General features: G+C 37.1%; 2 protein-coding genes across 2 annotated transcripts; one reads left to right on the top strand and one right to left on the bottom strand.

Moving 5' to 3' along the window:
• Positions 1-9,124: 9,124 nt before the first annotated feature.
• LOC149231063 (calcium-dependent protein kinase 10-like) lies at positions 9,125-11,682 on the bottom strand. The gene is made up of 2 exons (XM_089381530.1): positions 10,992-11,682; positions 9,125-9,510 (listed from the first exon to the last, which is right to left on the bottom strand). The coding sequence occupies exons 1-2, from the start codon at positions 11,680-11,682 to the stop codon at positions 9,125-9,127; spliced, it is 1,077 nt and encodes a 358-aa protein (XP_089237656.1).
• A 9,981-nt stretch (positions 11,683-21,663) lies between these two features.
• LOC149231062 (homeobox-leucine zipper protein PROTODERMAL FACTOR 2-like) lies at positions 21,664-55,959 on the top strand. The gene is made up of 4 exons (XM_089381529.1): positions 21,664-21,675; positions 22,916-23,401; positions 23,663-24,001; positions 55,804-55,959. The coding sequence occupies exons 1-4, from the start codon at positions 21,664-21,666 to the stop codon at positions 55,957-55,959; spliced, it is 993 nt and encodes a 330-aa protein (XP_089237655.1).
• Positions 55,960-72,089: the final 16,130 nt, after the last annotated feature.

Below are 72,089 nucleotides of genomic sequence, written 5' to 3'. Positions count from 1 at the left end.
CATACTTTTATTATAAGCTATGTGTGACAATTGTAATATGAAAAAAATATATAGAAAAATGCTCAAAAAGGTCCAAAAAACTAGATTTTAAGAATCAAAATACAATAACCAGAGTATTTGAATCCACAAAGGGCAAAGAAAGCCACTAAAGAACTAAATTTTCTCTAGTATGGTTTCCAAGTTTGTTAGATGGACAAATCACTCTTGCGGACAAGAGTGATCTCCCTAGACTCAATGATTAAATATAGAAAAAATAGGACAATGCATACTATCTTTCTATAGTAAAGTTTGAACATGACTTACTTGTTTAACGAAATGTGTTTTCACTTCAATCCTTTTCCCTCTTGATTTCCTACACTACTTCAATCTCCGAAGACTAGAACCTATAACTACATAGACAAACAAAAGGATCAAAACGTACCATGGATGAATAAGTTCAAACAAATACTAATTAGAAGATCAAGGAGCTCTGATATGATGAATGAAAATAGTAATCAAATCATGTGAGAAAAATAATATATATTGTATTAACAAATAAGAGGGAGATATTACAACCCAGACCTTCATGTCATAAGCTTCCACTCAAAGGTATCAAATCATTGCTTTGTAGACAAGCCTTCAACCTCAATTGGATAACATAAGGGTACTTCAAAAGCCAACCTCTTCTCCTTTAATTTGCACTGTATTTATAGGAGAGGAAAATAGTTTGGAGATACATTTTCCATGGGACGAGATCCACGAAAATGGGGAATAGGTTCCATAATGAGTGGGGTTAGATCCACCAATCCTAGGATGAGGCTCAAATAGGTAGGATCTCAAGTCTAGGTGGTTGAGATATAATTCCTCAACAAGATTTCTAGACTTTACTTTTCATTTTTACCTAGTTAGAAAGGTTATCACTCTTTTTAGTGGAGAACAATGTGACACATTGTGCAGGTGGCAGTGATTAAACCTGTGATGTTGCAGTTTTCTCATAGGAAAAGTGTGACACTGCTTGAAATTAGGATTTTAAAGAAATGTAATCTAGGATTCTTGTGCTTATCAAGATTGTTTTTGCTCCAATATTGTAGGGGATTACTAAGAATGGTTTATTATATAGCAAGAGAGTAAGTTTTATGATAATTTTCCTAATGGCGACAAAATGACATTTAACAGGTTGTTAATGCGAGTTGCTGGAGGCAGTGCAAATTGTAGAAGAGAAAGTTGTGGGGTTTGTTCATGTTGATTTGATTATCAGAAGTGAAGATAAAATATTGATAGATCTTTTCCAAGGAGAGGAAAGCAATTGTAATTTTCAATAGCAATTTTTGCTGAAAATAATAATACAAACCCTTAGATCTGAAAACTAGTTTTCCCCACATTGGTTTTTTTTTAGGGATGTTTGTCCAAAAATACTTGTCAATTGTGTGATTGGTTTCTCGTATATTTCATTGCAATTTTTATTTTGTAAATGGTTTTATTCATGTTATTATTCATTACTTCCAAAAGAATAAAAAATTTTCCCTGAATAATTAATAGGAAATAATTAATTGGGTTAATAACACCTTCTGGGCAGCGAAACAATTTCACATGGTATCTGCACATTAAATCACTAAGGTTATTGGTTATCTAAGCATGAGAGTTTTGGAAGAGAAATCAAAGGTTTTCACATAGTTCGATTCTCTTGAGATCTCTTTAGATTTATTAGGGTTTATTGTTCAAGGGTTTCATAAATGGCTTCAATTGGTTTAAGTGATGAAGATAGAATTGATGGTGCATCAAAATTTGGTATATGGAATTCTAGAATATTATTGTTGCTTGAGGAGCATAGAATGAAGGAATATGAAACATCTATTGTTTTCATACCGACAAATCCTATGTAGTTAGCAACCTATCGCAAGGAGGATGAGGTGTATTATCTAAGATGGGGTCAAATATCATATCGTTCCCCATATTGCAGATTTGGATACATGTAAGAAGATTTGGGATGCCATCCTGAAATTGTTTTAGAATGCTACTGTAAACATGAAATTAATCCTCAAATGAGAAGCTAAGAAACACTAGAGATAATAAATGAGAAGGCATTGTCAGTTATCTCACCAGGCTTAATTAGTCAAGGATGAGTTAGTAGTTGTCAAAGAAAATATTGATGATGATGAGCTCATGAGAACTACTCTAAATGGGTTCTCAAAGCAGTGGGATGTGTTTTTCCAAGTGATTAATGGACGAAAATACCTACTTGATTGAGATCACCTATGGAATGATTTCACTCAAGAAGAGCTTAGGTTGAGCCTTGTTAATGGAAACAAAAATAAACACTAGAAGCATGAGGATGATGAAAATGTTGCTCTTGCAGGAAAGGGTAAACCCAATAAAGGCTCAAGCAAATGGCCTAAATCCAAGGGAGAGAAGAAAATGAAAGACTTGAGTAAAATAAAGTGTTTGGGATGCGGTCAACATAGACACTATGTCAGTCAATGTCTGAAAAAAACAAGGGTGATAAGATGAAGAAGCAACAAACAACAATTTCAACATATATTAATGACTCAACTATATTCAAGACTAGAAGATGAGTTCTCTCTTATAACTTTCTTATCTAGCTCAACCACCAAAGGAGACTAGTATATTGAAAGTGGGGCGTCATGTCATATGAGAATGGTTAGAGAGTATTTTTCTAGCTATAAAGTAGAGGATACAAGATTCCAGATTCAAATTGGAAACAAGTCCTACTGTACTCCAGTTGGTACAGGGATAGTCACATTTTAGAGGGAGTTAGGCAAGAATACTCATGTTACAAATGTATTGTATGTGCCAGGTTTGGGAATGAAATTGACTTGAGTTTATGCTCTTCAAGATAAGGCATATGACGTATACTTTTAAGGACGAAAGGTATATTTGAAGCATCAAGATTGGAATTTAGTAAAGAAAATTTTCGTGAGAAGTAACAAGTTGTACAGGTTGCAGTTGGACACTCCAAAGGCATTAGTTAGCAACATCAGTAGCAAATACATGGGAGAGCTATGGCATAGGAGGATGGGTCATATCCACCATGGAGCACTTAAGTTGCCCAGATAGATTGTGACAAGTATTCCAAAAATGAGTATAGAACATGATGATGTGTGTAGACGGTGTGTACTTGAGAAGTTCACAAAGGCAACATTCCAAGGAGTGATAGTAGACCCAAGGGCGTTCTAAATCTAATACATTCTGATATTTTTGGTCCATTGTCCACTAAGTCTCGTAGGAGTTATGATTACCTTGTGACCTTTATTGATGACTTCTCTAGGAAGACCTTGATTCACTTCTTGAGGATAAGAGATGAAGTCTTTAGTTGCTTCCAAGAGTTTAAGGCTCTTGTAGATAACTCAACAAACAAGAAGATTAAGGTTCTTCATACATATAATGGGGGTGAGTGTATTGAGAAAGCCTTCAAGGATTTCTTCACAAACGAGGGAATCAAAATGGATAAATATGTGCAACCCACAATAGAATGGGGTTGCAAAAAGAAATAATAAAACGATAATTGGAGCAAGGGCCATGATATATAATCAAGACATGCCTAGATATCTTTGGATAGAAGCATATAGATTTTTTTTTTTTTACATTTAGAATAGGGTCCCATAAAAGGTGTTAGGAAATATGACACCCAAGGAGGCATTTACAAGGAAGAAGCCAAAAGTCAGTCATTTTAGGATTCTTGGTAGTATCGCATATTATCACATTCCAAAAGAGAAACACACTGAGCTAGATTTGATTGTGGAGGAGGGGCATTTCGTTGGTTACAAAAAAGCATCCAAGGCATACATGATCTATATTCTAGGGAGTAGGAATATCATCGTGAGATAGGATGTCAAGTTCCAAGAGGTGAAAGCCTTCAGGAGATCTCACAAGTTTCCAATAGTTAGTGAGGGTCAGCAAGTAGAAGCTCCAAAGATTGAACAACAATCTCAGGCTTAGGGCACAAGTACTAGTGCATTGAACAATATGAGCACATGTATAGGTGTTGAGGAGAGTTCGCAACATGTGGAGTAGAAACATGAGGAGGATCTTGAATCTCCACCTACTATAAGTGGGAGAAGGAATCGTGAGGTGCTTCAGATATTGAGAGATGCACGGGATTTTGTGGGAGCTCCTAGATCATGCAACAAGGACAAGAGACCACAAAGGAGATATTCCGGGTACAAGGAATTGATGAGTGAGCTTATTGATAATGAGAATTCTAACTATGCAGAGGCTGCACAATATCAGGTGTGGCAGGATGTGATGGTGGATGAGTACAATTCCATCATGTTGAATGATGTTTGGGAGGTGGTGCTTGGACCATTGGATAGGGTAGTGGTTGGTTCCCAATGGATCTATAAGATCAATCACGATGTAGGTAAAAATATAGAAAAGTTCAAGGAAAGGTTCATAGCCAAGGGGTTCTCTTAGAAAGAGGGAATAAATTATGAGGAGACGTTTTCTCTATTAGCCTTCCATTAGGGTCTTGATCTCACTTGCAACACATATGGGATAGCATATTCATTAGATGGATGTTAATATGACGTTCCTGAATGGAGTCATAGAAGAGGAGATGTACATCAAACAACCATAGGGTTTAGAGATGCATGGGAGGGAAACCCATATATGCAGGTCAAAGAGTGCACTATACAAATTCAAGAAAGCTCCCAGAGAGTGGTATGGTTGTATTGACAACTACTTTTAGGAGATGGGCTTCATCAAACATGAGGCAGATTCAAACCTCTACTATATTATAGTTGGAGGTGAACCACTCATTCCCGTGTTATATGTGGATGATCTATTTTTGAATGGGTCACCAAGGCTCATAGAAAATTGCAAGAGGGAATTAGTAGTAGAGTTCAAGATGAAGGACTTGGGGTTGAAGCACTATTTTCTAGTTCTAGAGGTGTGGCATATAGATGGGGAGATATTACTTGGTTAAGGGAGATATGCTATGGAGATCTTAAAGAAATTTAGGATGTTGGATTATAGACCCATGTCTACACCTATGATAACCAATTGGTGGAAGATTGATGCATCAAAGTAGGAGGCAGTGGACCCCACCTTATATAGACAATTTATTGGTTCTATCATGTATCTGGTCAATGCAAGGCAAAACATTTTCTTTTTGGTCAAAATCTTAGTCAATTCATAGGGCAACCAAGGAGAGTGCATTGGATAACAATCAATCATGTGCTGCGATATCTACAAGGTACAATTGAGTATGGGTTGAGACATACTAAGGCTAATGGTATCAAGTTGATGGGATATACTGATGGAGACTAGGCAGGTAGTGCAGTGGAGATGAAAAGAACCGCAAGGGGTTGCTTCAACATTGGATTAGGGGTTGTCTCTTGGTATAGCAAGAAACATAAGTTGGTTGCATTAAGGTTTGTAGAAGTAGAGTAAATGGCAGAAAGCATGGCTACATGTGAATTCATATGGTTTTGAAAGCTACTAGTGGCATTGTTTGGTCAGAGGATGGAGTTGACCATTATCCACTATGATAATTAAAGTTGCATCAAGCTATCTTAGAATCCAATATTTCATGACAGGTTGAAAAAATTCAACATCCAATACCATTTCATAAGGGATTGTGTACAATGTGGATCCTTTTGAATACAATATGTTCCTACAAATCAACAGGTTGCAAACATTTTGACGAAGGCCTTGGTAAAGGGAAATTTAGTTTCTTTAGGGATAAGTTGGGTGTTGTGGAGAACACCTTCCTTGCTAAGAGGGAGTGTTAAATATTGTAGCTTAAATAGGTGTGCTAGATGTTTTCCCAAGTTTCACCTAGGGAAAACATCTTAATTATGTCAATTAGTGATTTTTAAAATATTTCCTACTTTTAAACTTATGGAAAGTGGATAATTAATTGATGGTAGTTGGGATAAGATCAATTTACCTCTAGAATCTTGTGAAAAGTTTCTAAGTTGATATTAGCCATCGGTTGGATTGAGTTCACTTCTAATTGTGGCCATTCATTTGTGAATGAGAGAATATAAAGGGAGATCGATGGACAACATTGGAGATAGATCTAACAAATTGAGTGGGTGATTTTTAGTGAGACACTAACAAGGTTTCAACAACAATGATCAGGAGAAGAATTTCAGGAATTTTTTACTATGAGTTATTTTATGAAGAAGACCGCGTTTTTCCAGTGAGGCTATGAGTTTGAGGAGGAGGTTGAGTTTCTCAATAAATACACAAGATTTTAGGCCGAGATTATTTCTATAGGTAGTGTGATTCTTCCAAAGGCCAATGCGAGTTTTCTAGGAGACAAGGTGAATTGCCGAAATACCAGTGCGAGTTACCAGGTTGCCAATGTAAGTTGTTGGAAGTAATGCAAATTGCAGAGAGGAAGCTATGGGGATTCTTCAAGTTAATTTGACTAGCATAAGTGAATATAAAATATTGCTGGAGATTTTCTAATGAGAAGAAAAATTTGTAATTTCTCAATAACAATTTTTGTTGAAAATAATAATATGAACCCTTAGATTTGAAAACTAGTTTTTCCCACATTGGGGTTTTTCTATAACATTTGTCCAAAAATACTTGTGTCTATTGTGTGGTTAGTTTCTTGTGTATCTCACTACAATCTTTATTTTGTGAATGTGGTTGTACATGTTATTGCTCATTACTTCCAATAAAAGAATTAATTTACCATGAAAAATTAATAAGAAAAGAAGATTATGTTTATATGTTGAAGAAGGCCTTGTATGATGTTAAGCAAGTGCCAAGGGCATGGTATTCAAGAATTGGTAAGTATTTTAAGGACCATGGATTAGTTAAAAGTTTATTTGAGCCCAATATCTATATCTTTTAGTCAGGACAAGACATTTTGATAGTTGTCTTATATGTTGATGATTTGATCTACACAAGGAACAATACAAAACCATTTCAAATGTTTAAGTCACATATGGTTGTTGAGTTTGAGATGATAGATCTTGGTGAGTTGCATTATTTCTTGGGTATTGAAGTTTAGCATAAGGAAGATGGTATTTTCATGTCACAAGCCAAGTATACTTGGGACATTTTGAAGAAGTTCAAAATGTTGAGTTGCAAGCCAATGATAACTCCTTTGGTAGTTGGGTTGAAGTTATATGGACATGATGATTCCAATTTAGTTGATGTTACTTTGTATCGTCAATTGATTGGAAGTTTGATCTACTTAACTAGAACTTGACCAGATATTTATTTTGTAGTCAGTATGGTATCAAAATTTATGGCAGAATCCAAGGAATTACATCAAAAAGCAGCAAAGAGATTTTAAGATATCAAGTTGATTGGTTATGTAGATTCAGATTAGGCTAGATGTATGGATGACAAGAAATCAACTTCAGGGTATTCATTTAGTTTGGGTTCAAGAGTAGTTGCTTGGAGTACTAATAAGAAACCTACAGTTTCTCTCGACAACAAAAGCTATGTTGTGTAAATAAAATAATAAACATAAAAATAATCTCAAATTAGAATAAAAATAATTTCAAACTAAAATAATAAAAATAAAAATTATGAGTTATTATTATTAATTTGATCGATAATTATTAATTTTTGTTAGATAGTTAAGGTAAACTTGACACGGTGAAGCTACCAACAGTTTTTTAGCACAACTTTATGAGAACCCATTGTATTCCTTTGGAATATAACTTATTTAAAGGTGAACCATTTTAGGTAAATGTGTTCTTTGGTAAAGTTGAATGAAAAATCAAAATGTATAATTGTTGTTTTGTGTTTTGATGGGTAATCTTTAAATATGAAAATTATATCATTTTAACTTTACACTTTATTTACAAAAATTAAACCAATCTAGACCCATCTTATCTCCATATCTATCAAACACTAAGAGGGATCAAATCTCTTAATGTTTTTGATTGCAAAAGAGACATATCCCTCTCAACCCAAATCTCTCAACTTCGAAACCACTCTTTTTTCATTGCAAAAGAGATTTGATTCTTCTCAACCCTTATTCAAAATTAACTTCGATCTAAGCTACTTTTATATTAAGAATTGAATGAATTACACTCTCTCTAGAAAAAATATAAAAATATAAGATTTCTCTCATTATTTTGATTTAAAATTATGTTATTTAATATGGATATCAAATTGTTTCATTTATGAGTAAGAGTGAGAATGAAATAATTTTACCACATCTCTTTTAAACTTATTGTAAAATCAACAACGAATCAAACAAGGATAATGAGAATAAGATTATTAATATTTTAAAATACTTTTAATCAAAATTAAATATATAAATATAATTTTTTTATTATAGCATGTAACAATAATAATACGTTAATAAATTATTGATACGAGTAAAGCCTTCAAACATGGATGAGAGAGATAAAAATAATAAATTAAAAGAAAAAATAAAAAAAAAAGATTTTTTTATAAAACAATATGTTCCATATTACTATATTAATAATTTGTTTATTTATTTAATTTTACACCTAAATTTGAAAATATATAAACAATCAAAGAATATTGGTAGCTATTACATTTTCTTATAAGGATTCATGTTCGGATATCTTTTTTGTATAAGTTTAAGGGAGTACCAGATGTTAACTAAGATAACCTAACTTGATCATAAAAGTTTTAGGATGTCAATTGTTTTTCAAGGAATTAAATGAGAAGATAACCTAACTTGATCATAAAAGTTTTAGGATGTCAATTGTTTTTCAAGGAATTAAATGAGAGGAAATGTTTACTTTAAAATTTGTTTTCCATTAACTAAGATAACCTAACTTGATCATAAAAGTTTTAGGATGTCAATTGTTTTTTAAGGAATTAAATGAGAGGAAATGTTTACCCTAAAATTTGTTTTCCATTATATTGTTACTTAGCAATTTCTTAAGGGTAAGTTGGTTTCTCATTATAAAAATATCGAATATTTCTGCATCTTTTTCATCCTCTTTATTTATTAAAATATCGAATATTTCTGCATCTTTTTCATCCTCTTTATTTATTAGATCTAGAACTTTTTTCATCTACTTTATTTACTGGATCTATGCTAGCAAAATAGGTTAAAACAAAACTATAAATTGTGTACTCATCTCATTTAGGGTAACTTGATTCAGCTTAAACGTTCAGCCATGGGTGTTCTGCAGTGAAAAGATGAGTATTTTAGCGACCAATATGATATTTATTAATAAAATGTATGCATGAACAAAAGCTCCAGTGTATATTTACCTAAAACTTCTGTAACAGTTAACCTAGCCTTGGGATTTTTGACGAGCATCTTTGATACAAGATCCCTGGCAGACTCTGAAATGCGAGACCAAAGGCCAACTGTGAAATCGAGGTGTTTGTTTAAAATGTCATCCCAAAGCTTGGTCGTCTCTTCTGATGTTAAGGGAAGAGTACCGCCACTGTGCTGGCGACCATGGCAGCCAAACGGATAAACGCCCACGAGCATCTTGTAGAGCAGAACTCCTGCGCTCCAGACGTCGACGGCCTCGCAGTAGCCATTAGAAGCCACGATCTCGGGAGCCCTATACTGAGGAGTCCCAATAGGCTCATAAAAAACATTGCCTGATTCAATAGAAGGGATATTGACATTAGTTGCTGGGCACAGAGTCAGTGTTTCAACTTATCTCAATTACATAGTGTGGAAATATTTTCCAATTTGAAATGAAATAGTTTTCTCGGAGTGAATTTATTAAAATCTTGTAATATAATTTTAAGATTTTTTGTTATTTAAAATATATTTTTTGAATATATAAATAGATTCAATGTCTTGAAAAATTTTTGGGTACTAAAATTATGCAGATTAAACAATTCAAACTCAGGGGAAGATTTTTTCGAACGTGTTTACTTTGTATATAGTTCGTTTCATATATTAATCCATTTATATTGATTATAAGCCTTATAGATTATATGGATTAATATCACATCTCTAGATGTGATATATAATGACTTATAGGCTCTTAGTCTATTCTCTCTCCGTGATAAGAATTCATATGCCCAATAAAATGGAATCTTTATTTTGAATATTATGAAGAATAAATCTTTTTATGATGAAATATTTGCATAAGGGATATCTTATTGGTTGATATTATCACTTTGATATCATCAATAAATATTTTTGTTCTTAGTTGTTGGAAGAAATTGTTCCATAATTTTACCATTGGTGAACACTCAATAGATGAAACTGTAGTATTATCAACTATTTCCCAACCTTAGTAAGAGGAGATTACCATTTAGTTTTAAAAATATCTATAGGATTTTGGATTTTGATTACAATTAACTGCCATGAAAAGATCATTTGGTGACTACACAGTTCTTAATTATCAAATTTCAAAATATTTTTCAATAGATATAAAAATATTAAAAAAAGAGAAAATTGATGATTTACTTATAAAAAAAAAAAAAAAAAACCCTAGAGCTAAATCAAATACTTTTATTTGAGAAAGACCTTGTCTACTGAGGCCACACTTTGGACTGGATTGTCAAATTCTCACCGGAATCTGGTGATTCTTTTTTGTCCAGAAATCTAATCTTTGGAAAATCTCTTCCAAATTAATCATAATCCATTTTTGGTGTTAACTTCTTGTGCTCTCTACTGTGGTTTCTGATAATGAACCACATTAGAGGATTCCAAAATTTTTGACACCAAACATCCAGTGTGATTAATCAGGAAGAGAATTTCCAGTCATTAAGAATCACATAAGTTAGAATTTAGAAATCTAAACCATTGTTTGAATCAATTTTTTATGGTGAAAATCCATTCAGCACCATCAAGAACCTTTGACAACCAAATTCTAAAGGCTGACAGCTATAATATGAATTTCCAAAAATTTCTGCTAGAAAAATTCTGCCAAATTTCTATTGGTTTTTTGAGGAAATTGTGAGGTCAAGACTAAATCAAACAATTAACTTAAAACTTATCCATTAAATTTCCAAATTGTCTATTAAATTTCCAAAATATTTCAAAATTATCAATTTAAATTTCCAAATTATCTATTAAATTTCCAAAATATTTCAAAAACTATGATGAACTATAAATCATAAACCTTTTTCAAATTCTATGGAGAGGCCGAAGTCCCCCAGATTGACAACCGGGGGCGTGGTTGATGACAGGAAAATGTTGCTCAGTTTAATATCTCTGTGCATAACAAATTTTCTATGACACCGGTCCAAAGCTTCCATTATCTGTCTGAAAATGGCTGCAGCTTCTGCTTCGGCATCTACATAGTTTCCCTTCTTAACGACTAGTTGTGACAGATCTCCTCCTGGACAAAACTCCATAATCAGATTGAAAAACTGTCTGTCTTCGAATCCTGCCACAGGTTTCACAATGCCGGGCTCTTCCTGCAGGTAATACATAAAGTATGCTTCGTTTAAAAATTCCTCTTTATATTTTTTGAAGTAGCTCTTGCAGCACAATGTTTGTCCAGTGGCCTTGCGATAACATTTTCTGATTCTCACGTTCTTCAAAGTCGGACCGAATTCGAAAATATCGTGGATGCCATTATTGGGCAATTTGCTTCCGAGGGTGAATACAGAAGTTCCCACGTATTTCACCAGTTCCTCAGCTAACTTTTCTGACCTGCTCTTTGCTTTAGATGAACCAGATTTTTTCATGGAGTTTATGGATGGTTGTCTAACGTTTGCAGTGGTGACAATATGAACATTTGTCTGTGCATCTGTGTCAAGAGCTTCTAATGGAAAAGATTGGCTTGGTGGGGATTCGTTAATCGACATTGTATACCCCTCGCCAACTTCGAAATGGTTATAATAGTTTTGGCTGGTATTCGATTCTCTATATATGAGAAGGAATTTTCCAAACGAGGGTGTACGTCGTCTCAAAACAAATTTATAGAGTTGTTTAAAATTTTAAATTTGACAGAATTTAGGTTAATTTGTTTATGTTGATATTAAAAATATTTAATATTAAAATTGGTTTAGTTATTATTTTGTATATATTAATTATATTTGATAAATATATATGGGGTGTAAGTGTAAGTCTGTTTATGAGGAGATAAGAGTATCTACTTATGTTTTTATAAATATTAAATATTATTATTATTATCTAATTTTAAAGTTATTGTTAAGCTACATCAAATTGGTGTATGGGACTTTCTTATTTGTTGGATAAGTCTAGTTATTTGGCTGCGAAGTATATGAAGGCATCCATACTCTATCTCTTTGGTTTTGAACCTGTGACTTCTTAAGAAGAAACACATGCTCTTAACCATAAGCCCACTCAACCATTAAGACAAATCCCTAAACAGCCATAAGTCTCTTTTTTGTATAATGGTTAAAACTTTTTCCTAAGTGATTATATGTTATAAGAGAAATAGTTTATATATACTTTTATAAATTTTAATTCAAATAATTACAATAAAGTAAGCCTGTATAATATTAACTCTTAAAATTATATTATTTAATTATTATTATTATATATAATATTTTTACTTTTATTTTTTTAATATCAATACATTTTTTTATATTTTAATTTATAAATGTAAATTGCATACATTTAGATATTGATAATTATATATGAATTTTTAAATTGATCAATATTATATGTTAAAATTATAAAAATGTTAGATATCATTTTTTTGGGATTCAAGTGCCTTAAGTAAGTCATTTATCTAGACCTTTTTTATGAGAGGTAGTCTTAAACTGACTAATTTTTCATGATTGTTGAATAGTCCATTTAGCACTCATTGCTTTGGATGAACTATTCAAAAATCATGAAAAATTAATCAAAATTAGTTATAAATAAATGATTTACTTAACGCATTTAAATCCTAAAAAAATAATATCTATTATAAAAATGTTATTATATATTTAAATTAAATAACTTTTTTAATATAATAGTAAAAATTTCAATATAAAATAACACTACAATATTGAGTATTAAAATTCATAAATGATAATTGAATTCACATTTCACTAAACACATAAATAACAAAATAGCATTACAATATCCAATATTGAAATTCATCTAACGGTAATTAAGTTCATATTTATAACCTGATAATTATTAACATTAAAAGGGTCCGAATAAACACTCTTAGAAGTTTTGATAAATAGTAATAAATAGTAATATTGGAAATGTCATATTAAACAGAACATTCAATATTAATTTTATAAATTTATAATAAATAACTGATAGCATAAACAGAAAATTCAGAATTAAATTCATAAATGATTGATGATTTTACATTTAGAACATCACAAGGGTTAAAATCTATCTGTGTATATATATATATATATATATATATATATATATATATATTATAAACTAACTATCCGGCTACTTATTTTTTTCGCGAACAGTTCAGTTGTGAACATTGTCCTTCACAAGCATCTGCCATCCAAAACCAGTGAGGAAAATAGTTGAGAAAGAAAGGCAGTATATTGAAATTTGTTTGATATGTATATAATATTATAGGTATATAATTAAAGACAAATAATAAGAAAGCTATGAAACAAAATTTATGGGCTTATTTAGAATGGGCATGCCATTTTATTTTTTATTTTTCATTTTACGATGTCACAAAAACATGTTATAATGGATGAATCATGGGCAAAATTATGGATTATAAAATTACAAACCTCTACTTTTAAATTGACTTTATGATCTAGACAAGTTTATTTAGATTATTTTAATAATTCTCTTTTAAAAGTTGAATTGGGGAAAGAGTAGTCTAACTAATAGACATTTTTTTAGAGATCTTTTTGAATCGTAATTTTTAACTATGCAATCCATAAAATCCAAGTGCCCAAGGGGTTTTTAATGGTGTTATTCCACTTGCATTCTAAAACTCTTTTTAAACAACAAGAAACCCTAATCTAGCCCGAAATTGTATCACCACATTCTGATGAAAAGGCCAAAATGTCTATTACTTAAATTGTGCCCTTAGGGAGATTAACATTGTCTTGATATCTTTGTTGAAGTCCATATAAAAATGTCACTATCCACCATAATACATGACAAAAAGCAACTATATCCCCCTAATTTTCTAGGACACCTTTTCTCAAACACTATTGATCAACCATCTCACATTCCCCCCTCAAGCTAGGATACAAGCAAACCTACCACCCTTCTACCTATTTAAGTGGTCCCTTCCACAACTTGATCATATACACCTCCATGCACCATTGAACTAGAACATGTATGCGTGAATGAAAGTCTTCCAACAAACCAACCTCAAGCTAGCATATGAATACATCTATGGCAATCATACTTAAGAAATGGTTCATTCCATTACTTGATCCACCATCCTCTCTATTCATGAAATGGATGACATCATGTGCTACAATGCTACAACATTTATTCTTGAATAACATGTCTTATTACAATCTTGGGAATATACCCTTCCTATGGCTAGGATTTAGAACTTGGAAACACTCTAGGTTGTTCATGCATTGATGCAGCTCTCCATAACACATTGGCTCCTTCACCAGGCCTTAGCACCATGAATCCTATCTCATCCATACAACTAGATGACCTCTCTCACACTATATACCCATGCTTTCAATCACCTTTGTACTTTACCACCACTTGGCAATCGTCTATGGTGCTCATCTCACCTTGACCTAGCTTTTTACTATATTTATGTGGCCAACTAGGCTACATCTCTCTCTAATAGATCAAATATACAGGGTGGTTCACTTCATGACTCTCCAACGTAGATATCATTCCAATTAGGCTTCTTTGTCAGCTGCAACCTCTTACAATCAGGAAACATTTGCAACCACTTCTTTTTTCTCCAGACCATGATCCCTCAACTCTAATACCAATGTTATTAAAAAAATGCAAGATACAAATAGTATAATAGGCACACAAATAAACACAAGAAGGGATAAAAATAATATAATATGCACACAAATAAACATAAATCATGAAAAAATCACAAGAGTCAAAATTTACATCGTTCACACCAATATGGGATACATCCACAAAGAAATGGCCAAACCCTTTTATTATGTCATCCACAAACTCATCGACATTTTTAAAGTCTCCTCCTTTTCACCATGTCCCCAAAATGAAACAAAGGAATCTTACAGTGGATTCATCATGTCTTTAGATAGGCTACATAACATGATAATACCATGGGAAAAATCATGGGTTACAAAACCTTAGAGCTCATAAACTAGCAAAGGTAAATTGACTATATGACCCAATCAAGTTTAGGCTAACTACCTTAATAATATTGAGAAAGAAGAGGATTTTTACAAACATTTAGTGTTTTAAATTAGTGTGATTCTCATTATATATTGAATATATAAAAAATGATTTTGTGTGAGGTTTATGGATTGCCATAAATAATGAGGTAAAATCATGGGCTCTCAAGGATTCTAGAAATTAAAAGCAAGGTCAAGCATTTAATAAGTATCATATATTCATCCATTATCATATGGTTTCTCCTTCACCATTTTACTCCTCATTCAATTTATTAAAATGCAATAATCCATATCCTATTTCTAAACCTTATGCACTCTCACTAGAGAAATAATCCATATCCTATTTCTAAACCTTATGGACTCTCACTAGAGAGAAAACCATCTTGCCGAAATTGGAGCTCATTTAGAAGAAGTTTTTATTAGTGCAAAATATGGGGCATCAATCCTCATGCCCATCCATTGAATCAATTGTGTTCTTAATAAGTGTAGACCATAGCAAACACGTGGATGCACTTGCATGCTTAATAAAACATGAAGTTATGGCCATCCTTCTTGGGAAACAAGCTCATAGTGTTTTGGAATTGTATAAGATTATTTGGAACACATGTATCCTCCTTTATTGCTCTAACCTACTCAACTTCCACAAGGCTATGAGGAACATCATACCATAGTGTGGAGGGTAGGATTAAAATCTCAGTAGAGAGGTTTATTGCATTGGTTATGTTGTTGAAAAATAGTTGGCATGGCCAAATGTTGTTGTTAGAAAACATAAGATGAAAAAATAATGGTGAGATGAAGTCCTAATTAGCATGATACACAAATATATTTTCTTGTCACCATTGGATTCATATTCCAAGGTCTCTTAGACTCCTCAATGACTCTTCACATTCTTTTGAGTTTCTTTGTGTTATTTATCAAGAGAATAATAAATTCACCATAATCCTTAAGGATTAGGTTTCCAACGTTTCCCCTAAATCCAAAGGGGTGTATGTGAGTCCAAGAAGAGAGCTAAAATTTGAAGTGGATAATAGCCAATGACTGAATGTGCTCTCTAAATATGATAGTTTAAGGAAGACTACAAACCAAATGGCTAAAAAAAACTCAAGTCTTCTACTAAATGGTAATTTAAGGTTGAACACTAACTCTGGAACTTTGCTCGAAGTAGTTCCTAGAAAAATTCTAAATCTAGCTAAAAATTGATATATTTTGGTAAATGTAAGTGCTTTCTAGTGGTGGTTTAAAGATGACCACAATTTATTTCCTAGAAAAAGCAATAATTATTCTACTGAGTGGTGGTTTCAGGAGGACCAAAAACCGAACCATGCTTGTGGAACATGAAACTATAGGCTCTAACTATAACACTAACTCTACCTTTTGGTAACTCTAGCTCTAGGCTCTATGTTTCGGTTCTGATTCTAGTCATGGGTTTGGCTCTCTTGTTTATTTTTTATTAATAGGACTTTGAAAGTTAAAACTTGATTGTTAATCACTAAAATTACCACCCTCCCCTATTAGATACAAGGTGAGAAGATGAAAATATCTTCATTGCAAGATGTGTCAATACTTGAGAATGAATTCTATGGTATGACTAATATATCTTCTTGGTTATTGATCATGGTTACTAGGAATAATCCATCCAAGGTGAATTTTTTCTTGTGTAGGGTTCTTGGAACATCTATCTAAATGATGAGTATGTTTTCCATAATGCTCATAAGGATGAATACCAAAACACTAATCCTTCATGTGGTCAACTTGATGATAATATTGGAATTTGGGGATCTAATATGGAAGTGGAGAAAATGAAGATGATTTTTCTTGAAGGAACCCAACATTTTGGAGTTGAATTGGTTTGGAGTAGTCTAGAATGTGAAAAATCACTTTTTTTGTATCTAAGATTAGTTATGTTCTTGTTGTTGATGAATTCTATCCAATATCTGATGATGGGCTTGAGAAATGCAAGTGTAACTTCTTCATCTTCATTTGAATATGCTTTCAACGTGGTGTAATGTGATGTATACTAATAATAATCTTTCTCAAACTAAAAAATTTCTTTTTTAAATAAATAATAGTTCCAAATGTTGATTCCTTTAATTTGGGGAATTTTGAGGTAAAAAAAGGGCCTCAAAACAAAAAATGTACTAAAAAAATCAAATTTAAAAGAACCAATAAGATTCAAGATGACAATGCTATTCCTATATGTTTTTTGAGGAAAAAGAATAATTTTTTTTTTTTTTTTTTATGGTTTATCTCCTTATAAGTTTACCCAAATGTTGAGTGTATACACTCGTTTTATGTGAAATCAAATTATGCATCCAACGAATACCCACTCTGCATATATTTGAGTAGACCCACACCTAGAAAATATTGAAAATACATGAAAAAGATGTGTTTCTCTTAGGGTGTTGAATGTTTAAATATAAGAGAGTTCTCATAGTCGATCATTAGCCATGACCCTTCATGCTCTTTAAATAGGGATCATGGACCAATTGGTTGCTAAGCCACATATCAATAGTCATTAGTATGTGGGAGAATATGAGTCATTAGATCACTCTATATCTAAAAATATATCATCACTATCAGATTAAAATGAAACTATTCCATACTAAAGAAACAAACTTTCACCTAATAAACACATTAGACCATGCTGATCTTAAATAACTCATAAGTGTCTAAAAATCCTAACATCAACCCTTAAGAACAACTTGATATAGGATTGAAGGATTTACAAAGGTGAGACAATAGGAGAAGGAAGGAAGCATTAGAGCCTATCCCCCTTAGTGACAACTTCATGAACTCCTACTATAGATCAAAGTTTATAAAAAATCACTTATATAAGAGACTTTGTGTTTTTTTTTTCAACTTTATCATCTGTACAGAAAAATAACACTTCAATATCTCGATCATGAGTGAGATTTCTGATAAAGTACATATGGATCTCAATGTGTTTGTTCTGTTGATGCTAAATTGGATCTTTAGTGAGATTGATGACACTCTGATTGTCACACTAGAGGGTGGTCAGATGTTGTTGTTGGAATCCAAAATCTAAAAGGATTTGTTGAATCCATATGACTTCTTGACTTGTGTTAACCACTGCTTCGTACTCTGCTTCTTTCGTTGCAAGAGAAATACCTTGGTTTTTTTTAAAAGCCCAAGTGAAAGGTTTGGAACCAAGATTGAAAATGTAACTTGTAGTAAACTTCCAATAATTGAGGTTGTCATCCCAATCTGAATCATTGAAACCAATCAACAAAGGAATCCCCCCTGAACTATAATGTATCCCAAACTTAATTACCCCGCATATACCAAAGTGTCATTTTTGTTTTTTTCCAATGAATTTCATGTGATGTTTGCATATAATTGACAACAAGACGAATGAAAAAACAAATATCAGGGTGGGTATGATTCAAATATAAGAGGCTACAAACTAACTGATGGTACAAAGTGGCATCAACTTCATGTGTAGTGTAGGTGGTAGTAAGTTTGACTCTAAATTGAAAGGGAAAAGGGGTTGGTTTGCAATCTTCCAGGGGATGGTTTAAAATACATCCACTTTCACTCCGTTCAACATCCACTCTCTCTCCATTCACACATTTTCTCACCTCTATTCCACCACCATGTCATCACATTAGCTTCACTTTCATTATTAAATGGGTTACCTTTGTGTTTTCCAAAACATTATTAATTCTTTGTATTTTTAAGTGAATTTGTGGTTAAACTTTAGAAAATAATATGCTTATACTTATACCTAACAATTGGAATGAGTTTGTTGACATGTGTAGGTTAAAAGGAAGCTTCCAAAAGCCTCTTATGTGGCCTCCCAAGGCTAAATTCGAATTTGAGAAGATATACCTCATGGAGAAGATCATGGAGGAAAGGGTTATGTGTCACCATTGGTTGAGAGATATGTGGATTTGGAGAGGGAATAGTGGATCCAAATTTATGAGTTTGTTATCATAACTTTTGTATAAATAGGAGCGTTATCTCCTTCATTTGTAATCTTAATTTTTAGAATTTAGAAACTTAGTCTTTCATTTGTAATTTTAGATTTTAGAATCATTGTAATGTAGAGTTTAGGACCTCTTGGAATGCAGAACTTGAAGCTTGTAATTGCAATTTGCAATTGAGGATAAATAAAGTGGATTGGATTTTCTTCTACATTTGACTTCTTTCTAGGTGTGCTTGTGGAGCTATGGAGGGCCCCCATTGCCTCACTTGCATACTTTTTTTGATATAGTAAGCTTTAATTTATGTTTTTAATTTCATTAGTTTAAAGATCTTGATGCTAGAAATATAAATGAATAGTCTCTTGTAAGAGAGATTTAATATTTCCTGTAATCAATTTGAATTATGTTTAAATGCCTTAATTTCTTATTTTATTGATTAAGATGGTTAGAAATAGTAATGAATAGTCTCCTGTAAGGGAGCTTCAATATTTCTTTCACTTGTCATAATGTCTTTTAATTTTTAGATTTCATTTTGTTAAATGACTAAATAGGTATTGGAGATCCCAATGAAAAACCTCCTGTAGGGGAGCTTTGGCATATCTTCACCTAGCTTAGTTTATTCTGTCTCTAAGTCCATATATATTAGATGATCCTCAAAGTTTACTTAGCAGATTGATAGTGAATGAAACTCTAATTTGCATCCGCATTTTAGACCCAAACATTTTGGCGCCGCTGCACGGGAGGATGATTTAGAGATAGACTTAGGAAGTCATTTTTACTACAATTTCTTTTTATGGACTAACTTGTGAAACCTGGTGACAACAGAATCTTCATAAAGGAGTTCAAGTTTGAGATTTTTTTTTTTTTTTTGTACTTAGTTAGTTTCAAATTCAGTTTTTAAACCTCCCATTTCTGAATAATCCATCTACGGATGAGAAAATTGAAAATGTTGAACAAGTACTTCTTTGAGAGTAAGAACAATATCGAAGATCAGTTCCAAAAGAACCTTGTGCCAACTCCAAGAATAAAACAAGTTACTCACATCTTTGCAAATAACCAGGTAAAAATGTTAAATCTTGATGTGAGCATTTTCGAATTCTTAGTCCGTAGGTGGCTTCACTGGAAGAATTCTTTTACCTAGGAAATAAAAAAATATTTCAAGTTAAATAGAATAGATTAGAAGAATAAAACGAGATCTTGTAGAGTTTTTTTTTTAGTTTAGTTTTCAAAAAATAAAAATAATAAAAAAAACATCAACATTTCTCAAGAATAAATTTACTTGAGCTACTTCATCCACACTAACCCGTAAAAAATAATAAAAAATAAATAAATCACTAAGTTAGTATGCTCTCTTCGTGCGCTTCGAGCAATTAGGAAGATAAGAAAATCTACTGATTTATTTTCAAAAATAATATAAAAATATGCAATTAGGAAGATCAGAAAATCTACTGATTTATTTTAAAAAATAATATAAAAATATCTTGCTCGAAAATTGCACAAATCATTAAAACTAAAGCATTATAAGAAATCGAAATCATTTTTTTTTAAATTCATTTATTTTCGATTTCAAATTTAAAAATTAAATCTGTAGTTTAGTGATTTGATAATTGTGTTAAAACTTCTCTGAATAAAACTTCTTGGCATATGATTTCTTTCTCTGCATATGTGCTGGGATCATTTCTTCAAACAAGCCAAATCTGCATATCAACAATTCAATGTCAATATTTAAAGAAGAAATTTGCCATATCTTTAAAGAAGAAATTTGTGATAAAAATCATCCACAGTACAACAAAACAGCGGCTAGAGGTAGCTACCTGTGTTACAAAAACCTGTAGACCATCTTCTTGACCTCTTAAATCATCCCTACATTAAAAAAAAAAACAACAAAGAATAAAATTTAATTAAGTCAGTGAATAGATAGAAGCAATGCATCCACAATGGACAGGCTTTTGACATGTAGTGCATATCCTCCCGCCAGCATCATCTGAGTGAAATGTTTCACATAATCTCATTTGCTCATACACAAACCCGCATGAATCGCAGAGCTCTGCAAATTCTCCATTTCTCAGTCATTGCAGCTCTGCATTTAGTATTAAAGCACGCTTTTGAGGTAGACATGGTGGATTCCACACCGTTTTATTTTCTTCGCAGTTTCGAATCAAATTTCAACCTGGAAGCATAAAGATTATTGACTGAGAATGGCATCTATTCCCATGCATAAGATCATATGTAAATGTCCACATTCACAAAGAACCGAGAGATTTGTGCCACATCGTGGAACAACAGCTTATGGTTTCTTTAGATACAGATCTTGACGTCGCTCTGGGTATTTCTCAGGGTGGACAAAATAAAACACTGTGCACAATTCAAATCTTGGGATAGGAGGACTTATCAAATATTTCTAGAAGCGAAGACGCTACAGAGAACAAAAGTGAGAGGGTGGATAATTGTTTGCCTGAAAAACATGGTTAGAAATTTGTTGTGCCTACTTCTATTAAAGACCATCACTCAGAGTTTGAAGCGCCAGAATGTATTTCTCTGTTAGATGTTAATGCTGCTGAGGCTATAAAGGTACACAAACATGTAAAAGCAGATACGAGTAATGGCACTCGAGGTAATAAAAAACACACTGTGACCAAAGAATTCGACAGCCACACCCAGGTAAAGAATTCAACACTTCATTTAATGGAAAAGGAAGGTGATTTGCTAAATGATTTAGGAAACTGCAAGAAAAGGGCCAAGGAAATTAGGGCCCTGGATGAGGCAACAGATCAGGCTCGAGCATAGTCAGTCTTGTTGGAATTTGAGAAAATCAAAATTGATAACCTGAATTCGGAGGCAACCAAAGTTGAGGGGATAAGACACCAGAATTTTGATATTGGCAATATTGAAAGTTTTGGTGTAAAAATATGCCTAGTTTGTAAAACATTCACTTTAGCGACCATCACTCTTGTAAATGCAAACATGGACAATTGCCTTGCCGAAGTGTCTAAGATGGAAAAACAGATTAGAATGTGAAAACAGAAATCAAGAACACGAAAGAAGCAGTCAATAGTTGATATTTTTGCAAAGGAACCTCTAGTTCAAGTTAGCCTGGACTATCTAGACAATTTCCAAATGTATGAGGACACAAACGAGTCAGAATGTTCGCATGGTATGGATGTAAATTCAGACTAGTTGTAGATGGCATAGCCAATGGCACGCTGAAATAAAGCAAGAAAGCAGTTCAAACCAATTCAGAAACTGCAACTCGAGATGACTCATCAACTCTTAAATGCAAAAGAAAGCATAAGGCTAAATCACAATACTTCATTCGTAGCTTTCAGAAGGGACCAAGTACCATTTTGCTTGGCCTGATCTATCACTCGTTGGCAGTGAATAGATGCCTTTAATTATAACTCAGAGTGGTATCAAGATTGGAAGATGACAAAGAATCCAAAAATAATGGAGATCTCATAAATCCTCAAAAATCCATGAGGAAAATTAGGTTTTTGTTATTAAAATAAGGAAAATATCACGCTAATTCCTCATGCAATCTCACACCTCTTCGAGAAATAACTGTAAATTGTAGATGCATACCTGGGCCGCTACACCACCATGGCTACTGCCTCCATGCTCTATTTCACTGTATAAGCAACGTTTCATTATAAGCACGCCTTTCTTAAACATGGTTGTCCCGCTCGAGTCTTTGAGGAAGGAGCACGAAAGACTTCTAATGGAAAATCGATCTATTAAAGAAGCAATGACGAACTGTAGCTATTACCAATGTGGACGACCTATGATGCTCAAGGAGATGTCTTTGGAAGAGCAACAACTACAGTTTGAGAACATGAGATTAAAAAAATGAGGTGCAGAGAGTTGCTGCGATTGTAGAAAATCTGCCTGGAGCATCACTTTCTCCTGTACACGATACTTCTCTGAGTCTGGCAACTGGTAGCGCTGGTGTCATCAATCTTGTAAATCCTACTTTCAATTCCCTGGACGGGCTTTCCACTGTCGATGTTGCAGGCCGACACGGAAGTCCAAGTGGGATCGACAAATCCTCCGCAAAAGAACTTGCCGTGGCATCCATGAATGAACTCATCAGAATGGCTGGAATGCAACAACCTTTCTGGATCAAAAGTCCTCACGATGGGATAAAGGAAACGCTCAACCATGATGAATATTTTCGCCAATTCCCGACGGTCAATGGTCCGAAACCGCTGGGATACCGAACTGAGGGAAGCAGAGATGTTGGCACCATGCTTATGAATAGCATGGATCTAGTGGAGATACTTATGAATTCGAACTGTTATTCAGAAATGTTCCCATCAATTGTTTCCAGAGCCACGACCTTGGAGGTCTTATGCGATGGTATAGGGGGTACCATGAATAACAAACTCTAACTGATGTATATGGAGCTCCATGCTCTCTCACCGCTTGGTCCACTTAGAGAATTCTATTTCTTAAGGTTCTGCCAGCAGCTTGGTGCAGGAGTCTGGGCCGTCGTAGATGTTTCTGCAGACAGTTTAGTGGAGAACTCAATTCCGGTGAATTGCAAGAGGCAGCCATCGGGATTAATAATTCAAGACCTCCCTGGCAATTGTTCAAATGTTACATAGGTAGAGCACATCGATTATGACCATAGAGGTGTGGACTGCATGTATCATTCTGTGGTCAGCTCCGGATTGGCGTTTGGATCTCAGCGTTGGCTCTCAGCACTGCAGCACCAATGCCAACGTCTAGCTCTCATGGAAATAAATGCATATACCACTGCTTTCCCAGATCCCAGAGGTCGGCAAAGCTTGCTGAAACTTGCTCAGCGAATGACGAGTGATTTCTGTGCTAGTCTGAGTCCATCGGCGGTTCACAACTGGGCTAAGTTATCTGACAACGGTGATGAGGATATTCGAGTGTCCACACGGAAGAACATGGAGAAACCCGAGTTTCCTGGCCTTGTTGTGCTCACAAGCCACAACAGGATAGCAAGCATCTATTGGAATCTAGCATTCATTTGTTGTAGCAAATATGTCCAAATCTAGCCCCAAATCTCTTCTTGATGCATCCAAGATGAGCAATATGATGGATAGAATGGAGTATAACACATATCACATTTTTATAAGCTTTTTTCCGTTCACATTCCATGAGACACAAATAGGGAGTTAATTTATTTTTCATGGATATTTATTAAAAATCACTGTTATCAACATCATGAATTGGATTAAAATTACATTTTTGATTTTCCTTAAGTTTTACTTTGGCATACAATTTTTGCATAAGAATTACTAAGGGAATGGCCATTTTTTCTTGAACACACTTATGTTATTTATGCCAAGTTGTTATAGACATTTTTGTGCCTTACAGCATGAAGCATGAAATGTCCATAATCTAAGGGATCCAAAGTCCCTAAACATATTGTTCCTACCCCTAGAGGAACAAGGTCAGCAAACCACAACACTGAATAAAAGTTCTCCACCTGAAAACACTAAAAAACAAGGCAATTCTGGATCATGTCAACTGCTCCACTGAGCATCTGCGCTGAATGTCAAGTGCTCCACTGTCTATCTGCGTTGAATGTCAACTGCAAAGAAGGCTACCTGCGCTGGGCGAGTTTGGACATGTGGCACAGTCATTCCTCAAGGTGTCAATGCCCAGGAAGCTTCCAAAATGACACTTGGATCAGGGAATTCGACTGGTGATGAGTAAGAGGTTCTAGATCTCCAAGTGGAAGCAAGAACCTCCAAGTGGACTCAAGAACTGAAGAATAATTGAAGTGGGAGAGGACACTAGTCAGCTTCATACCAGTCTCAAGCTGACTCATCCTTTCTCCAAAACTCCTATATATAGATCTCTCTCATGAGGTCTAGGGGGGCTGGAATCTTGTGAATGTAAAGAATTGCTGTTGGTTTGAGTTTAGAACTATTGGGTGATTTGCTTTGAAGGAGGTGAAGATGAGATTTCTTTCTGCTGGGAAGGTGATGCTGGATTGGGCCTCTTATGGTTGTATCACTTCCTGAACTTTACTTCTTCCATTAATAAAGAATTTGAGGTTATTCTATATGCATGTGTTTCAATGGTGTATTGTTATACTTGTGTATTTGATTTATTCTAATCCTTGAATCAATTATGAATGTATGCTTCTTGTAGTTTCCCTCTCTTGCCTTTTTGCAGGATCTTGGTGTAGCTGGGTCAGTGAAAGAGCAAGGAGCTGGGAGCAAGCAGCAAGGAGAGAAGATTGGATCAACCATTAGCGAAAGACATCGGTTAGTGGACCTCTTCCTCCCCTATTTTACTTTCATAAAGAAGAAATCTTAGATAGCTTTGCTTTGATTGTTGCTGAGGTACTATCACCCTTAGAGTGGGATAGGGTCATTCCGTATTGGATACTTTTCCCAACAACAAATTGGCGACTCCGCTGGGGATCGTATCTTGTTGGTTATTTGTGTTTTTGCTATTCATTTCCTAAACAAAGGGAGTACCGAATCGAACTGCATTTGGATCTTTCAAATGCAAAGTAGAGGGCAGCTACTCTAGCTCAGTTTCTGGGCATGTTTATGATTTGAAGAGCTGATCCACAAGGACTCTGAATAGCTCTTAGTGATAGCTTTTCATCCTCCTTTGAATCATCCTTTAGTGTGTAATTGATTGGTAGCTTTGATTTGGCCAAAAACTGTTGATTTTTGAGCAATCTGTGACCCGGAAACCAAGAGAAACGAGAGTTTCTCTCTTCATTGTAGGCACTGTGAAGACAGTCTGCATTTCATCGCAGGTCCCGAACAGGCTACCTGCGCTGAATGTCAAACTGACAGTGTTGTACCTGCGCTGAACCAGTGAGGCCTTGTGCAACTGGGGTTCTCTGCTTCCTGTTGCCCTGTTTTCATCCTTTTTTTGCAGCCTGTTATCAGTCAATGTACCTATCTGAAACCACCTTTCTTTGCCACTATTCCACCTCAGTTGTATAAAGAAACTGTATTTGTTCTTTGTGTATTTCTTACATCATTTGCAGTTTCCCATAACGAAAGTGAACTAGTCTTGCTGTGGCCTCTTAGATTTAGACCTGTGATAAGTGTCGTTCTGATCTTAAGAGTTAGTTTGTTTGCTGTTCATAGCTGATTGAGCTTTTGCTTTCATCATATGGTTTGAATTTATGTATTTCTAGTGTTGAAACAAGTAAATCTTAAGGTGTCTTTTGATTTTGGACAAAAGCTTGTTTGCTTTCACTTGAAATTGAATTCAAAGTTATACAACAGCTTTCTTTTTGTAGTACATCAACATTAAGAAAGAGAAAAGAAATACCTGCATTGTGCATGTGCATTTTGACAGCTTGCATGTTGATTTAGGAAAAAGTGCATTAGTGTGTGCTCTATGATCTGTGTGAAAAGATGATGTCTTTCTTTTCCCTCAGTAGTTAAGATTTTCATAAGTTGAAAAGATTGAAAAAGCTTGCTTATCATCTTTAGACTGCATTTAGGAGTTGTACCATACATCTCGTGGTGATCCATAAAGGCAAACTGCTAAACAAGATCAACCTAAAATGAATTGAATTTACATAACAATGCTTTGAAACATAACGCAAACACATAGAGGTCTAAGCTAGAGACGTGTTCCGGCGTCGTTAAACGTGATATCTTAGCGTTGAGTGGTTGGGTGATTCCTCCACGGTGAAGCGATAAGTATCAATACGGACTTGTGCTCTCACGTACCGTCGTGTATATATTGGGAGACCCCTATAGGATCAAAGCCTTTATCCATAGGAAGCTGTGTCGGCCGCCCTACTGATTGCAATGCAGTGAACACAGCATTCACGAAGATCGACCACCCGTATCGTAAAACGTATTCTGTGGTTTTGCGAAAAGTTTGGCACACCCTCTGCCTAGAACTCCAGAGTAGTTTCTTTTGGCCTTTTTCAAACTCTATAACTGAAAAAGTCCATCCGAGCATTTGTCACTTCGGGCTCATTAAAACATCGAAGGAGACTAGAGTCATCTTTAGCTTTTTCTCGACTCTTTAAAAGTGAAAAAGCAAGTTGTGTCTAAGCGTCGTTAAAATTTATTTTAAACAGGATAATCATCACCATCCCCTCGTTGATCTTCGAAGTTAGTGTTTTGGCATCGTAAGTTCTTGTAGAATCGCTAAGAAATCTTTTGGATAGACTAGATATGTCTGAACAACCGTCGACATCTAGGACTGTGTCGTCCGACACAACGGCAGCAGAGCCTCCTACTGCTACTCCAATGATGTTCGCTGGTATACCATCTGTCCCGGCAAATTGTCAACAACAAGTCGGAGTCCAATCAGGGACGACGACATGGTTAGTTCCTATTTCTTCATCTGGATTATCATCTGGTATTTCTTATGTTGAAACTCAACAAATTGATCCAATGTGTCTTCAAAGGCCAATTTACCCTTTAAGTACTGGATTTCCACCATATGGAGGGCAGTATGCTCTTTCATTGTTCCCTCCCAGAGAACAACCATATGGGAGTTTACAACAAAGTTCAGGTCAAACTGGAATTACATCCAGCGGTTGGGTACCAATACTGCCTCAACAACCAGGGGTTGTATATTCAACGCAACCAGTACACCCTGTGTCGAATATTCCCACCATACCTGCTATAGTGAATGTGTCGCAAGTACAAGCTCCACCTGTTGTATGTCAACCCCAGGTTTCTCAGGTTGCAATACAACAACCTCTTGTCTCAACGACTCAATCACAATCTCAGGGTAGTGCCTCCTTATCTGGAGCGACTCAGGCTCAAACAACTACTGTGACTCCTCATCCTGGTTAATCATCCAGTATTGGTCAACAGCAAATGGTCCAACAACCAGAGCTGGTTCAATCTCAACAACCGCCATTCCAGCAATCATATCAAGGACCTGAGCAACAAGTCTTTGTAAGTAATGGGCAACCATACTATAATGGTTATGCCCATCAACCTTGTCAAAGTTGCCAGCATTATGCTGGTTTGCAAAGACCCATTGCTCAGGCGATCCCATCTTATCCTGGGTATGCTTCGCCTAACCTGAATCAACAGTTGCCCTTTGTAGCAACTCTAGAATTACCAGATCTAAACCGACTGACGAATGATCCAATTGCTTGTGCCCCTTGGTGGCCAGCGATTCCACATAAACTTCCGTCAGATATTCCTAAATTTAATGGAAATCCGGGTGAAGACCCATCGAATCATGTGATGACATTCCATCTATGGTGTTCATCGAACACCCTAAATGATGATTCGATAAGACTTCGCCTCTTTCAGAGGACGTTAACGGGTTGAGCGGCAAAATGGTACATTGAATTGCCTAGAGCTTCGTTCGACAACTTCAGTACCTTAGCCACAACCTTTTTAACCCATTTTCAATTACTGATAAGGTATGAAACGGGAACAGAACTCCTTACCAACTTCAAACAGACGACCGCCACCCACATATCTGATCATATACATGAGTGGCGACGTCGTCGTAGGATGGTAAAAACGTACGTTCCCGATCAGCTATTAGCTGAATGGTTTATCAAGTCATTACTTCCTGCCATCACGGAAGATGTGGCAAAGGGGGGAGTCGTAACGAAAGAGCAGGTTATCGGTCGTGCGCAATATCTGGACTTGGTCTATACTCAGTCCGGCACGCTCTACGACAAAATACCTGACACCCCTAGACCGGAATTCTCAATTCCTCCTCCTCCTAAATCAAACAATGACTCTCACGCCGGTGATGGCGTGATTAGAAAACACAAAATTTCTAGTCAAAATGCAAATAAAGAACTTCTTGCCTCAGAAGTAAATGCCATGTCGACCGACAAGGGAAAACAACTGAAGCAACCAGAGGGCAAGAAGAAAAAGAAAGGGAGAAAAAGGAAACCCTCGGCAGGGTGTCATATATGCGATGAGGATCATTGGACGAAAGATTGTCCACATATAGCTGAAGTTAAGAAACTCTTTAAGAGTTCAAAAACCCCAGCAGTATTGACGGATCCATTTCCCGACCCAGGTCAAAATCTGGTTGCTAATCAAAATGCTTCTCGATCCCAAGTGCTTATGTTGTCTGTCTCGAAGCAGCAAAATGATGCTTTGACAAGGAATAAAGATTACGGGAATCCACGACTGTCGAATAACAAGGCTAATGAACAACCTAGAAGTTCGACGACAACTTTAACCAAAGTTGTGCCACCCAACATTCCTGAACCAATGATAAAGTCGCCAAAGGGAGTAGTACACAAATCGACATTTAATCCTCGTGCCAAAATAGCACAGAATTATAATATAATAGAGGACCTGGCTCAATCGTCGTCCGCTATGTCGACACTTGAGGTACTGCAAAATTGCCCCTCCCAAGAGCAAGCTTTATTATCAGCAATAGGTGGGATTGGCTCAATGGATTCCAATCTTGTGGCCTTTGATCATAAAGGATATGACCCTCAGTTACCGGCTCAACTAGCTTTCCTTATCCAAGTGAAAGCCCTCAACAAAACTATTCATCGAACAATTATTGATGAGGGGGCATCTACATGTCTTATGTCGATGAGTTGCTGGAAAAATTTAGGCTCACCACCCTTGTCGAAATCGTCAACGATGTTAAAAGCATTTGATGGATGATCATACACTCCATACGGAATTTTAAGTAACTTGCAAGTTGAACTAGGGGGCAAAACAATAGGAATTGATGTTGAAGTAATTGATGGGAACCTCGATTACAACATCCTACTGGGAAGGCCCTGGATATATGCCATGGCCGCAGTTGTGTCAACCTACTTCAGGAAGATTGCATTTCCCTTTCAAGGAGGAATTACAGTCTTCGACCAACAAAATTTCCTCCCCGAAAGTTCACAAGTTATGGGAAGCATTCCGATGATCCATGGAAGCAATCATTCGCTTCAAAATATTGGAGTAGGTCTCCTAAAAGACCCTGCCTTAATGGGTACTTTTACCCTACCGCCTGCAAGTAATCTGGCGGAAGTGGCCACAGTGGAAACCTACAATATGAAATCTTCTATATCTAATGGATTCGGAAGATTCCTAAACATTTTGTCAGCGTGGATCATCGCCCTAATAGAAATACTGTAAATACAGTGGGCTCCGAGGACGGTTCTTATCTTGTGTCAACCTCATTAAAAAATGAAACAAATCCCCTTTCTCAAAGGTAAACCTTCATTCCAACCACCGAGTTGAATGCAATGAAGCTTGGGGGGCATGCACCTCGATTTGCGTTATTATGCTGGGGGCATGCAAACTTATCATCGAGCAGTTTTACCGCGGAATTTATGCTCGTTAAAAAATAGAAAAGCGAGACTCGAGCAGTTTTAGCATAAAGTTCATGCTCGTTAAAAAATAAACGCAAGATCCGAGCAGTTTTAACGCGGTCTTCATGCTCGTTAAAAAATAAATATAAGCAGTGAGCAATGTTCCCTCCAGAGTTTAAGCTCATTTTTAAATAAAAAATGAACCTATCCCGGTAAATAACCACTGTGATCGTAAATTTATCAGCCATAAAAAGCCTTGGTCGTGTTTGCACCTGCCACCTCCACTTTCATTTGGCCGATCGTTCACCTAGCCATCCTTGTGACACTGCCTTGATTGGAAAATTCCAACCTGTACCTGGAATCAGTTGCTATCCCTGTTTATCACTCGTTCCTCAAAAGACGAGTCTTCTTTAAGCTCCTTTCAACTGACTCGTAAAATATGAAAAGATTGCCGAGTTTTGGCCTTCCAGCTCGTTAAAGGACCGGAAGAGCTATCCCTCCTCTAGATTTTAATCTTTTTGGACCCGAGGGATTATTGCACAAAAAGATCGAGCGCTTGTTTTGTTCGGCTCGTTAGAGATATCGAAAACTCATCCCTTTTGTATTGTTTTATACTTTTTCGGACTTAAGGGATTAGATGACGAAAAAGGAATTTTGGAGTTAACTTTCTGTACCTTTTCAGACTCTCTAAAAATGAAAAGGACCGAGTTTTCCTTGTCGTTAGACTCGTTAAAATGATTAAATAGCGACAAACTTGTCTTTAGACGAGAACGAGTTTCCCTATCGCTAGGCTCGTTAAAACATAGCAATGGGCTTGCCCGAAGGGCAGGTTATAGAACAAGCATATGTTATCCTCCTCAAGCTTGACAAAAATAAAGAGGTACTGGTCAGAAATGACTGGGGAAAAATTGGGAGAACCTCAAAGCTGTAATGGTAGCAAGTCGCTCTTGAACATGACACTTTTCCTCCGTACCACATCGGTTTGGGTTGTTTCATTCACCGGTCTCATCAGCATGGTCTCGCCAAACCATCCACATTTGGGGTAATGCTACCGATCCATCGCATCAGTGTCATTATATGTTCAAGAGATGTTGTTCAGAAAGAGTCAACCGTGTCCCATCCACTACCATACATCATCTTTCATCCTTTCATGATCGCCACCCTGAATCATATTTCACAGATCGTTTTCACCTTCATCACAATCATTAGCTCTGTTCCGTGTCACTGATGTGGGATTCATTAAGGCCCTCCTTTGACAGATCGCTTCTTGTCGACTTCAGCTCATTATCCAAGAAGTTGACCTAGGAACAACCCCCTCAGTACTTTGAAGCTTGCATGCCTCAATGGCAAGTTTCTCACTTCCAGCGACAGGTATACATCAATGACCTTCGACCGAAAGATTTTGCGTGGTGTTCGACGCCAAGTCCTTTATTCACACCACGTAGATTGTACTGCCGTACCTTGAGGGTCATCATCATTATCGGTGATTCCTCTCGCGCTTGTTAACAGTTTACATCATTGACTGGTAATCAAGCGATGTCTTTCCATGTTCGACTTCAGCGCAATTCTCACATGGATCGACTTGTACTTAGAGTGAAGATCGAACGAGTTTGAAGACCCCAGATCTAGTTTCATCCATCCGGGCTGCGCTATATATTCATGAAATAAAGACATTGACATGTGCAGCAGATGATCATCCTACTCAAAGGATGATAATTTCAGCAGAGAATTATCAGTCTACCATCAGACGATTGTCTGTTCTATGTACAGAAAAATGTATTTATAAAGCTGAGCATGGGAATGCCCGCCTCAGCTAGATCATGAAAGCAGTATGAAAAATAATGTATTGTATTGTATCTTATTACAGGTCACCTCTCAGCGATTGAATGAACTTCGGATCCTCCTGATAAAGCATTTCACCCGATAAACGACCTCATACTTTAGGGGGCAACTGTTATAGACATTTTTGTGCCTTATATCATGAAGCATGAAATGTCCATAATCTAAGGGATCCAAAGTCCCTAAACATATTGTTCCTACCCCTAGAGGAACAAGGTCAGCAAACCACGGCACTAAATAAAAGTTCTCCACCTGAAAACACTCAAAAACAAGGCAATTCTGGATCATGTCAACTGCTCCATTGAGCATCTGCGCTGAATGTCAAGTGCTCCACTGTCTATCTGCGTTGAATGTCAACTGCAAAGAAGGCTACCTGCGCTGGGCGAGTTTGGACATGTGGCACAGTCATTCCTCAAGGTGTCAATGCCCAGGAAGCTTCCAAAATGACACTTGGATCAGGGAATTTGACTGGTGATGAGTAAGAGGTTCTAGATCTCCAAGTGGAAGCAAGAACCTCCAAGTGGACTCAAGAACTGAAGAATAACTGAAGTGGGAGAGGACACTAGTCAGCTTCATACCAGTCTCAAGCTGACTCATCCTTTCTCCAAAACTCCTATATATAGATCTCTCTCATGAGGTCTAGGGGGGCTGGAATCTTGTGAATGTAAAGAATTGCTGTTGGTTTGAGTTTAGAACTATTGGGTGATTTGCTTTGAAGGAGGTGAAGAGGAGATTTCTTTCTTCTGGGAAGGTGATGCTGGATTGGGCCTCTTATGGTTGTATCACTTCCTGAGCTTTACTTCTTCCATTAATAAAGCATTTGAGGTTCTTCTATATGCATGTGTTTCAATGGTGTATTGTTATACTTGTGTATTTGATTTATTCTAATCCTTGAATCAATTATGAATGTATGCTTCTTGTAGTTTCCCTCTCTTGCCTTTTTGCAGGATCTTGGTGTAGCTGGGCCAGTGAAAGAGCAAGGAGCTGGGAGCAAGCAGCAAGGAGAGAAGATTGGATCAACCATTAGCGAAAGACATCGGTTAGTGGACCTCTTTCTCCCCTATTTTACTTTCATAAAGAAGAAATCTTAGATAGCTTTGCTTTGATTGTTTCTGAGGTACTATCACCCTTAGAGTGGGATAGGGTCATTCCGTATTGGATACTTTTCCCAACAACACAAGTTTTTTTTGCAGGTTTTGGGAGATCAACAGATCATTAAGGAGATAAAATTGTGCCGACGATTGGCCTTCAAAAGACTAATTTCATGAGAAATTCTAAAGAACAAGTCCATGATCATGAACGAAATTTCCAGAAAATTACAAGTTCTTGCAACTCCCTGTAATAGCTTAATAGTTTGACATGTTGCATGACAAATTAGCAAATTTGAAGATCTGGGGTTTGTTCCTACATGTCCAAGGATGGTGAAATACCTGTCCACTTTTGAATTTGAAGTCTACAAGTGGCTGGTCAACGTTGGTCAAACTCAACTATTTTAGTAGAAATTCCATAATTAATGAGTAGATTTACTATATTTGAGATTTTTAATGCCACAATACACTTTTCCCAGCAAAAGTCATTATCCACATACACTTCATTATATTTTAATCAATCTTAACCCACCAATAAAAGCAAAGAATCTCATTTACAAGCTTTTTGTTCCACTTTCATTGTCAGTTTCCTTTTTCCTACCCTTGCAAATAACACCTTGCTTCCATACACCATTGAGTCCATAGTCCTTGAGTCTAAATATTTTTTCTGAAAACACCTTGAAGCTTGCATGCCTTAAGGGAAAGCTATTAGGCCGATAAACAAAGGGAATACACCAATGTCCATTGTTCATCGGGTCTTCTAAGTATTCGACAACAACAAATTCATTCATAATTAGAAAGATGTGTTAGGGGCATCTTGACACTCATCCACATCAAAGATGGGAGCTCTCGTGTTGACTAGTGGCATCCATCAATGGCGACTAAGTTAACAATCTATTTTTATGTTCGACACCGAAACATTTATTCACATAACAAGAATTGTGCCAATGAGCGTTAAAGATGTTATCGCTCAGGTTGTTCCCAAAAGTTGTAAGAAAGGGAATACGACCGAGGTAACCACAGACCAATCTTTTAGATACAGATTCTAGCCAATCTGCATCTAGAGAGAGCGCTCTCTTTATGATTTAGCGTTGTTTTTAAAGGTTTTAGGCTAGTTATGAAGTTCAAGGGTTTTGTTTTGAGTTTGGGTGGTGAGATTCAATAGAACAATGAGGCAAAACTTAAGAGTTTAGTCCATTGGGCATGATGGAGTCAAGCGAAATAGGCTTTCTGGATTTGGTTTCTAACAGAGGATGGCATCACAGAGCAAGGTAGTCAAACATGAAACAATTCAAAGGCTAGAATCAGATGGAATGGACTCAAATGGGTGAAGGGCAGTTAAGAATCCTTCAATATATTGAAAAGAGGGAGAGTGAATGTTTACTAATAAGGAGCAATTAAGAATTCCTTGGAAAATAAACAACATGAGAGAACCAGGAAACAGGAGCAATTAAGAATTCACTGTTTATACTAATTCTGAAGAAAACACAGAGAATAATAAGGACTGAAAACATAGTGCAGTTAAACAAATTCTGGATTAATCTTTTTCTTTACCATTTAGATCATGAACATAGATGACATAATAGACAAGAAAACTGTAAAACACAAGATATAGGGGTACTTATTGATCCATAGGTTGATTCAAGAACCCTGTGGCAAGTCTTCTGCATCGATTCTTCATCCAGTAGGCTAGACAACAGTTTGATCCCAACAACTTTTTATTCCAAAGTTTAGTATTACAGCAAAGTCTAGGAAATCTGCACATACCCAACCTCTTCGAAACTCTTAGGAAGGGGGTATTTATACAACAAAATATGTACAACAGGTATCTCATGAAAGCTCTGAGATAATATCTAAGTTTAACCTAAAGTAATTTACAAGAAAATTAGAAACAACCAACTTATGCTGTGCTGGAAGCTGGCTCATTAGGGTTCGGCCTACAGCTGTCTAAAGTGACTATGCACCGATCCTTTGTATTAATTGATGCATTAATTCTGACCTACTTTCCTTAGTCGGCTCGGATATTCACTAATTCTGACTTGACTTTCCTTTAATTCTGCACTAATATTCTTTAACGCTCCCCTGATACACTTTGACTTGTTTAATCTTCTTTAATGCTGAACTGACCTTGCTCACTACCTTTCTTCTGTGATTTGATGTCTCTACCTATTCACATTGGCTAGGGTAGCACATATCTCTGTTCATCTATGTTTTTTCTTCTGCGAGCTTGAAAATTCCTCTTTTTTGCTTTTAATTGTGTCTAAGAGGAAGAAAAACTGCAAAAATGGCGGGTTTGCTAAGGCCCTGAGCTCATTGCTGGAGCCTTACTAGTCGGGAGGCGGTCAAAAACCTAAACTGAGTCGGTCTTAAACTTGGAGTGCGGAGCACAGTTTTGCCGTGAAAAACATAGAAAAATGACTTTTTCTCCTTTTAATGGAAAAAAATGATTTTTGGCAGGAAAATTAGGTTCAAAGGACGGATGACGTTAGCATGAAGTTAGCGGGGGTACGGTATGGATGACGTGGCAGGTGACATCAGCGAGGGGTGAGCGGGAGGGCGGTAAGTTGTTTTGCCCGCACCACTTTTGGGCTTGGGCAGTTTTGGGCGGAGGGGCAGTGAACAATGCGGGAGCTTGACACGTGGATCCGGTACGGTGCCGAAACCACCATTTCCCCGCAGCTTAACTTTCAGTAGTTGGGGAGGTCGTGAAATGCATATCATCCATTGGATGTGGAGCCGTTGATCTGACAGTTGGCGTTTTATGAACAAGGCGGGGAGTCAACGCGCTGGACTGGCGCAAATTAACGTTTAATTAATGATATCGAGGCGGATTGATTGGTTATCGGGGTTGATCAGTTATTAATTAATGTGGGGTTAATTAATCCCATGGTTTTGCATGGAAGGAAGGCTATTAAAGGTTCCAAATGAACCATTAACCCCTCGTTTATACAGTGCTATGGTTATAACTAACCGGGGAGCGGGCATATTAATACATGGGGTTTTTGATGTTATATATACATAATACGCGGTAGGGGAACAATTTAACAAGGAGCTATATAATAGTGTTAACTGTTAATATGAAAAATGAATGAAAGCGCCAAGTATAATGTTAGGAAACTTAGCCTTAAAGGGGAAAAAAAGTTTATACAAGAAATATGGCTAATCCCTAAGCAAAACAGATTCTTACTTAGGCAAACGTTATGAAATGAGATGAGTGACTCAGTGATATTAAGTAGATCTCAATATCATTGGGGGGAAATTAGTAAGTGATTTGGGGAAAATTGAAGGGGATTTAGTTATAAAATCTGCCTCGCTTGAGCTACATCAAAATATCTGCCATGGCACTTGTGATAACAGTAAGATGAACATCTTGAGAGACAAAATCTCATTATGCAACAACAATCTACCTACCCAACCTACTTTGCCTAACATTTTTCTTCCTTCTTTTGGGTGCACTTGGACTGGCAAACCCTCATCACTTTTCTTTTCTTTGCATGATAAGCCTATCTAAGTCTGCACTTATTTCTTCCAAGGGCTCAGATTAAACAATTGAGCTTCTTTGTTTCTCTACCTATCTACTTATCTGCCAAGATTAAGCTGTTTGGACAGATTTTATTCTCTGTCTCTAAAACAGGAAATTGAAACATGAACTGGCCAAGATTAAGCTGTTTGGCCATTCATCAATCGTGGCATAAAGTTAACAAGCTGCACACAATACTTTATTTTGCAAAAATGAAATAGCAGTGGCATTTGGACTTGCACACTTTCCTGGTCTTTTTATTTTGGGGTTCATTTCTTTTCATTTTTTCTTTTGACCATTTATTTTTTCACCCTTTGATTTTTCTTTTAGGGTATACCCTCTTTACATTTTTTTTTTTTGATAATATAGAAACCTTAACAACAAGGAAAGGAAGAACATATTTCAGAGCTCAACCAGTCAATCATGAAATATGACACCTATTACTATAGGAGTATAACACTGGCTCCAATCGGGGATGGCTTTCCCTGGTGGAAAGTCAAGAACAGCAGGTCAGATGACTTTATGAAATAACTTTTACTGTGCCCTGAAATTTTCCTTTGCTGAAAGTAGAAACTATACAAAAGGATGCTGTAAAATATATACACTATTTTTTGAGCTGATTCAAATAGCTGTATGTTTGTTCTGGATAGCTTTGACTTGGATTATTTGTTACTGCTCCCAAGTCTTCTTCTGCAACTTTTGATAAACTAAAATGAGGCAAAACAAAAATGGTAAAGTTCCTTCGTTGATTTCTGAATTTTCTGCACTTTCTTCCTTATTCCTATTGCTGCAAAAAACAAGCTGATCATTTCTTTCAAGCTGCTGAAACTGAATTTTCTTATGCACATGTTAGAGTTAGAATATATCAACAAACTGGATCAAAATAATGTTTCAGCATTCGACCATTCACTGGCCCTTCTTCTGTTGCTGTACCATCCAGGCTCTTTAGAAAATAAGTGTTGTTCCTTTGCATGGCTTGGATGATAAATGGCCCTTTCCATAGGAAGTCAAACTTCCCATGTTTTTCTTTGTCTTCTCTCCTGGAATCCCACCTTAGAACTTTATCTCCCATGTAGAAGTCTTCAGCTTTTGTCCTTTTATCAAATATGTTCTTGAGTTTTTCTTGTAACACTTGGGATCTTTGGTGCACTTCTTCTATGGTCCGTTGTAAATGGATGGTCTGATTTATTCTCCTTTGGATGTCATTTGGTTCCACCTGAGCTTCTTGCAGTAATTTCATTACAGGCAGTCCTAAAGATGAAGGAAACATAGCCTCCATGACATAAACTAGCTCATAAGGGCTAGTTCCAATAGATCTTTTTGTAGTAAGTTCGTCTGCCCATAATGCATTTATAAGCTTTTTATGCCAATTTTTCTTGTTCTCTTCCAGCAGTTTCTTAATGATATTGATCAGGCTTTTATTGGAGGATTCAGCTAGACCATTACCTTGGGGGTAATAGGCTGTGGAATGGCCTAAAGTGATATGATATTTGCTGCAGAAATATATCAGTTCCTTGGATTTGAAGGCATCAACATTGTCGGTTATGATTTTTTCAAGACAATCAAACCTAGACAAGATGTTGGTCTCTAGGAATCCTATGATCATTGTATCATTGGCTTGTCTAGAATGAATGACTTCTATCCATTTGGTGAAATAGTCAGTGGCAGTAAGAATCCATTTATGTTAGCCAGATGAGGAAGGGTGTATCTCTCCAATGAATTCTAAACCCCATTGTTGAAAAGGTTTTTCAGTGGAAATTGGTCTTAAGGGTAAGGGCAACAATTTTCTTTTGCCTTAAAAAATTTGGCATTTGTGGCAAGCAGCGACAAACTTCTTCACATCTGTGAACAAAGTTGGCCAGTAAAATCCAGCCCTTAGGATTTTATCTGCAGTTGATTTCCAGTATAGGTGTCCACCACAGTCTCTTGCATGAAATTCTTTGAGGACTTTGTCAGCTTCATCTTTCATCAAACATTTCAATAAAATACATTCATGATTTTTCCAAAAAAGAGCACCATCTAAAATACAGAATTTTGAAGCTTTCATCTTTAAAAATCTTTTCTTTGTTCTGGATAACCCTATAGGAGCCTACAGGTTTAACAATACATGAATTATGTCAGCATACCAAGGGGATTCTAAGAAGGCCTGGCTGATTTGTGGAGTCGCCATCTCTTGTTCGTTATCCAGTTCATTGATATCTAGGGCTTGAAATTTTGTTTCAGTCATGAGTTTAGCCAATCCCTTTCCTTTTATCAGCTTTGTAGGTTTTATTTCAATGTCATATTCCAATATTTTAGCTATCCATTTACCTCGTTTGCCCTCAATTCCATCTTGAGTCAAGATATCTTTAACAACAACATTTGGCACGTAAGCTATTACGTGGGAGTACAGTATATAAACTCTGAAGTCTTGAATGGATTTTACAAGTGCATAAGCCTGTTTTTCCATGATTTTGTAATTCATAGGTGCATCTCTAAGTGATTTACTAAAAAAGGCTATGGGTTTTTCACATCCTTGATCATCTTTTTGAAGTAAAACAACTGTTATAGTGTGGTCTGATGCAAAGGAGAAAATTACAAAGTCTCTGTCAAATTTTGGACTTGTAAGGACTGGCATTTTGGTCAAAGCCATTTTGATTTCTTCAAATGCTTGCTTGGCTTGTATTGTCCATTTAACTTTTGAATCCTTTCTTAACATGTTGTTCAGCAATCTAATCAATTCAGCCAAATTCGATATGAATCTTCTCAAAAAGTTAATCTTCCCTAAGAAAGCTTGAAGTTATTTGACATTTATGGGGTGGGGTATTTGTAGAATAGCTTCTATTCTAGCAGGATCAATTCGAATGCCATCTTTGGAGATGATGTGACCTAACAGTGTGCCCTCTTCTAGACCAAACATAGATTTTTTAGGATTCAATGAAATACCATGTTTTCTCCATTTTAGGAACACTTGTCTCAAATGATTTAAATGTTGTTGGTCTGATTTGGAAAACACAGTAAGGTCATCAAGATAAACAACCAGAAAATCGTGAATTTCTTTGGCAAAAGTTATGTCCATTGCTCGCTGAAAAGTTGCCCTTGCATTCTTAAGTCCGAAAGGAATTTTAACATATTTGAATGTGCCCCATGGTGTTGTAAACACAGTTTTTTCTTGGTCATCAGGATGAACTAGAATCTGATTGAAACCCGAAAGCCCATCCAAAAGTGAAATCCTAGAAGCACCTACTACTCTTTGTAAAATATGATCCATCTTAGGTAAAGGGTAATTATCCTTCAAAGAAACCTTGTTTAAATTTCTTAAGTCAACACATAATCTGATTTCTCCTGTTTTCTTCCTTGTAGGCACTAAATTAGATACCCACTCTGACAATATGATTGGGGCAATTATCCCTGCATCATGCATTCGTCTGTTTTCTTTTTCAATTAAAGGCAGAAGTACAGGGTTGATTCTTCTGAGCTTCTGTTTGAACGGTTTTTTATTTTCCTTGAGGGGTATTGTATGCTGAATCACAGAGGTGTCATAGGATTTTAGGTCTTCATAGCTCCAGGCGAAAACATCTTGGAATTCTTTGATCAATTGAACATACTTAAGCTTTTGATCAGGGGGCAAAGATTTGGACAATTTTATCATTTTTGGGTTCTCTTGGTTCCTATGTTGTAGTCTTCAATGTCTGCTTTCGGAGGTTCCATCTGAGCTTTCTTTGGAATATCATTAAAATCAAAGAGATCTTCCAAAGGAGTTAATCCTTTGGGTAAATGATTATCTTTCAGATTGATAATTTCAAATTCTTGTTCTAGGGTCTCCTCAATATCTGTTTGTTTTAGCTCTTGTATTTCCTCTTTGGTGAATTTTGTTGGATAAAGCGTTTGAGTCATGTTTTCTACTGAAATGTCTATTTCTATCCGATTTGCTGGATCAATTTCACTGAATGTGTCTTCATCTGCGTTAGTTCTGGAAAATTATTCTTCTAGGGTCAAAAAATTGTTGATCTGTTTATCACTTTCAAACACTTGCCAATTCTTGACATTATCAGGTATGGCTGGCCTGTGTCTAATTTCTGCTGTGAATTGATAATTTGGTTCAAGCGGCAATTTACAGGTGTTGGCAAACATTGCTAGGCTATGAGCTTGCAAGTTATGTTTTCTTGGGATTTTGGCAAGCTATGTTTCCAAAAATGTGTTAAGGATCTATATGGCTGTCCCTCTATACTCTCTCAATCTGGGATCATTTGTCAAGAATTTCCCTTTTATTTGTTGAATGACTAAATCCGAATCTCCTAGGATTGATGCTCTAGTTGCTCCCAATTTTTTAACCAGTTTAAGACCTAGCAATAGAGCTTCATATTCAACCATATTATTGGTACATCTAAAGTTCAACCTATAGGCATGACCTTCAGCATGATTGTTTTGAAGATTATGCACCCAGACCCCTGCTCTAACTCCTAGTTTGTTCACAGAACCATCAAATCCTAAGTACAAAAGGATTTCATGTTTATGATTTGTATCTGGACTTGCAGGGATATTTTTAGCGGGGAGACCTAGTTTTTCAGACTGTTTTGTTTATCCAACGTTTCATGATCTTCAGAGATCTCTTGGATTCGGGCACTAGACTTATCATTTGCAATTTTTTCTGTTTCATCTGCCATTGTGTGTGGGGGATCAATTTGAGCATTGTATAAGATAAAAGAATCCATGTCTGAATGTACTGAGTAGATAGAGAAATTTTGAGGTTTCTCTTGACTACTTACTACATACTTCATAAGGGTTTCTCTGTATAGTCTCTTTGGTTGACCAAACACTGAAATAGTAGCGTACGACATGTCCAACTGTAGAGATCCTTGAAGCTTTGCACCCCAAGATCTAGACAATAACATACCATACTTTGGAGGAATATCAGCTACTACTATGTCCATTAAGATGGTTTTGGCAGGGTATTGGACAAGTGACACACACAAATCTTTGATTAGACCCAAACATTTGACTTGAATTGAATCAAAAGAGAAAAGGTATTTATATGGCCTGGTGATGTCAAGGTCAGCTTTTCCATTACAGATTTGGGCATTAAGTTGTGGGAAGCACCCGAATCGAACATGGTGTTATGAAGTATCTTATCATGTATGTTTAAATCCACATAAAAAGGAGGGACTTGTCCCTCTACTATTTTTCCATTTACTTCAGGGCCAAATATCAATTCTGGCTGGTCATCAAAAACATTTATTGAATCTTATTCACAGAAATTTTGAGTGATCTGTTGATTTGACTTCTGTAGACATCATGTTTAGCTAATTCTGATAAGGGAACAACTATCTTTAGTTTGCCTACTTTTGTCTCAAGATTGAAAGCTTTCTTGGTTTGAGTCTTTGTATTTTGGACGACTGAATTTGTTGCGTTTTTCTCTTCTTCAGGACTGGATTTATGGGCTGCAATTGTTTCCAAATCATGTTCCAGAGGCTCTTCTTCTTTTTCTTTAGCAGGAATAGCAGTGGAAGACTGTTTGGTAGGTGGCTGATTGTCTGATATATCTTCAACAATTGGATTATTGGGGCTAGGATCTATTTTAGAAAGAATATGTACAAGGGTGATATTGATGTTACCTTTGTTTGGCTGCTTGGTATCTTTCTGTTTGCTGATTTTAGGGACATTTATCTTTCTGCTCCTCAGATTGTATTGTTTGTGGACTTCATAAATGGCTGTATCATATCCCTCCCTAAAGTCAAATAATTCACCTGACTGAGTTTGGAATTGTTTCACAATGTGAGCTTCTTGATCTTCATGGGTCAAGAAAACTTGTTGTTCATTGTTGAGTCCCATCAGATTAATTTGAGTGTCTTCTATTGGTTCATCGGATATTGAGGCTTCGGCATAATTTTCTTGAAATGGGGGCCTAATGTTTTGGTTAGGCCCTATCTTTCTAGTGTTAGGATTTTGATTCTTCCTGAAATTTGGATTTCGCCCACTATTGCTTGGTTGACCATCCCAAGGGGATTTTCTCTCAATTGTTTCCACTCTATCACCAAGTCTATCCATTCCTTTTACAATAGCATCTAGTTTCTATTCAAAGGTAGAAGGTTCTTCTTTGAAAGGTATCCTTCTTTCAGCTCTAGCTCTAGACCGTTTAGATATCAGGTTGGCCTCAACATTGACAGCTATGCTTTGCATTTCTTCTAAGTTTTGTGGAGCTCTTTCCCTAAGTTGGTATGCCATATCAGAATCAAATGCATCAGGGAATTTGATCAAGGCAAAATCTAGAGGAGATCTGAGATTCTGAGAAATAGAATTGTAAACACTGTTGAATCTGGTAGAGTAATCTTGGACAGTTTCTTGTGTGCCTCTTCTTAGGTTCTCATATTCTGATAAAATGTGCAAAGGATCTTTCTTCTTTTCCCATCTGTTCAAGAAGGTTTGATAAAGAGCTTGTGGGCCATTGACACTGTTTGCAGGGAGGGATCTAAACCAGGTTCTAACATCTCTAGTTAAACTTTGAACGAATACTTTCATTCTGACATCATCATCATCAATCTCATAGTTTTCAAAATAGTCAGTCATTTTCTTGGTATGTTTTTGAGCTGTGTAAGTGCCATTACAATCAAAATAGGTGATTTTTCTTTGATAATCTTGAGGCATGGCCCCTGGATTTGCAGGTAAGTTTAGGGGAGTATATCGGTTTGCCATGATTGTAGAGATAAGTGTGATAGCTGGAAGGGTAAGGATAACAGTGGGAATGTGTGGTGTAGATGAAGGAGTGGAAACGGTGGCTTGAGGTGCTGATGGTGAACTTGGAGAAGCTGTTGTAATCACATAAAGGTTTGGTGTTTCTTCAGAGGTAAGCTCAGTTTGAATAGGATTCTGCAAACGTTTGTCAAGGTGTGAACTGGTAGAATTTTCTTGGCTGTCTTGTCTTCTAAGGATCCTAGGAATCAGATTAGGATTTTCAAACACAGGTGGTGGATTAGGATCGGGATTTGATCTGGTGTAACGAATCTTTTTTGGAGCCAGTTTCTAGGTCTGTTTTTTGGTTTTTTCTTGAAATAGTTTTAACAATACAACTTTAACAGTCTCTTCTAGGAAGTTTTAGATGTGGGAGCTCTGAAATTTCCTAAAGATTTATTTAAAAAGATGGACCGATGAAGTATTTGAAACCAACGGTTTAATACATAAGCTAGACCGGAGATAGACTGAAGCAACATTTATTTACTTCTGCAAATGCAAAGCAAAAGCTGTTTCAAAGGCTTCCTAGCTAACTTCAAGCTCCATCTATAGCTTATGAAATAAACAATAGTAACAAACAATTATTCAGTTCCGCAGTGGAGTCGCCAATGATGTTATTGCTCAAGTTGTTCCCAAAAGTTGTAATAAAGGGAATATGGTCGAGGTAACCACAAACCAATCTTTTAGATACAGATTCTAGCCAATCTGCATAGAGAGGGCTCTCTCTTTATGATTTAATGTTGTTTTTAAAGGTTTTAGGCTAGTTATGGAGTTCAAGGGTTTTTTTTGAGTTTGGGTGGTGAGATTCAATAGAACAGTGAGGCAAAACTGAAGAGTTCAGTCCACTGGGCATGATGGAGTCAAGCGAAACAGGCTTTCTGGATTTGGTTTCTAATAGAGGATGGCATCACAGAGCAAGGTAGTCAAACATGAAACAATTCAAAGGCTAGAATCAGATGGAATGGACTCAAATGAGTGAAGGGCAGTTAAGAATCCTTCAATATATTGAAAAGAGGGAGAGTGAATGTTTACTGATAAGGAGCAGTTAAGAGTTCCTTGGCAAATAAACAACATGAGAGAACCAGGAAACATGAGCAATTAAGAATTCACTGTTTATACTAATTCTGAAGAAAACACAGAGAATAATAAGGACTGAAAACAGAGTGCAGTTAAACAAATTATGGATTAATCTTTTTCTTTACCATTCAGATCATGAACATAGATGACATAATAGACAAGAAAACTGTAAAACACAAGATATAGCGGTACTTATTGATCCATAGGTTGATTCAAGAATTCTATGACAAGTCTTCTGCATCGATTCTTCATCCAGTAGGCTAGAAAACAGTTTGATCCCAACAACTTTTTATTCCAAAGTTCAGTATTATAGCAAAGTCTAGGAAATCTACACATACCCAACCTCTTCAAAACTCTGAGGAAGGGGGTATTTATACAACAAAATATGTACAACAGGTATCTCATCAAAGCTTTGAGATAATATCTAAGTCTAACCTAAAGTAATTTACAAGCAAAGTAGAAACAACCAACTTATGCTGTGCTGGAAGCTGGCTCATTAGGGTTCGACCTGCAGCTGTCTGAAGTAGTTGTGCGCCGACCCTTTGTCTTAATTGATGCATTAATTCTGACCTGCTTTCCTTAGTTGGCTCGGATATTCATTAATTCTAACTTGACTTGCCTTTAATTCTGCACTGATACTCTTTAACGCTCCCCTGATACTCTTTGACTTGTTTTCATCTTCTTTAATGCTGAACTGACCTTGCTCACCGCCTTTCCTCTGTGATTTGATGTCTCTACGGGTTCCCATTGGCTAGGGTAGCACATATCTCTGTTCATCTTTGTTTTTTCTTCTGCGAGCTTGAAAATTCCTCCTTTTTGCTTTCAACTGTGTCTAAGAGGAAGAAAAACTGCAAAAATGGCGGGTTTTCAAAGGCTGTGAGCTCATTGCTGGAGCCATATTGGTCGGGAGGTGGTCAAAAACTTGAACTGAGTTGGTCTTAAACTTGGAGCGCGGAGCACAGTTTTGCAGCGAAAAACATAGAAAAATGACTTTTTCTCCTTTTAATGGAAAAAAATGATTTTTGGCAGGAAAATTTGGTTCGAAGGATGGATGACGTCAGCGGGGGTACGGTATGGATGACATGGCAGGTGACATCAGTGAGGGGTGAGCGGGAGGGCGGTAAGTTGTTTTTCCCACACCGCTTTTGGTCTTGGGCGGTTTTGGGTGGAGGGGCAACGAACAACGCGGGAGCTCGACACGTGGATCCGGTACGGTGCCAAAACCACCATTTCCCAGCGGCTTAACTTTCGGCAGTCGGGGAGGTCGTGAAATGCATATCAGCCATTGGATGTGGAGCCGTTGATCTGACGATTGGCACTTTATGAACAAGGTGGGGAGTCAATGCGCGAGACCAAAGCAAATTAATGTGTAATTAATGATATTGGGGCGGATTGATTGGTTATCGGGGTTGATCGGTTATTAATTAACGTGGGGTTAATTAATCCCATGGTTTTTCACGGAAGGAAGGCTATTAAAGTTTCCAAATGAACCATTAACCCCTCGTTTATACATTGCTATGGTTATAACTAACCGGGGAGCGGGGATATTAATACATGGGGTTTTTGATGTTATATATATATATATAATACGGGGGAGGGTAACAATTTAACAAGGAGCTATATAATAGTGTTAACTGTTAATATGAAAAATGAACGAAAGCGCCAAGTATAATGTTAGGAAAATTAGGCTTAAAGGGGCAAAAGAGTTTATACAAGAAATATGGCTAATCCCTAAGTAAAACAGATTCTTACTTAGGCAAACGTTATGAAATGAGATGAGTGACTCAGTGATATTAAGCAAATCTCAATATCATTGGGGGGAAATTAATAAGTGATTTGGGGAAAACTGAAGGGGAGTTAGTTATAAAATCTGCCTCGCTTGAGCTACATCAAAATATCTGCCATGGCACTTGTGATAACAGTAAGATGAACATCTTGAGAGACAAAATCTCATTTTGCAACAACAATCTATCTACCCATCCTACTTTGCCTAACATTTTTCTTCTTTCTTTTGGGTGCACTTGGACTGGAAAATCCTCATCACTTTTCTTTTCTTTGCATGATAAGCCTATCTAAGTCTGCACTTATTTCTTCCAAGGGCTCAAATTAAACAGTTGAGCTCCTTTGCTTCTCTACCTATCTACTTATCTGCCAAGATTAAGCTGTTTGGACAGATTTTATTCTCTATCTCTAAAACAGGAAATTGAAACATGAACTGGCCAAGATTAAGCTGTTTGGCCATTCATTAATCATGGCATAAAGTTAACAAGCTACACACAGTACTTTATTTTGCAAAAATGAAATAGCAGTGGAATTTGGACTTGCACACTTTCCTGGTCTTTTTATTTTGGGGTTCATTTATTTTCATTTTTTCTTTTGACCATTTATTTTTTCACCTTTTGATTTTTCTTTTAGGGTATACCCTCTTTACATTTTTTTTATTTTTATTTTTTATTTTTGATAATATGGAAACCTTTACAGCAAGGAAAGGAAGAACATATTACAGAGCTCAACCAGTCAATCATGAAATATGACACCTATTACTATAGGAGTATAACAGAAGACATGAAAACCAATCATTTTGTAGCAGAGGAAGCATAATTAATTTCATTACTTTTCAGTTTTTGATGTAAATGACTTGAGGACAAGTCAATAAATAAGGCTGGGGGAAAGTGTAAATTATAAATTTTATATTCCTTCCAAGCCTTACACATTTTCGGCCACATTCATCAGTAGATTCTGAACATTCAACAGAAGATCCATCAGCAGATTTTGAACATTCAACAGAAGATCTAGCAGCAAATGCAGCAACAATAAAAGATTCACTTTTCCGATTTCATCCACCATTTTCACAACCAAGTAAAGAAGACTATGATCATAATTTTGCAGCCACACATGCACAACTCTCATCTATTTTTGAAAGGGTGAGTTGAGGTATGATATTTTCTAACTTTTAACCATTTAATTCCTTGAAAGCTAGAATGATAATTTTTGGAAAAACTTTCTTTCCTCATTTCATAAAATTGTCAAAACCATGAGTTTGGTTGAGGGGGGGGGGTTGTGGGGTACATTTATATTCATACTTTGTCACATTCATATTTATCCATATTCATATATCACATTCTAAAACCCACATACCTTCAAAATATATTCACTATTACATGAGCATATAAATGGCTTTGTAAAAAGTACTTAAAAGCTAATTGGATGCAACACAATCATAGTTGTTACACAAGAACCAACCATGATGCATTCCAACAAAAATACTTTGCAATAAAAATCACATTATCATTATGCAAAGATCATACATTGAATTTGAATGCAACAAACAAAATACGGTTGAAACACAAGAACCAACCAAGTTGCAATTCAACAAACACACTTTGCAAAAGTTAAGTAAATGATATCATGCAAAGTTTAAGCCAAAGCTCAAGTATCAAAAGTAATGTAATAGATTGCATGAGGACATGCAATACCTTCAGTTTGGGGGTATGTTGGGCCTAAGAATTATTGTTAAAATACATCCACTTTCACTCTATTCAACATCCACTTTTTCTCCATTAACACATTTTCTCACCTCTATTCCACCACCATGTCATCACATTAGCTTCACTTTCATTATTAAATGGGTTACCTTTGTGTTTTCCAAAACATTACTAATTCTTAGTATTTTTAAGTGAATTTGTGGTTAAACTTTAAAAAATAATACACTTATACTTATACCTAACAATTGGAATGAGTTTGTTGACATGTGTAGGTTAAAAGGAAGCTTCCAAAAGCCTCTTATGTGGCCTCCCAAGGCTAAATTCGAATTTGAGAAGATACACCTCATGGAGAAGATCATGGAGGATAGGGTTATGTGTCACCATTGGTTGAGAGATGTGGATTTTAAGAGGGAATAGCGTATCCAAATTTATGAGTTTGTTATCATAACTTTTTTATAAATAGGAGTGTTATCTCCTTCATTTGTAATCTTAATTTTTAGAATTTAGAAACTTAGTCCTTCATTTGTAATTTTAGATTTTAGAATCATTGTAATGTAGAGTTTAAGACCTCTTGTAATGTATAACTTGGAGCTTGTAATTGCAATTTGCAATTGAGGATAAATAAAGTGGATTGGATTTTCTTCTACATTTGACTTCTTTCTAGGTGTGCTTGTGGAGCTATGGAGGGCCCCCATTGCCTCACTTGCATACTTTTTTTGGTATAGTAGGCTTTAATTTATGTTTTTAATTTCATTAGTTTAAAGATCTTGATGCTAGAAATATAAATGAATAGTCTCTTGTAAGAGAGATTTAATATTTCCTATAATCAATTTGAATTATGTTTAAATGCCTTTATTTCTTAGTTTATTGATTAAGATGGTTAGAAATATTAATGAATAATCTCCTGTAAAGGAGCTTCAATATTTCTTACACTTGTCATAATGTATTTTAATTTTTAGATTTCATTTTGTTAAATGACTAAATAGGTGTTGGAGATCCCAATGAAAAACCTCCTGTAAGGGAGCTTTGGCATTTCTTCACCTAACTTAGTTTAGTTTGTCTCTAAGTCCATATATATTGGATGATACTTGAAGTTTACTTACCCGGATTGATAGTAAATGAAACTCTAATTTGCATCCGCATTTTAGACCCAAACAGTATGATTCAGATATAAGAGGCTACAAACTAATTGATGGTACAAAGTGGCATCAACTTCATGTGTAGTGTAGGTGGTAGTAAGTTTGATTCTAAATTGAAAGGGACAAGGGGTTGGTTTACAATCTTCCATGTGAAAGTGGTGAAGAAGGTCACATGCATACTTAGATTGAGAAATATAAATTCCTTGTTTTGTAATGAAATCTAGAGAAGTCGGTGTTAAGAATAAAGATATCAACTTTTGTATGTCAAGCTCTTGGAGCTTGCTTAAGACCATAGATATATTTCTTAAGGTGGAAAAAAATGTTGGAGTCACTTTGAGCATAGCCAGGATGATGTTCCATGTATATTTCTTCTTGCGGATCCCCATGTAAGAATGTGTATTTAACATCCATCCAATGGACCTCCCATCCATGTGAGGTAGCAAGGGCTAGAACAAGGTGAAAGGAATAGATTTTGGTGATAGGTGTAAAAGTTTCATTGTATTCAATTCCTTCAACTTGAGAGAATCATTTATCAACTAATTTTTATTTATACCTTTTGACACTTCCATCTCAAGCAAACATAGTTCTATATATAGATTTACATCAGACAAGTTTTCTTCCTTTTGGAAGGAGTACAAGTTCTCAAGTATTTTTCACCATCAAGAAATGATATTATTCACCCTTTGTTGTTTCTTAATATAGATGGCATGAAGATTTTGAAAATGTTTCCAAACCATGAGTCTCTAAAACTTGAGCCAAAAGAGAGGATGCTTTGTTGAAACTATAAATAAGTACAACATTGATTTGTACGATCACTGACAAGGTTACAAATTGCTTCATGTGTTGAATGGACTTGTATGAGAATATGTGTTAGGTCCCTATAATATTATTGTATTCCTTTATTATTATTGTCATTGTAGCCCCTTATTGTTATTTTTTTGCCCATGTTGTCCCCATATTATTATTATTGTGTCCTATAGAAGCCCACTATTGTTATTGTTGTGCCCTTACATTATTATTTTTATGTTGTCTTTGACTATATTGTGACCCCTTAGACTCCTATATATAGAAATGAGGCCTTGTCATTTGTATTATCCAAGAATTGTTCATTTGTGTAATGTAAAGGAGGTTTCCCCCTCGAAGAGGCTAATTTGAAGTCGTTGATCTATCTTTTCTTCTATTTTGTGAGTTGGTTGCATAACAATTGGTATAAGAGCTTTGGATTCTAGGGTTTCACTACTTCAAATAGGTCATTATGGAATTTTCTCTATAATTTTTTTCTACGATGTTTCAAAAGCTAAAATTAGAAATCATTTGAGCTGAAATCTTGATGAACCTCGGGTACGAATTTTAGATCATGTATCACTATATTTTTGGAGATATGATAAAAGGAAGTTAGGGTTTTTTCAAGCTCCCAAATTATATCTGAAATAGGTGACCTGGGGAAAATCGTCATAACGTTCTCTCTGAGCATTAGATTGAAATTTCATACAAAGGAACATAAAGAGGATGGTTTGTAGGTTTCTGTGTATCGATTCTAGGTCCGAAGGTCGAAACAGTGACACATGGCACTTCGTACAAGTCGCTCTACTGAACCAGTCTATAATCAGGTCATCATGGAAGATTTGGAATAATATTTCTTGGAGAATCCAATCTTGATCAGAATTGTGGGGTTGAAATGAGGACTTAAAGGGCCACCACAGGAGGAAATTTTAGACCTTGGAGATCCAAAATTACATAGATTCAACAGATTTAATATCGAGCTCCTACAAAGCCAAAAAAGAAAGAAAATGGAAACACCTAGTAAGCAACCTGAAATCTCTAGCACAAGTCATGAAGAAGAGGAAGAAATGAAACATGATATATCAAAATTACGAGACCAAGTGCAACAAATTTCACTCTCACAAAAAGTAATAGAAGTTAAGATGGATTGTTTAAAGAAAGACGTGGAAGCTAAGATGGATGGTTTAAAGAATGGTGTGGAAGCTAAAATGGATGGTTTATAAGTAAACATTAAATATTTTAAGAAAGACATGGAAGGCTTGAAAGGAGGTTTGGTAAAGTTGCTACAAGAAATTCTTCCTAATGGTGAAAAGGTAGTAGAGGAAACTCATGATGAGAACAAAAGAAATGTTAGTCGTGATTTCTTAGAATCTAATGTTGGATTGAAGACCTACCATGTTCCAAATATCAATATGAGGAAGTTTGATGGCAAGGATCCCGTAACATGGATACTACATATGGAACAATATTTAGATCTCCATAATGTGAAAAACACACGAGAGGTACACATTGCGACTTTCTATTTGGAACCCAATTAGTTTATATGGTACCGATGTCTTTTCTCTTGTAAAAAAATTGTCACTTGGGCAACTTTTATGAAAGAAATGATATCACATTATGAGGATACAAAAAGAAACATTTTTTTTAGCCAATTGAGAAATCTCAAACAAAAAGGTTCAATGGTGGAGCACATTGAGGACTTCCAAAGATTGAATATAAGGGTAAAAGATATTCCAGAGGAGCATAGGATTGATGTGTTCATAGGGGCATTAAAGGATAACATCCAACATTAGGTTCACCTTTGGGAACTTGATTCATCGGAGATGGCATTCAGGTTAGCGATAAAAATTGAAAGAAAAATTATGGCAACAAGGAAGCCTCACAATCACAACTATAAAGATGGAAGTGTTGTTGCTTCTAGCCTTCCACAACCTATAGTTGTGATAGAAAATACACTAAAGGTCATAAGTGTTATGTAGATCTTCCAGATACATCGCATTAGGTTTCTTTTTTACAACGTTTCGAACCAACAACGGTGGTTCATCTTCAGGATGTGAAATATTAATAAATAATTAATAACAATTAAAATTAAAATTAATAACTAATAACTAATAATGAACCTTAACAAATAATCGACATTTAATTAAATAAAAATGAATATTGAAATAAATTTAATTGTAAATTAAAAATCAATAAATAATTAAAACTAACATAACAATTGTAACAATCAAAATTAATAACAATGAAAACAAAAAAAGAAAAAAAGAATAATAAAATAAAATAAAATAATAATATAATTAATTAAAATAAATATAATTGAAATAATTATAAAATTAATTAAAAATTAATACAAACATAATTGATATAACCCTAATGAAACTAATATGACAGTAACCCTAATTAAGATAATAATAGTTATATAGTGGATTTAAAATCCCTATATGTCACAAAATGTAATTAAATTAGCATAATATCATAAAACTATTAAAATTATAATTAAAACATAATAGAATAAATTAAAAATTAAAATTTTTAAAATCTAATATCTGTCGGCTTAGCATCTCATCTCTATTTATTTAGAAAAATGAGAATAGTCTTTCTATAATATTTCACATCCTGAAGATGAACCATCATTGCTGGTTCGAAACGTCGATCAGAAAGAAACCTAATGCGATGTATCCGGAAGATCTACATAATGATGAAACTCGCAGAAACCTCAAAGGTCATAAGTGTGTTGAGAAGAAATTATTTTACATAGATTTGAAGAGGAAGAAGAAAAGGAACAAGAAACATCAAAAGAAGAGGATACACTCTAGGAACAAAGCCCAGAGAAAGAAGAAATGAATCCGACCATATCTTGTAATGCATTGTCTGGAATAACCTCCTCAAACTATCAAGATAGAAGGACATATCAAGAAGAAAAATGTAATAGTGTTGATTGATTCAGGAAGTACCCATAATTTTATTCATTGTAAGATAGTGAAGGAATTGAATTTCTTCCTATATCCAGCACCAGAGTGTCAATTGATGGTTGCAAATGGAAGAACCATAAATTGCTCTGGAAAGTGCCATAATATCAAGCTATCCATGGGAGAATTCATTTTGAATAGTTCAATGCTTTCCATTCCAATGGGTGGTGCTAATGTTGTACTAGGAGTCCAATGGCTACAATATTTGGGTACGATAGCTTTTAATTTTCAAGAACTTTTCTAGTTTATTTTTTATTTTTTTAATTTATTTTTCAATTTATTTTTATTTTTTTCAGAAGGAAAAGAAGTTGAATTAAGGGGTATCGTAGGGAAACTAGGAAATATAATCAACTCTAACAGCATGACAAAGCTTCTAAATAAATAACAACGTGGCATAATTTCACAATTATGTTTGCTAGAGGTTCCCATGTCGAAATCATATATTTCTCCAGATCTCCAAAAAGTCTTGGACAATAATTCCAAGGTATTTGAGACTCCCGAAGGCCTCCCACCTATTCGTGATCATGATCATGCTATTAATTTGATTCTAGGAATTGTTCCTCCAAACATCAGGCCTTACAAATATCCCTATGCCCAAAAGAGTGAAATTGGATGTAGAGAATGGATAATTAGTTTCTCAAAGAGTGACACAAGTTGTTATTTTTTACTTTTTGCCAAGTGTCATTTTTTCCTTAATTTTAAGCATGTGCGTCATAAACCCTAACTAACATAGATCTATATAATAGAAACCGCTAGAGATCATTTTCACATTCGATCTTGGAGCTCTAGCCTTCCCAAGGAGATCAAGAAACCTTTGGTGGAGTTTGCAAGACTTTTCTAGGTGAGTTTTGCTTTTGTCATCTTTTGTCGCTTTTTGCTGTTTTGCTTCTGTGAGTGTTGTTTTTCTTGTTTCTTTTCATAGTTGCTGATTTTTTTTATCTTATATTAGCTTGTACAAGTGTTGGTTCGGTCTGTCATTCACTTTTTACAAGTGTCGCATCAACTGCTTGTTTTTACCCATTAGTGATCGTCGTTTCGATGACTCAATGTGCATGTTTGTTTTTCCTTTTTCATGTTGATTCTGCACTTTATTTTCAATTATCTATATTTCCTTATTTAGATCCCCACACTTACATGCACTATCACTCAGATCTTCCACTTTCTCATCCTCTTCCTGGGCAGATCTGCCCCTTACTTGACCAACAGTTGCCATGATAAATTGTGCATGTCACAACTCCAAGGCTCAAGCCTCGTGATTGGCCTCATAGACTGCACAATGCACACTCCATGGCTTTCCCAACTGTGCATTGTGCAATTCCGGGTCTCAAATCCCATCCTTAGCCACTGAGACTACGCAATGTGTGATTTCTCCCTCAGTCTGCCCAAGTTGAGACTATGCATTGCATAGTCTCAAGCCTCAAGCCTCTCCCTTAACTATTAAGACTACACAATGTGTAGTTTATGAGGCTAGTCTCTTCCCTAAGTCCAAGAATTGCATAGTTTTCCCTCTCATTCTTGTGGTTGCTGCCTTGATCTTTCTTTGTGAGTCATTTTGCTTGAGCTAAATTATGTTTTCCATGAGTGGTTTTTCTCCTACAAGTACTACAATGTTTTAGCACTTCTCTTGATCAGCTACTATCACTATGGATCCTAAGAGATTTGTCTCAAAGAAAACTACAAAAATGAGCACTGGAGAGGTAGTTGAGAGTACTTGAGTGAATTATTTAGTTTCCCAGACACTCAACTATTTAGAGAAAAAGAGTCAGACATTACATGGAAAAAGGTGAATGAGGTATTCTCAGAAAAAGTTTCAAATCAGAGCTTGAAGACTGACATGTTTACATCAATGTCCAATGGTTAGAATTACACAAGATTGCATGCAGGCACTCGTTTTTTCCATGTGTAGACATTGTCAGCTGGATACTACCACATACGAATAACACGACCATGACTCTTAGCAGTGCCAGTGGTAAAAGTCTTGCCTCTTTCCTTGCACCTAGATTACCAACTTATGTATCATTTGTTGATGCCAGAATCAATCATGGATTCCCACTTTTATGTGGTCACCAACTACCTGAGCACAAAGGATGTCATCAAAGGTTGGGTGAAAGAGCCTTCCAAATTATGCCAAACACCCAACAAAACTTACAAGACAAAATATCTCAGGAAGGCTTATCAATACTTGATAGTCTTATGTTGTTGGATCTATGGCCAAAGTAGTACTGAGACCTTTCCAGAAGGCTGGGAATTCTTGCTTAATCAAGTTGTGAATGAAGGAAAACCATTCAAATGGTCGGATTTGCTGGCTCAACAGTTGAGAATTCATGTGACTAATTCTAAGAACCCTCCCAAGGGTAAGCAAGCCAAATTCTACATGTCTTCTTACTTTTTGGATGCAATATGTGCTCAAAATTCATTTCTTAGCATGAATTGGACCCGGTCACCAAACAAAATTGTCGTGCACATTTACTGCAAGGTGCTTTCAGAGTGTAGTTACAAATGAGTAATTGAAAAGCTAACTGATCACTTCCTCATTCCATTGTACAAGTTAATATTTGAGGAAGATCCACCTTGCATGTCCCTTGGGGTAATGGAAGTAGTGTTAAAATTAGCAGATTGGTTTGCCTCACCGGATCACACTTTTCTCAAAGTGTTTGGTGGTTAGAAGTCTCCACATCTTCTATCGAGCTATGCCACCAACAAGTTGGTCATGCAAGAAGTTTCTTATCATATTTCCATAGGGTTATCAATAGTTTTGCATAGGAAGATTAAGGCACCTTGGCCCATTCTTCCTTTGGAAATTGGATTGCACGAGATCAAGAATTTGAAGGGTATAGAAACCGAAGGCAACGAGATAGATAAATTCGCATTCAATCATTTAGACTTCAATGCATGTGATCCTAGGAATGTTTACAGAGAACACTTTGCAAGGATTCATTTCCAATGGCCAAGCAAGACATTTACAAGCCCGAGGAGGAAAAAATGAAGAATTGTTACAATGCTGCCAAGTCCCATGAACCAGTCAGCTTCGAAAGAACATCATACGTTACTCCTCAGAAAGAATTCACTTAAGGGGAAGAACCAACAAAAAGGTGCAACCCAGTGCGCAAAAAGGGCAAGAGGAAAGTTGCACGTAGTCCCAGGGAAGAGTAGAGACACAAGATGAAAGCAGATCCCAATCATCCTGAAAGTGACCATAGTAGCAAAAAATATGAGGAAACAAAGGAATAAGGAAGAAGAGATGAAGCAAAGGGAAGAACAAGAGCATAAAATATTGGAAGAAGAAAGGAAGAAGAAAGAAGAATAAGAAAGGCATATAATAGAAGAAGAATAAGCAATGCGGAAACATGTTGAAGAACAAGAGCAGAACCGACTACTAGAAGAGGAGAGAAAAAATTTGTTGGAGAAGGAATTTGCTCAAGAAATTGAAGAACTAATTGTGATTCAAGGCATGGAGGTGGAACTAGAGCCACTAAATCAAGATTTTGATCTCATGCCAAGCGCTCAGCAGGTCACCATTCAGTCTCCCCCTCATCCGATAGTAAATAATGTTGCAAGCGAAGAAGAGGAAATTGTTCCTCTCGATTATGGTTCAGTCAAAGATACGTATAATATAACTTATGATGAGCTTTAGAAGAATATTGTACAAGCAATAAAGAAACATTTTCTAGACGATCTTACATCTCCTTGCATTCATTAGAGAAAGGGTGATTGTAATGGATACCAGGAGAAATCTAGAAGCCATTGTTGCAACCAACTTGACCTTAGTAGGTGTTACCAAGTTAAATATGAAGTATCTCATGGCCGAGAGTAGGCAAATGGAAAATAAATTGTAGGTTGCAAGGCAACAAATTGAGCAGCTCCAAGCAGAGGTCTAGAAAGAAGCTCCCACATAAGTATATCTTGATCTAGGTGGATATTGGTGGCCACCTACCTATTCCACCTAGACATTTGTTTCCTTGTTCATTTCAGCATTTACTATATTTAGTAGTTTTTTGGGCTTTGAACTTCTAGAGTAGTTTTGACCCCTTAACCGGCGATTTTTTGGGGTCCACTGCAGGGCCATAGTTTTAAGTAGGGGCCTGCGGTGAAACCTACAGTACTCAAAGAGGCCTTCCCACAAGGTATCGTACGCACCAAATGGAGATAATATGACCAAGTTATGACCCTGGGAAGTTGGGCCCACAAACTCTTGGTGTTACATGTCCTAGGGTTAAGGTTTTGGTTGTTTAGTGTTTTCTCATGTTTTCCAATAATAAATAGGCCCTTGAGCCTCATTGTAACACAATTTAGAGGCATGTAATCGCCACATATCTTCTCAGAGATAAGATACCATCGCCCGAGCTATCTTATTTCCATTTTGTTTGTAAGCATAGTTCAATATTTTTCTATTAATGAAATGAAGTGTTTTTTTGTTGCATCTCTTTGTTTATGATTATATCTATAAGTTGTTGCATTCCTGTTTAAGTTCAGATCAGTGGCATCATAGTAGTTTTCTCTTTCTTTGTTTTTCTTTGAATGTCCCCAACAAGTTCACGGTATAAGGAGTTAGGGCTTGATCTAGTTGAACCATTGCAAGATCAACATCGCAAAACTCGATGACCTCCCATGGCGGAAGAAAATAAAGATGAGGGGGAAATAGATCCTTTCAAAATGTTGCTCGAGGAGGCCTTTGAGCGATAGAGGGACACGATGATGGATAAATTTTCCCAAATCCTTCGACGACTACCCACAGGTGATGCATCTTCATCCAACAACCTCTCTAGAGGTGCCACTCCTTTTAAGGTGCATGTTAAATTCGATATTCCCATATTCAAAGGCCTGATAGATGCAGACACCATAGATAAATGGTTAAATATATTGGAAGGATATTTTTCAGTTCATGAATTTTCCAATTGGGAAAAGATTACTTTTGCACTTCTTAAAGCCAGCCCACATGTCAAGGACTGATGGGAAACCTACTATGAACAAAAGGATGAGAGTGAACCCTCGTTGTTTTCAACCACACCCACTTGGAATTCTTTCCGAGACACCATCAGGAACAATATTACCTAGTCAGAAGCCATGAAGACAAATACATAAAGTGGACCATACTACAATAGGGAAGGGACCAAGATATGCCATAGTTCATAAATACTTTCCATACCCTTCGCATGAAGCTGGGTATCAAGGATACTAAGCAAAATTTGGTGCTGAAGTACATAAGCTATCTACACAAGTACATCCATGACGATATGGAGTTCCTGGAAATTTCCTCGCTCGACACGACGTATAGGTACACTGTCAAGATTGAGCAAAATTATAAGTAGAAGAAGTAGGACTTTCGATCTGTGAATCCAAAGAAAGGAAAAGGCACCCCCAAACCATAGAACAAAGGACCAAGCCAAGGCGGGGCTACCTAAGACGACTCACCAAAGCCACAATAAAATAATAACACCTCAAAGACAAAGAAGGACATGGGAAAATGGTGTGAGTTCCATAAGATCTCCACTCACAATACAAGTGAGTGTCGGGCTAAGAAGTCACTGGTGGCCGAGCTGAAGGCTTCTGAATCAGACGCAAGTTCTAACTTTGAATCAGAACCTGATAAGGGAACTGACAAAGGGAAGCAGATCATTGATGTGGAACCCAATGCCACCGTGGCCACCACCAAGATCCAGAATATTGAGCTTGAAGATCCAGAGGAGGGGGAATGCCTCTTCCACTCATAGATGTGAGTGAAGGGTTCTCCATTGCAGTTCATTATTGACAACAGGAGCCAAAAGAACCTCATTTCTACAAAGGTTGTGAAGCAGCTGGGCCTAAATACTACAACACATCCACAATCGTACACCATCGGGTGGCTTCACTAAGGACTAGATCTTCATGTCAGTTAGCAGTGTCGCCTTCCCTACAACATCAAGCCCTTCACATATGAGGTACTGTGTGACATTTCTCCTCTTGAAGTTTGTGATGTATTTTTAGGACAACCATACTTGTGGAAGCAACATGTTGTATATGAGTCTAGACCTCGCTCTATGATTATTACTTCGGCTAATAAGTTGCATAGGATACCAGAGGTAGCCCCACCTACCGCCATCTCTTTGATCACTGCAAAGCAATGTAGTAAGATCATTTCCCAAACCAAGAAATTTGCTTTCCTTATGATTCTCCCCAGGTCAAGAATAAAGTTGTGGCCACGACTTCCAGGCAGGGATCCTTTGCACAACAACATCAGATGGAGAAGGTCGTGGAGGAATATAGGGGTATTTTTTCTTCACCCATAGGGGTACCTCTACACTGTCAGATCAAGCACTCCATCGATTTGACCCCAGGTGCGTTGCTACCCAATGGACTGATCTATCAATTCCCTGTTCTGGAGAATGATGAGATCAAGAGGCAAATTCAGGAACTATTGCGGAAAGGGCACATCAGGGCAAGCTCATCACCTTGTGGGAGCTCGATTGTATTGGTACAGAAGAAGGATGGGACTTGGAGGCTCTATATTGACTAATAGGTGCTGAACAATATCAGTGTCCAGAATAAGTACCCAATCCCATGGATTGATGACCTTCCGGACCAGCTCAAGGGGACCAAATATTTAAGAAAGATTGACTTGAAGTCAGGTTATCACCAGGTGCCTATCAAACCCTCCAATGTGTGGAAGACTTCCTTTAAATCCAAGGAGGGCCTTTTTGAATGGTTGGTCACACCGTTCGGATTGACGAACACCCCTGCAACCTTCATGAGAAAGATGGACCCTTCACCAATGCATTCATGGTGGTTTATTTAGATGATGTCTTGATCTTCAGCCAGAGTTGGGAAGAGCACCTCCACCATATTCGACAGGTCCTTCAAACTCTGCGCTAACACAAGCTGCGTGCTAACTTGGAGAAATGCATCTTTGGCCTAACCCAGGTTCAATATTTAGGGTACATCATTGATGAGAAGGATGTACATGTGAACCCATCCAAGATACAAGTCATTCAAGATTAGCCAGCCCCAACCACTCTAACAAAGCTCTGTAGCTTTTTTGGTCTTGCCAATTTCTATCATAGGTTCGTCTTAGGGTTCTCTCATATCACTTGGCCTTTAAGTCAAGTCACCAAGGGAGGAGTGAAAGATTTTTTTTTTTGGTCGGAAACCTAAAAACAACAGTTATTTGAGTTAAAGAATCGCCCTTGTTCTGCATCAGTTCTCACATTACCAGACCTGCAAAAACCATTTGAGATTGAGACAAATTCCTCTGACTATGTTATTGGTGTGGTTCTTACTCAGCATGGGCGTCTAGTGGCTTACGACAGTGAGACACTTTTAGACACATCCGAAAGTACCCCCCTTATGACAAAGAAATGTATTCCATTATGCAAGCTTTCTGTCAATGGAAGCATTACATTCTAGGGAAGGAAATGGTCATCCACACAGACCACCGACCTCTATAGTTCATATAGACACAAGGGAAGTTACAGAATGATTGCCATCAGAAATGGTCCACCTATTTGCAGCAGTTCCATTTGAACATTAAGTATAAGAAGGGAAACACCAATAATGTCACTGATTGACTTAGCCGACCACCGGTCATAGCGCTGATCACTGTTCTCGACTCCTGTGGGCACGAGACATTGAGGTGGTCGCATATTTACAAGAGCAATCTAGAATTCGGCAACATATACCAAACACTCCTGGAAGGGAAGAAAGTTCCACATTTTCACCTTCAGGATGCACTGTTATGCCACCTAGGACATATCAGTGTTCCTTCAAGTGAGCGTGCTAATATTATTTGAGAGGCACATTACAGTCGGGTCGCTGGACATTTCATAGTAGAGAAAACAGTGGCGGTATTGCAGAAGTATTTTTATTAAACTTCACCAGGATGTTGGGAAGTATATTAGATCCTGCACTTCTTGTGTCATTGCCAAACCAACCATCAAGAAGCAAGGCCTGTATACTCCTCTACCTACTCCTAGCCAATCTTGGGAATCTGTCTCCATGGATTACATGTCAGGCCTTCCTTCTACTAAGAATGACAATGATTTCATTTTCATGGTCATCGATAGATTCTCTAAGATGGCCATTATGGCGGCCTGTAAGAAGAGTATCACATCAGAGGCCACTACTAAGCTCTTCTTTGAGCGAATATGGGTACAATTTGGGGTCCCACAGTCCATTGTCTTAGACTGAGACAACATATTCCTAAGTGCATTTTGGTCAAGTATCTGATCGATTCTAGATACAAAAATTACTAAGTCCACGACTTTCCATCCCAAAAATGATGGCCAAACAAAGGTTGTCAACAAGATGATCGTACACATCCTGTGCATCTACAACTCGAAGCATCCACACACGTGGGATGAAAGTATCCCCTATGTCCAACATAGTTACAACAAGTCTCTCCACAACTCAATAGGCCACAACCCCTTTCAAGTAGGGCTAGGATTTCAACCATTATGCCCCATTGATGTGGCCATACCATTTGCAGCCCCTCAGGTAGATTCGAATCATGTTCAGTCCGAAGCCAAAAGGGCTAACAAATTCATTGAGCTCATTCAACAAATCCATGTACATGATATATTGGATAGAGCCAATGCTAAGTACAAGTAGCGCCATGATCAGCATCAAGTGTCGCACAAGTTCTAGGTGGGCGACAAAGTTTGGCTACATTTGCAGAAGGAGCGCCATGCTAGACCCCACTGTAAGCTTTACCTGATCTGATATGGTCCATACACCATTACCAAGTTTTTCGGTGACAATTCCCTCGAGCTTAGCATCCCATCGTTCCTTGGTCTGCACCCAGTGTTCAATGTAGATCGCCTTCGGCCATACTTTCCACCATTGTTGGACACATCTGACATTGTAGAACAACTCACACCACAGATCTCAACCTAGACTGTATGGAACAGGCCACAACTAATCTGATCATGGAAATATAGATCAAGAACACTCAACAATAGAGGATACATATATATCAAGTTGTCAAAGTAGGCCAACTCCTTCACCAGGGTAGGTGGTTCACTAGGGACGAGGTTCAACATAAATTTCCTCACCTCATGGAGGCTCTGCATGCAATGGGGACCATTTCTTCGTAAGGGTGGAGGAATGATCCAGGTGGATATTGGTGGCCACCCACCTATTCCACCTAGACCCCCTAGTCAATTTCATCTTTTTCCTTGTTCATTTTAGCATTTACTATTTTTAGCAGTTTTTCGGGTTGTGAACTTTCAGAGCAGTTTTGACCCCCTAAACGACATTTTTTTTGTTTCACGAAAATCCCATAGCCATAGTCATGGGAATGCAATGAAACCTGTAGTCCACAGAGATACCTTTCCCACAAGGTATCATATGCACCAAATAGAGATACTTTGACCAAGCTACAGACCCGAGAAGTTGGCTACCCAACTAACCCCAACGGGGCCCACAAACTCTTGGTGTTACATCTCTTGGGGTTAGGTTTTTGGTTGTTTAGTGTTTTCTCATGTTTTCCAATAATAAATAGGCCCTTGAGCCTCATTGTAACACAATTCAGAGGCATGTAGCCACCACATCTCTTCTAAGAGATAAGCTACCATCACCCGAGCTATCTTATTTCCATTTTGTTTGTAAGCATAGTTCAGTATTTTTCTATTAATGAAATGAAGTGTTTTTATATTGCATCTCTATGTTTATGATTATATCTCTAAGTTGTTGCATTCCTATTTAAGTTTGGATCATATCTAGAAGAGATTAAGGCAACCATACTTGGTGCAGTATTAACATTGGGACAAACCATGCAGAGCCTTTATGAGGAACTTGTCACCGTGCATAAAGCAGTTGTTCGATTGTACAACATGCAATAGAAGTGAAAAGATAATGCCAAAGTCCTCAAGGTTGTCCATACAATAATCGTTGTCATGCATGAGCGATTAATGCAACACAAAGAGGCACCGTCATAATTGGCAAAGAAAACAAGGAAATAGGCAGAGTTGGAGAAAGCACAAGTTCGAATGATCATCAGAGTAACAAACAACTTGTGTCATTTATCACTAACATTTAGGACTGATATGCATGATTATACAATAGCATGGATTTCATGGTGAAATAACATAAGATCTCTTCAATTGGCTCACTCATCGAAGCCAAGTGTGAGGATCAAGTCAGGCAAGAGGTTGAAGAATACTTGGACCAGCTCAAACAGATCACCACCAAGGAAGATTTGGAGGTGAACATGAAAAATATGAAAAAAGTACATTGGTGTCCCTATCCAGATCAACACCATGTTACTCCTGCTGAAGAAGGAAATTCAGACTAGTTCCAAATCATTCCACTTGGATGTAATGGAGGCTAGAGTTTTCTTCCATCCTGATCCCATCACACAATTTGGGGAAGTCATCCCATAGTACAAATCTTGGAACCACTATGTGACCAAGAAACTACAAGTTGAAGTGGCTGAGTTGGAGTTTCCCAAACTCAAGCTTAACTTTTTTGTCTTATTAGACTGTCCAGTTGACTCTACCCAATTTTGTCTTACATGGGTATGAGCATATTGTAGTACTCCTTTGTAATATTATATTATAAGTGAAATTACAAGTGTCAATTGTGGAATGTGAAGAGTCATTTTGTAATGAAGTCCAAAGGTCATGGTTGGAGGAAGTCAAACAATCATAAGGAAAGTCAAAGAGTCACAAAGGGAGATGAATAGTCACCCCTTTCGTTATAAATATACCCTCATTAGTCATGTAAAGGGATTTTGGCTTAGGAGCAAAACCTTGGGAGTTTTGTTAAGAGCCTTGGCTTCTTCGTAGCATAGAGGGAGTATCTTTATTTGGAGGAGCAGGTGTTGGCTTCATGTTCCACTATTGGGACTAGTGGTTTGTCAATTGTATATGTATGCTTGGGACTTTCACTCTAATAAAGCTCAGAGTCAACACATTTTTGTACATATGTTGTGAATATAGTAGGACTAGTCTTGTTATGTTTTCATTATATGTTATTCCATTTATGCTAACACTTATGAACTATTTCATTTGCATTAGTATGAATCATGTTGAATGTGTGATGTTGTATATTTACATCATGGTTAACTTGTAAACTATTTTTCAGACTAACTTGTGATGCCTTTTATGCTTGTGCGTTCCTTTCAAGCTACGTACTATTACAGCTTCTAAGGGGCTCACTCACTTGCCCCATTTTGTGTTAGAACCTTTCATGCATTGCACTTGACCCTTCATAGAGCTATACACTTTTTTTGCCAAAGTCATGAATACATAATTCTATGCATTATCGTAGACCATGCATAACACTAAAACCCACTATTTTGGCAACCAAGTCGTATTTCAGATGGGGCTCATTTTCTAAACTGTGTGAGGTCTAATTAGAACTTCATATCTGGGAGACACCCTGAATGTTGGTGGGTCCAGCACCGTCAACATTTCTGGTGCTATAAGGAAGGCCAAATGACAAGTTGAGCCTGTGAAGTTTATTTGAAACTTGCTTATCTTTTAATGGCTTCTTCCCATAGATTAACCCCAACAAGTTTTTCCATAAATACAAGTATGAAAGTGCCTAAGGGGATAATTAATGACTTTTCAAATCTGAAGTTCAATGGCGAGGGTGGAACAACCATTCTTGAGCACACCTCTCATTTTCTTGAATTTTTCACTCATCATGGTATTCACTTTGAGGATACTGCTTGCGTATTTTTCATTCTAATGTTTGAAGCACGTGTTGAATGAATGGTGTTACACATTTCTAACCACTTCTATTCACTCTTTTGAACATCTTGTCAAGATCTCTACCCACCTTTAACATGTATGATTATACATTTGTTTATAGAAAAATCATGCATCTAAGAAAAACACCTGATTAATCTCTTAATGATTTTCATGATCGCTTCATTCATTTATGTTATGAATTTTATGAAGATGATATTGATTGGAATTACATGAAAGAGAAGTTTGAATTTCTTGCTCATATTTCAATGAATCCAACATAATATGAATCAAAAGTCTCCCAACATATACTGGTTATGGAGCTCTTAAATCTGCGATGAAGGAAGTTTTTGTTCCAAGTTACTCTTCGTCTTCTTCTCATCAAACTCCATTTACGCAAGATGAGGTTAGAGAAATTGAGAGTCCATCGGTTGATCTACCACCCCACATATTCAAAATTTAAATGCAATTTTGGACTACATATCTGATATTTCTAGTGATGATCTTTCTCCTCATCCTCCATCTGTTGGTTCCTTTATTCCTCCTGATTATGAGTTAGTATAACCACTTGTTTCAATCGTGTCTTCTGATGTTCACGAGGATCAAACTTAGGATGGATTTAGTGTTGTCAAACAAACTTGCTATATCATTTATGATAATTATGTGTGGGATTCCATTTCTAAACAAGAATTTGTGATCCAATTGGATGTTTCTCCTTTTTCCCCTCTCCCTTATTATCCTGACATCTTCCACGATCCTGTCATACCTGTAGTATCTTTCGAAGAATCAATTTATGACGATGTTAATTCTGATCACACTAAGGGCTCATGGAATGTCAATTTCACATATGAATTTGGAGAGGGGAAATCTTCTCTTCTAGATCTTTCCCATCCATCATCCAATCGTTGTGAAGAAACAAAGAGTGAAATTTTTTGTTTTCAATCTCTCCCCTCTCTATGAATCATCAGATGATGAGGATCCTTTTCTGACAATGGACTTTCTGATCATAGCTATCATGATCTATTCATCGACTCATCTAGTCATGACTTCATGTTTTCTATTGTCAATTTTTCTAAGCCACTAGTTTTTTTTATCTACCTTCTGGTGTCTTGGAACTATCACAAGATTTCGAGACACTTCAGCCTACACTGATGGTTATGTCAGGTTCTTGCAGTCTTGATGCTAGTTCCAATCATGATTAGGATAGTGCTTTATCCCTCAAGAATCCTCATCAAATGATCATGCAATTTGAAAATAAATATTTTTCACATCCTTCATCTGCTTTGCATGATCATATCGCTCAATCATTGGAGGAGTCATACCTAGAAAGCCCATTAGCAAAACATAAATTTTCCACTTTCTTTGTGTTTTCCAAGTTTGGAAGTTTGGAAGAATGCTTTTGCATGTCATCTTGTTTCAATGTGTATGAACACCATCATGCATCTGCAAAATGTTTCGCATATGATTTCTTGATGTATTTTTTTCCTGCATTTTTAGTCTTTGAGTGTTGCAACATGTCATGATTTATCTTCTTTTTTTCTTCTGGTGTTATTCTTGAACATATTTCTTGTTTTTGATTCCCTTGCCTATATAGGTCAGTCTATGCTTCGATGGTTACACTAAATGTTTCATTTTACGTGAGCCTGGTGTTGTGGGGAAAAGTATCCGATGCGGATGACACTAACCCTTTCTAAAGGTGACAGTCTTTAGCAACAACTGAATGATAAAGTTTTCATGTTCCACTTTATGAAAGCACAAAGAGAATGGAAAGAGGATCAACCAACCTGGTGTCTTGCGCTTAGTCGATCCTTGTCCTTCTCGCTTTGTATCCTGTTCCCAGCTCTTTGCTCTCCAAGCCGATCCAGCTACACACAGAATCTGCACAACAAAAGAGAGCAAACTACGAGATACAAGCAATCATAATTGAAGCATGGATTAGGTTGCATCAAATATACATGTAAACACAAAAGCATCTATGTAAAACAAGTATATAGGAGAACATGCAAACTTTATTGATAGAAAGTAACAGGGTTCCAGAGGAAGTTACAACCAATGATGTTGGCTCCAATCCAGCAGCACCTCCTCGGCAGCAAGAACTCTCTTCTTCACCTCTAGTAAAACAATCACCCAATAATCCTGGCAGTATACCAACAGCACCTCCTTGCTTATACAAAATTCCAGCCTCCTCAGACCTCATAGAAGAGCTCTATATATAGGAGGGAAGAGGAAAGGATGAGTCAGCTGGAGGCTGGCATATAGCTGACTAGTGTCCTCTCCATCTTCAGTTAATCTTCAGTTCCTGTGTCCACTTGGAGATCCTTGCTTACACATGGTGATCAAGTACCTCTTACTCATCACAGGGCGAATCTCATGACCCAAGTGTCAGTTTGGAAGCTTCCTGGGCAACTGACACCTTGCAGGATGACTGTGCCACTTGGCCAATCTCGCCCAGCGCAGGTAGCCTTCATTGTTTTTGACTTCCAGCGCAGGTACAGAGTGGGACAGTTGCAATACAGCGCAGAAGCTCAGTTAAGCAGCTGACATGATCCAAAATAAGCCTGTTCTAAAGTGTTTTCAGGTGGAGAACTGATTGGAAGTGCTGTTGATTGATGACCTTGTTCTTTTATGGGTAAGAACAACATGTTTAGGGACTGAGGATCCCTGTAATTATCGACATTCCCTGCTCCTTGACGCGAGGCACAAAAATGTCTATAACAGTTGCCCCCTAAAGTATGAGGCCGTTAATCGGGTGAAATGCTTTAGCTAGAGGGTCCGAAGTTCGTTCCAGTGCTGAGGAGAGTGCCCTGTAATACAATACAATACAATACATTATCTTTCATTCATCATTATTCTCATGATCTAGCTGAGGCGGGTATTCCCATGCTCAGCTTTCTATAAATACATTTTGGTACATATGACAGACGATCGTCTGAAGACAGACTGATAATCTTCCGCTAAAATTATCATCCTTTGAGGAGGATGATCATCTGCTGCAATGATGTACATGGCAAATGCTTTTATATTTCCTGAATATATATCGCAGCTCGGATGGATGAAACTAGATCCGGGGTCTTCAAACTCGTTCGATCTTCACTCTAAGTACAAGTCGATCCATGTGAGAATTACGCTGAAGTCGAACATGGAAAGACATCGCTTGATTACCGGTCAATAATGAAAACCGTTAACAAGCGTGAGAGGAATCACCAATAATGACGATGACCCTCAAGGTACTGCAGTACAATTCACGTGGCGTGAATAACGGACTTGGCGTCGAACACCACGCAAAATCTTCTGGTCGAAGGTCATTGATGTATACCTGTCGCCGGAAGTGAGAAACTTGCCATTGAGGCATGCAAGCTTCAAAGTACTGATGGGGGTGTTCCTAGATCCACTTCTTGGATAATGAGCTGAAGTCGACAAGAAGCGATCCGTCAAAGGAGGGCCTTAATGAATCCCACATCAATGACACGGAACGGAGCTAATGACTTTAGTGGAGGTGAAAACAAACTGTGACATATGATTCAGGGTGGCGATCATGAATGGATGAAGGATAATGTATGGCAGTGGATGGGACACGGTTGACACTTTCAGAATGACCCCTCTTGAACATATAACGACACTGATGCGATGGATCGGTAGCATTACCCCAAATGTGGATGGTTTGGCGAGGACCATGGTGATGAGACCGGTGAATGAAACAACCCAACCCGATGTGGTACGGAGGAAAAGTGTCATGTTCAAGAGTGACTTGCTACCTTTAAACTTTGATGTTCTCCCAATTTTTCCCCAGTCATTTCTGACCAGTACCTCTTTATTTTTGTCAAGCTTGAGGAGGATAACATATGCTTGTTCTATAACTTGCCCTTTGGGCAAGCCCATCGCTATGATTCAACGAGCCTAGCAATAGGGAAACTCGTTCTCGTCTAAAGACAAGTTTGTCGCTATTTAATCATTTTAACGAGTCTAACGACAAGGAAAACTCGGTCCTTTTCATTTTTAGAGAGTCTGAAAAGGTACAGAAAGTCAACTCCATAATTCCTTTTTCGTCATCTAATCCCTTAAGTCCGAAAAAAGTATAAAACAATACAGAAGGGATGAATTTTCGATTGCTTTAACGAGCCGAACAAAACAAGCACTCGATCTTTTTGTGCAATAATCCCTCAGGTCCAAAAAGATTAAAATCTAGAGGAGGGATAGCGTTCCGGTCTTTTAACGAGCTGGAAGGCCAAAACTCGGCAAACTTTTCATATTTTACGAGTCAGTGAAAAGAGCTCAAAGAAGACTCGTCTTTTGAGGAACGAGTGATAGACAGGGATAGCAGCAGATTCCAGGTACAGGTTGGAATTTTCCAATCACGGCAGTGTCACAAGGATGGCTAGGTGAAATCACTCTTCGCAACTGTTTCTCAAAAGAGGTAAACACACAAATGGAGGTGAATGATCGGCCAAATGAACAGCGGAGGTGACGGTGCACAAACACGACCAAGGCTTTTATGGCTGATGAATTTACGATCTCAGAAGGGTATTTACCGGTTCATTTTTTCTGAATGAGCTTGAACTCTAAAGGAAAGCCTGCTCATAAACTTATGTTTATTTTTTAATGAGCATGAACTATGCGCTAAAACTGCTCGGATCTTTTGCATGCCCCCAGCATCATAATGACGCATGTCAAAGGAGGGTGCCCCCCAAGCTTCATTGCAATCAACTCGGTGGTTGGAATGAAGGCTTACCTTTGAATTTTGAAAAGGGGATTTGTTTCATTTTTTAATGAGGTTGACATAATAGAAGAACTATCCTCATGACTCCTTGTTTCATTTTTTAACGAGGTTGACACGAGATAAGAACCGTCCTCGTATCTTCATTTTTTAACGAGGTTGACCTGAGATAGGAACTATCCTCGGAGCCGACAAAATATCTAGGAATCTTCTGAATCCAACCAGAAGATTGGATTAGATTTCATTTTGTAGGTTTCCACTGTGGCCACTTCCGCTAGATTACTTGGAGGCGGTAGGGCGAAAGTACCCATTAAGGCAGGGTCTTTTAGGAGACCTATTCCGATATTTTGAAAAAAATGATTCCTTGCATGGATCATTGGAATGCTTCCTGTAACTTGTGAACTGTTGGGGAGAAAAGTTTGTTGGTCGACGATTGTAATTCCTTCTTGGGAGGGAAATGCAATCCTCCTGAAATAGGTCGACACAACCGCGACCATGGCATAGATCCAGGGCCTTCCTAGTAGGATGTTGTAATCGAGGTTTCCATCAATTACTTCAACATCAATTCCTACTGTTTTGCCCCCCAGTTCAAATTGCAAGTTACTTAAAATCCCGTATGGAGTGTATGATTGTCCATCGAATGCTTTTAACGTCGTTGACGATTTCGACAAGGGTGGTGAGCCTAAATCTTTCCAGCAACTCATCGACATAAGACATGTAGATGCCCCCTCATCAATAATTGTTCGATGAACAGTTTTGTTGAGGGCTTTCACTTGAATAAGGAAAGCTAGTTGAGCTGGTAACTGAGGGTCATATCCTTTATGATCAAAGGCCACAAGATTGGAATCCATTGGGCCAATCCCACCTATTGCCGATAATAAAGCTTGCTCTTGGGAGGGGCAATTTTGTGGTACTTCAAGTGTCGACATAGTGGACGGCGATTGGGCCAGGTCCTTTACTATATTATAATTCTGTGCTCCTTTGGCACGAGGATTAAATGTCGATTTGTGTACTACTCCCTTTGGCGACTTTATCATTGGCTCAAGAACGATGGGTGGTACAACTTCGTTCAAAGTTGTTGTTGAACTACTAGGTCGTTCATTAACCTTGTTGTTCGACATCTTTGGATTCCTGTAATCTTTACTCCTTGTCAAAGCATTATTCTGTTGCTTAGAGGTAGACAACATAAGCACTTGGGATCCGGAAGCATTTTGATTAGCAACCAGATTTTGACTTGGATTAGGAAACGGATCAGTCAGCACTGCTGGGGTTTTTGAACTCTTGAAGAGTTTCTTAACTTCAGCTATATGTGGACAATCTTTCGTCCAATGATCCTCATCGCATATATGACACCCTGTCGGGGGTTTCCTTTTTCTTCCTGTCTTTTTCTTCTTGCCCCCTGGTTGCTTCAGTTGTTTGCCTTTGTCGGTCGACATGGCATTTACTTCTGAGGTAAGAAGTTCTTCATTTGCATTTTGATTAGAAATTTTGCGTTTTCCAGTCACGCCATTACTGGCGTGAGAGTTAGTATTCGATCCAGGAGGGGGAGGAATTGAAAATTCAGGTCTAGGGGCGTCAGGTATTTTGTCGTAGAGCGTGCCCGACTGAGTATATACTAAGTCTAAATATTGAGCACGAGCAATGACTTGCTCCTCTGTTACGACTCCCCCTTTGGCCACATCTTCCGTTATAGCAGGAAGTAGCGACTTTATAAACCACTCAGCTAATAGCTGATCTGGAACATAAGTTTTCACCATTCTGCGACGACGACGCCACTCATGTATATGATCAGATATGTGAGTGGCTATTGTCTGTTTGAAGTTGGTAAGGAGTTCTGTTCCTGTTTCATACCTTATCGGTAATTGAAAATGGGTTAAGAAAGTCGTGGCTAAGGAGCTGAAATTGTCGAAAGAGGCTCTTGGCAATTCAATGTACCATTTAGCCGCTGGACCTGTCAATGTCCTTTGGAAGAGGCGAAGTCTTATCGAATCATCATTCAGGGTGTTTGATGAACACCATAGATGGAATGTCATCACATGATTCGACGGATCTTCACCAGGATTTCCATTAAATTTAGGAATGTCTGATGGAAGTTTGTGTGGAATCGCTGGCCACCAAGGGGCATAAGCAATTGGATCATTCGTCAGCCGGTTTAGATCTGGTAATTCTAGAGTTGCTACAAAGGGCAACTGTTGATTCAGGTTAGGCGAAGCATATCCAGGATAAGATGGAATCGCCTGAGCAGTGGGTCTTTGCATACCAGCATAATGTTGGCAACTTTGACAAGGTTGATGGGTATAACCATTATAGTATGGTTGCCCATTACTTACAAAGACTTGTTGCTCAGGTCCTTGATATGATTGCTGGAATTGCAGTTGTTGAGTTCTAACCAGCTCTGGTTGTTGGACCATTTGCTGTTGACCAATACTGGGTGATTGACCAGGATGAGGAGTCACAGTACTTGTTTGAGCCTGAGTCGCTCCAGATAAGGAGGCACTACCCTGAGATTGTGATTGAATTGCTGAGCCAAGAGGTTGTTGTATTACAACAGGTGGCACTTGTACTTGCGACACATTCGCCATACCAGGTATAGTGGCAACATTCGACACAGGGTGGACTGGTTGCATAGAATATACAACTCCTGGTTGTTGAGGCAGTATTGGTACCCAACTGTTGGATGTAATTCCAGTTTGACCTGAAATTTGTTGTGAACTCACGGATGGGCATCCTCCCGGAGGAGGTAATGAAAAGGCATACTGCCCCCCATATGGTATCAATCCGGAACTCAAGGGGATCGATTGCCCAGGTTGACCTCCAAATGGATC

This window comes from Pinus tabuliformis, chromosome J (assembly GCF_031772625.1).
Source record: "Pinus tabuliformis cultivar Carrire ecotype Pingquan chromosome J, CPIR1, whole genome shotgun sequence".
Classification (NCBI taxonomy): domain Eukaryota; kingdom Viridiplantae; phylum Streptophyta; class Pinopsida; order Pinales; family Pinaceae; genus Pinus; species Pinus tabuliformis.
The sequence above is the reverse complement of the archived record's forward strand: the minus strand, read 5'-3'. Positions and strand labels throughout refer to the sequence as shown.

Excerpts from the sequence above, each read along its gene's own strand:
- LOC149231063 (XM_089381530.1), bottom strand. The coding sequence starts at position 11,682 with ATGTCGATTAACGAATCCCCACCAAGCCAATCTTTTCCATTAGAAGCT. Across the intron at positions 9,511-10,991 it reads CTCCATAGAATTTGAAAAAG|GCAATGTTTTTTATGAGCCT; the intron begins GTTTATGATTTA and ends CTATTGAATCAG.
- LOC149231062 (XM_089381529.1), top strand. Across the intron at positions 23,402-23,662 it reads CCAGAGCCACGACCTTGGAG|GTAGAGCACATCGATTATGA; the intron begins GTCTTATGCGAT and ends AATGTTACATAG. Across the intron at positions 24,002-55,803 it reads CCGAGTTTCCTGGCCTTGTT|AGAACACTTTGCAAGGATTC; the intron begins GTGCTCACAAGC and ends GAATGTTTACAG.